The 71650-nt window shown below is 45.8% G+C and overlaps 4 protein-coding genes across 11 annotated transcripts in view; all 4 read right to left on the reverse strand.

Annotated features, from left to right (window-relative positions):
• Window positions 1-497: 497 nt before the first annotated feature.
• Window positions 498-14601, reverse strand: LOC105700878 (cyclin-dependent kinase inhibitor 1C). The gene is made up of 2 exons (XM_012427115.1): window positions 13091-14601; window positions 498-4706 (listed from the first exon to the last, which is right to left on the reverse strand). Exons 1-2 carry the CDS (start codon window positions 13668-13670, stop codon window positions 4606-4608), a joined length of 681 nt encoding a protein of 226 aa, XP_012282538.1. The 5' UTR covers window positions 13671-14601; the 3' UTR covers window positions 498-4605.
• A 6849-nt stretch (window positions 14602-21450) lies between these two features.
• LOC105700838 (uncharacterized protein DDB_G0283697) lies at window positions 21451-38223 on the reverse strand. Of its 8 annotated transcripts, none has more exons than XM_012427069.1 (3): window positions 38098-38223; window positions 22833-23004; window positions 21451-22718 (listed from the first exon to the last, which is right to left on the reverse strand). In XM_012427069.1, the coding sequence occupies exons 1-3, from the start codon at window positions 38115-38117 to the stop codon at window positions 22455-22457; spliced, it is 456 nt and encodes a 151-aa protein (XP_012282492.1). In that variant the 5' UTR covers window positions 38118-38223; the 3' UTR covers window positions 21451-22454. The 8 variants fall into 8 exon arrangements, with proteins under 8 accessions (XP_012282492.1, XP_012282502.1, XP_012282484.1 ...); XM_012427079.1 differs by lacking the exon at window positions 38098-38223 and adding an exon at window positions 28379-30459; XM_012427061.2 differs by lacking the exon at window positions 38098-38223 and adding an exon at window positions 26931-27350.
• Window positions 38224-50492: 12269 nt separating this feature from the next.
• Window positions 50493-58362, reverse strand: LOC105699128. The gene is made up of 2 exons (XM_012423891.1): window positions 57916-58362; window positions 50493-51632 (listed from the first exon to the last, which is right to left on the reverse strand). The coding sequence occupies exons 1-2, from the start codon at window positions 58184-58186 to the stop codon at window positions 51532-51534; spliced, it is 372 nt and encodes a 123-aa protein (XP_012279314.1). The 5' UTR covers window positions 58187-58362; the 3' UTR covers window positions 50493-51531.
• Window positions 58363-70523: 12161 nt separating this feature from the next.
• The window catches only part of LOC105699194, a 1785-nt gene continuing 658 nt past the window's right edge, over window positions 70524-71650 (reverse strand). The window contains exons 2-3 of the mRNA XM_012424015.2: window positions 71137-71650; window positions 70524-71059 (exon numbers count right to left, since the gene is read on the reverse strand). The exon at window positions 71137-71650 is cut by the window's right edge and continues 401 nt beyond it. Of these exons, the coding sequence (XP_012279438.1) occupies window positions 70920-71059; window positions 71137-71650 (654 nt within the window). The 3' untranslated portion in view covers window positions 70524-70919. The remainder of the gene's footprint in view (window positions 71060-71136) is intronic.

Raw genomic sequence — 71650 nt, forward strand, 5'->3', positions numbered from 1 at the left:
GTTACGTTTACTGAGATCATACTAATACATCACAGGGTTACATAGACGTAAGTTTTAACTCCTTTCTATATTTTCTCCGGCCCTTTTCCTCCCCCCCTCTGGCATACGGGATTTTTCATGGACTTTTCCCGGTCTCTGCTTCTCTTTTGTCCTCTCTCTCTCTCTCTCTCCTCCTTCGGAACGGATGGGCGAGGCGTTTTTAGAATTCCTCCTCTTCTCCTCTCCCTCGCGCGAAAAAATAAACACTGGACAGAAAGATGGCTCCGTTTTCACGCGACTTAAGGTGATGTGAAAGGTGGCGTTCGGGTATTTTTAAAATGTCATAAAAAAAATTATTAAAATTTCATGAGCGTCAGGACGTCCCTTATGGCCTCCACATTTGCGTTGTCAAGTTTGAAACGATTCGGCACACCTTTCATGAATGACTCTTCAGGTGCCACTTTAACACCCCCTTAATGGTTTAACGCGACTTAAGGTGACATGAAAGGCTCATTCCGTACACATGAAACCGTGAAAGTTATATTTACCAAATAATTCCACGCGATCATATCGGTCCTAACGAAGGTCTTGAAAGTTAAGAAATCTCGTCTTTTTTTTTTAAAGAAAATGTTTTCTTTCCTTCCGATCGGGGATAAATAATTTTATTCACGACAGTGAGTTTTAAAACCTTTCGTTAGGACCTTCGTAATCACGGGTCCAGGTTTAATATCATTCGGTGCACACAGTTTGGAGTATACTTATAACTCCTTGATATATGGGACACTTTCATAAGACTTTAACGATTCGATTTAACGCCGTTTAACGCGACTTCGAGGGAGCAACTAATAACGCAAATCCGCACGCGTTATCGGCAGCTGCGTTAAGATAAATCTCGCGTGCCAAAGGTTCCCCTCGTGAAATTAATCTCGACCTTTTCGCGCGTCCCGGCGGCGGAGCGTCGTTTCTAACATATCCCGTCGTTTCGAAATTTCACTCTTTCAGGCCCGAATTTCGAGGACTGCGAGGGAGAACAAAGGGAGGGGAATTTTCCTAAGTGCCAGTGCAAGCGAAACTCGAATTGGGCCTTATTTTAATTCGTCCTTTCCGTTGGCTCTCCGTTTGTTCTCGCGGGAAGACAAAATGGCGGCCGAAGAAGTGGAGGTCCTCGAAATCGGATTTCGGAGTCGGCATTGAATTTCACTCGAGACGATCTTCCGTCGAATGCGAGACCTTTTTCATTTTCTCATTCCCTTCTCTCCGATTCGCATCTTTTAGACATCTGCACTGAGAAAAAAATATTAGTTGACCGAAGCGAATATACATCGTTGCCTGAATCATATATAATTGCAAGGAACAATTATTCCCTCGAGAAGAGAAAAATCATATCCTCGATTTAAACGAATTTTCCTTTACTCCTATTCACATTTCTTTCGAGGTATTCGATCGCAGGATTATCTTCTAGCAATGCATATTTTCCTTCGAGTCAACCAATATTCTTATCTCTTCCTCTCGAAGAGGGAGCTTGTAACCACCAGTCGTATTCTCGGGATAGAATCTCAAACGGAGAGAATTAGGAAGACGTGGAAGAAGGAAGAAAAAACGGGAAACTACCGGTGAACGAATTGATGATGGCGAGAGAGAAAAATAAAAAAAAATAAAAGAAATCGGAAACGAAAATGAAGAGAGACCCAGATAATCACGGTGTACATGGATACGTGTGTGGATACCTCTCAACTACGTAAATGGCTTTAAACTTTTATTCGTATCAAAATTAAGGTTAACTCGACGATTTGTACAGAATTGCGTTTTCCCCTTCCAGGTATGCGCGCTACGCAAGAATAATTTAAGGACGACAGAGAAGAAAAACGGGAGGAAAGAAGGACGAAGACCTTCTCGGCGTGTTTTTTGCGTTCTCTTTGTTTTTGTCTAGTCGACATCGGAAACGCGTTTACACGGGGAAGACGAACGTCAAGATCAAGCGTTAGAAATTTAAAAGAAAAAAAAAAAAAAAAGAATACCACCTCGAGGTCGCAAAAATAATCTGCGAGATGATTAGATCACTATTTACCTGTAAAATGACGTGTAAAAGAGGATAAGTCGATAAGGACGTCTTTCCCCCCGCGTAATCACCGATCATTAAAGGAGATAAAGGACGAGCAATGATTAAAGGGACGCGTGATGTTCGCTTTGTCTCGAGTTCTTCTCTCTCTTTCGTTGCACCGACGCTCGCGTCTAGTGCAGAAAATTATTGCCGCCGAAGACATATTGTCGTATGTCGAAGAATCTTTTTCAAAAAATACACTACGCGTTGTACCGCCAGGAAACAATTTTCTGCGGACTTCTTCCCCCCTCCCCTTTTCTTTTCCCCTCGGCGTGGAACCGTCGATCGCCATCGCTGTCATTTTTTATTTATTTATTTATTTATTTTTTTCACTTCGAATGAGTCCCGCGCCAAATGCACTTTTCTTGTCTTTCAGGCGCGGCGTTTCTTTACACGGCCGAGGACGAAGGAAGGGAGGAAGAGTCGTGAAATCGGGAGGGAAAAAGGTTAAGGAAAAAGGTTAAGGAAAAAGGGCACGGGGGGGGGGATTACTTTTTCTCCAAAGTAACGATACGAGTACGATAAGGCTCCTTGATAAGGTGCGGAAAATCGAGGGATGACGATTTGGCATCGGCTGTACTTTCATCAAGTCGTACAGGAGATCAATGCTTAAACTCTTGGGTAACGAACTACAAGCTACTTTACAAAACTCTCTTGTTTTACTGGTTCCAACGCTAATTGTTATATATAACACATATATATATATATATATCTCTGTCTGTATCATTCTCTCGCATTTCCTATTCTCCAGGGATGGTAACGTCCCGAAACGCGTACTCCATTTCTATTGTTTTTCCCCCTCCATTCGGCGTCGGCAAGCCATGATTACAAAGGAGTAAGATAATCCACAAAATGTCGGATTCACGCCGATAAGACAGACTACGTAATGATAACGTCTAATCGTCAACTTCCCATCGCTACTTTGAGACACCTTCCGGTTCTCCCGAGGTTCCCATGCAGACAGACGTAAAGATACACGCGCGCACCATGCAACGTAACAATTGTTCAATGAAAAACTACGACGCTACGTCGAATAATACTGCAAACGTGATTTCTTTGCTCGATTAATTCTACGGACTCGCCAATCTGGCTGCTCGAAAGCCTGACAACAAAAGGGACCGTCGATAGATCTAGAACGCACGTTCGGTTTCGCGCCAATTCCGCATATATCCCTTACTTTCGAACGATTCGGGTGAATTTCAGTGAAAAGGAATTTGAGGAAGAAAAAAAAAAAACAAGAAAATGTTCCTGCGTGATTTTCGATCGTAGCACATTCAAGATGTCGGAGCCGTGCGAGGTGCGCAGTCGCGGCGCGCACCTCGCGCGACGCGTTTCCATTTATCTCTCGACGAGTCCCATCCCTGGATCCGGATCCACCCCGCTTGGTCGCCATTCTCGGTTTTCACGAGTCCTCGATTCTGCCGGGGTACTTTGGGGGTCCAATGGGGCATAATTTCGTTCAAAAAGCGTTTCGCGCCGCACTCGAGGATGCCATTCGTCGAGCGCGGGGCGAAACTCGCGCTCTCGCGGCGCCCGGTCGAACCACTCCTGTCGATTCCTCGCCAATCACTCGAGAGAGGGAGCCTCCGTCGAGTGGCTGTCGAGAAGAGGTTAGTTACACCTCGACGTTCCTATATACGGGTAGTTCCCACTTTACGAACTCTCACTTTACGGATTTTCGCAATATCGCATTTTCACTTTTCGAATTCTCACTTTTCGAAATCCACGATCGCCAGGAGCGGATTAATTCGTAAAGGCTGAAACTACCTGTACCTTCCGTCACGAACCATAGAGTACCACGATGACACTCAAACCGCAAGACGGTCCAAAGCTTAGTTCCTTCTTGATAAACCCTGGTGTACACGAAGGCCTTCCCATGATAGACCGGCAACTCCATATCCAAAGGCGTTCGCGTCTCCCGGTATACCACGTGACTCCCTGTTCCCGCCAAAGTGGAACCCCGACACCTCGCGACCCGGTGTACCTTAACCTACAAAACATAGACTCTTCCGTACATAATCTCGCGATATCTCGCCTAGCCTAAGCAGCGTCCGCGCGGGACGCCGGCGTCTCTCATCGAGACCCGCGACTAACGAACCTACATATGTATATATATACACGTATGTATATATATTACAGTGAATCCGGGTGTCCACGACTGATCACAACGCCCCCGTCACATCTATCCTAGAAGAGCGTTTTAGAATCAAGCGACGACCGGGACATACATATATATATATATATATATCAACGTTTGTCCATCTCTCGCGTGTTCCCTCCATTCCCAGTGGCGCAGCCTGGCGTGTCCCGGTTGCACCGAGACGCGAGGCCCGCAGCAGCGACCCCGCCGTTGCAATCTCGAAGGACGTCGTCGCTTCCAGGTCCCGACGCGCTTCCTGATGAATCCATTCGTCTCCCGGGGGAGAAGGGACGGAGGGGAGGCGGCGAAAGGAGAGGGAAGAGAGCGAGGAAGGAAAGAAGAGAGAAAAAAGGGAAGGAGGAGGAGGGGGGGGGAAGAGGCGAGCTTAGCTGCGTATCTGGCCCGCGTTGCGCGCCATCTTCTCCGGCGGCTCCACCATGCTCTTCGCGCTCCCGTTTAACGTGCGCTTGCGGCTCTTCATGAAGTCTGAAAGGAAAAACGTCAAGCGGTTATTACATGGTAAGACCATCGCCGTTCAATATCTCCGATCCCTCCGGGATATTTCTCTCGGATGCAGCCAGGGTAAGCGGATCCGACCCGACGCTCCGCGAGAGAACCAGAAGCGCGGGAACTGGCGGGGGTCACGTGACCCCCTCCCGCATTTCAAATTCAAACGGGTTAACGGATAATTTTTTTTTTTCCAACGTTAGAGATTATTAGCTAGGACTCGCGAAGTCGCGGAGCCGTGACGGGGAGAAAAATTGCCAGCGAAAGTGGCCGCGCGACCGGTCCGCAGAAGTGTATCGGCGTCGTGACGTCACGCGGCGATGGGTCGGGTCCTGTCACCGCCCACGTGACCCGGCGCGTCCCGACGCGCTCGCCCGGCCTTGGGCCGGCTCGCGGCGCGGCTACGCGGCCGAGATAAGCCGCTTGCGGCGGCCTTAGCGGGGATGCGTCGGTGGTAAGGTCCCCGTGGACGCGCCGAGCGGAGTCTCGAGACCGGGAGGCCCGACGCCGCCGATATATTTCATCGGCGAGCGAACGGGGAAGTCCCGGCGTGACTCACGCCCGGCCACTCGCGGCGAGAGCGCTCGCGTGACGTCGCCACGTGCCGCAACCCCCTCGAGCAGCCCCGCCGGTACGTACGATTTTTAGGTTAGGGTGTATCGAACCTATAACGGGACCCTCCATAGATCAAGTCACCGTTATAAATTTCACACGGTAAGGCTGCTCGCGAACCATATAACACCCAATGACTCGACATTGTTATATATTTTCAGTACTCGCTGCATATAAAGGCAGAACCTAGGAAATAAACAATCGACCGCCCAAGAAATCCAGTGAGTCACGTGTACTTGGCTTTGTGATATGATTTTTCACTACTTTTTGTACATACGCATTATAATGCGGGGTAAAACTTCAGACGAATCGCCACGCCCCCTGGGGAAATATTGCGGAACGAGTAGGCCGTTCGTGAATAGAGACCCCGGGTGGAAACGCATCCCGGCAAATCCGTTTAAAAGCCCCGATTGTGCATTTCCCTTTAAACGGAACCAGGGCCTGGGGCAAGCGAGGGGACCACCCCCTCGCATGGCCATTGTCACCCGATCGATCGCGTCTCCCCTCTATCATTCCGCCCCCTCCCCCCGAGTTGGACATCTGTTCGTCGCTTCAACCCTTGTCTACTGCCACGAGGACTGCCGATTTTCCATCCCTTATTCGGGGCATCCCCCGCGTTCCTCCCTTCTGCACCCTCCCTCGCGTGTCGATGCCCGCGATAACGTTTCGCCTCGACGAGCCAACGGGTTATCTGACGCATCTGTAATTATATTCGAAAAGCGTCCCCTGTCGGGGCGCGTGCGCGGCAGCGTGCGGGGGCGCGTGCGCGGCAAGCATGCGCGGCAAGCATGCGCGGTAGCATGCGCGACAACGTCCTAGGCCGCGGCAGATGGGATTAATTTCCAGTGCCTTAAAAATCGCACCTTTCGTTTCAAAGGGTTTTAACGTATAATTACACATATTACGTACATTCTCGTTGCACGCGGGATACTAAAAAAAAAAAATCAGCGCGCCCCGTTCATTATGACAAATTGTCATAAACGAGACCTCTTCGACGGCGCTTTCACGTCACCTTAAGGGGATGTGAAAGTGGTATCCTAGGGGTCAATCGTTCATGAAACTTTCCTCCGAATTGGGTGCACCAATCCGCGGGAAATTTCAATTGTTACTAAAACTCTTGAAAATAGCTATGAATAAATTATCTTGAAATTGAAATTTCATGAGTTTCAGGGACCTTCCTTATAGCCTCCGAATTCGCATTGTCAGGTTTGGAACGATTCGGTACACTTAGGCCGAAGAAAAGTTTCATAAACGAGACCTTTTCAAAAAGTGATCGCTCGAGCCATTCGACATTTTCCATCGCGTACTTCTATGTTAAGTATAGTTAATATTGCGATTCTGTCCTACGGATTGAATTCTTATTTTCTTTTCTCTCGTTTAGAGTGATCTGCACTCCCTTCTTGTGACGCGGGTGCGAAGCTAAGGGATGGGTTCGACCAGCCGCGATTTTAAAAGCCATGGGCCCCCCCTAGGGCCTCCTGGGTGCATTATGCCCACAGCTGATGCCCCCATGCGCGCGCACCCTCCGGGCCCCCCGACAAACACACCCCATATGGGACTACCAACAGCTGACCGGGTTTTCTCATTAATAAAGTCCGTTACGAGAGGCACGCGGGCCCTTCCGCACCCTCTCCGCACCCCCTCCGCACCTGGACCCCGACGTATGTCGCTTCCGCGGATTTTCTCTCCCCCGAACTCCCCGACTCTCGCATACATATCTTGGCCACAGCCTTTCGACACAAAATATTGAAAATTATGCAAGATATCCATCTTGCATAATCATCTATAATTTTATATATTAACTAGTAAACCTCGGTAACGTGCTTATCGGTTCATACACTGGCTAACTAGGCCTTCGCAATGAAAATTTCGTTGACCAGTTCGTTCTCCCCGAAATTTAGGAACATCACCGATTTTCCGATCGATCCACGCGAGATACAGGAAAATGCTTAGGACAAAAGTTGGCCCCCGAATCAGGAGGAAGAACTTTCGTAGGAAGCATTTTCCTCCAGCGTGACCCGTTAAGGTGGAATCCGAGGATCCTCGCGACTGGAAATGCGCGAGTGGCCAGCAGCGTTCTATCAGTCACGGCATTTCCGTCGGGTGTCATTAGCGGCGAAACTGACGCACTGACAAACGCACGACGGAAGTCGGCGTGGATGCTTTCTAGGAGGCCTTGAACCGGGACGGACTTTGTTCATTTGCTCTGTCAAGGTAGAAAAAAAAAAAAAAAATCCGCGATCTGACTTCAACGTTCACTTCGGACGTCAGCGTTGTCGACTTCTGCCTTGCAATTTTTCAATACCTGCATTCTGCATTCGACCCGACCAAATGGAACTATCCGGGGAAAATCGACATTTAGAAAATGTCCATGTGTTTTAATTCCCGATTTTGGAAACCTACCCGTTCCCAAATGGCAAATCGGATTTCTCGACGGGAGCGTCGCGCGTCAGCAGATCGTAAACAGAGGAGGGACCGCCATTGTTGTGGGCATTATTCTTCGGTAAACCAGGACGGCATCGAAATGGTCACGGCCAGGAATAGTCGGCATTCTCGCGTGGGCGGTGTGCAAGCACCGAATCGCGGGAAAAGGAGAGAAAAAAAAAATATATATATATATAATCGAGGATTCCATCGGTGCCAAGATGGCGACGGTCAGTTAACCAAAGTCTTCGTTTCGACGTCAATTCCCACACTGAGATAAAAGAACTCGTTGAACCAAAGAAATTAATTCCAAGGATAAATTATTTAGCTGAAGTAAAATCGAAAAAGTCAAATGCGGCGGTTACTCCGGAATCTAGACAACTTGTCTGAGCCAAATAATTAATCCTCGAATTAAATCTACATTTCTTTGGCACCATTCAAACGAAATATTTCTTTCGTTCGATGAATTTAATTTCTCTCTTACAATGTACAGACTCGCGCTCTCGAACGGCCTATCATAAAATTTCATAAAATTTTATACCATTTCTCATTGTCATTCTTTCCGCGGCCATTGAACAGCAATTTTCAGACATTCTTTGACGTTTCGCAAGTGGCGCAACTCAAGGCGTGAATTTTCGAAATTTAATTGCAGCCAAATAATTAATCCTCGAATTAAACCTGAATTTCTTCGGTACCAGTCAAACGAAATATTTCTTTGGTTCCATGAATTTCATTTCTCTCTTCCAGCGTACAGACTCGCGCCCTCGAAAGCCTACCATAGTTCCATAAAATTTCATAATAATTTCATAAAACTATAAAATTTCATTTCTCTCGATGAATTTCATTTCTCTCTTCCAGCGTACAGACTCGCGCCCTCGAAAGCCTATCATAAAGTTTCATAGAATTTCATGGAATTTCATGATTTCATAAAATTTCATGATTTCGTAAATTTTCATGGAATTTCGTAAAATTTCGTAATAATTTCATAAAATCATAAAATTTGATACCATTTCTGACTATCATTCTTTCCGCGGTTATAGAACAGCAGTTTACAGACATTTCTTGGCGTTTCGCGAATGTCGCACCCGGAGGCGTGTTAATAATGCGGAGCGTCGCGTCAGCCATAACCTCGAATTCCCGGAGTCCCGGAATTAATTCGGCGCGGCCGTGGAAGGGAATCGAGGCCGGAGCTTCTCCGAGGTCGTGGTCACGCGATGCCGGATAACCTCGCGAAATAAATATATACATATAAAAAATATATATAAAATATGAAATACGCTCCTATACCCATATTGCAGAGTATGTATATAAATATTCCGGCGGCGTACACCGACGCTCCGAAAGGCTCGCCCGAGCATCTCGCTATCGGCGTGAACCTTGCCTCCGATTGAGATTAATCGTCAGAAGAAATCCGAAGGTATCTTTTAGGACTCTTTTATCCCCAAACCGGAGACGGATCTTCGATTGCATCCGAGGCGAAGATTGGCGATAGATGCGTCGCAAAGACGCCGTTTAAAAGCGTCCCTAAATTTCCCGCACTTTTGTTACGCTTGTACTTACGTGTATTTCTCGCGAAACTCTACCGAAATCCTTAACACAAAATATTGCACCATCGTTTCTAATTCGATGCGGCGCTCTACATCGATACGCAAAGTTCATAGATTTGCGAAAAAAAAAACTACTAATCCGCAAATGTGTCCGACTAATAGATAAAAATTTCTAAATTTTAGGTTCTGATATTATACAACATTTCTCTAAGACCATCAATTCTAGATGTAATACTTTAAACTATCGGATAGGTCAGAATTTTTGGTTTTCAATTTTTTCACCGCAAGAACGTTTCGGTACTTTCTGACCCACCCAATAATATTCAATATCCGTGAATGTAGGAGTAAATCCTGAATTTCATTACACGTCAGAGAGATCCTTCGAACCTATGAAATTAAGCTCGCCGATAAAATCCATTCACAACGGGATTATTAAATTAATCGCGTAGTATCTGAATACAACATCCAGTTTTAACGGTGCGTCTAATACGACCCAATAATATTCAATATCCGTGAATGTAGGAGTAAATCCTGAATTTCATTACACGTCAGAGAGATCCTTCAAACCTATGAAATTAAGTTCGCCGATAAAATCCATTCACAACGGGATTATTAAATTAATCGCGTAGTATCTGAATACAACGTCCAGTTTTAACGGTGCGTCTAATACGACCCAATAATATTCAATATCCGTGAATGTAGGAGTAAATCCTGAATTTCATTACACGTCAGAGAGATCCTTCGAACCTATGAAATTAAGCTCGCCGATAAAATCCATTCACAACGGGATTATTAAATTAATCACGTGGTATCTGAATACAATGTCCAGTTTTAACGGTGCGTCTAATGCGACCGAGAAGATGCGTCATTCTTTCTTTTCCTGACGTGGGCGAAAAAACGTTGGAAAACGTCGAAGAAACCATCGTTAGGGAAGAAAAGAATTGTGTTCGAGTTACGAAGGAAAAAAAAAAATGAAAGAGAAAAAAAAAACGGCCAGTCACAGTTTACACGGCGCATATCCGTGGAAAGACGGAACCGGATCGTTTTCCCTGTGTAACCACGAGGAGCCGGCCGTTCCGGAGCGATTTAACGGTGAAGATCGATCGCGAGACAGGTGCATCGTCCAGGAAAGAAATGCCGAGTCGAGCGGCTTAAAGAAAACACCACGAAACAATGGCCCCGTCCCCACGGAAGCGCTCCAGAAGCCGGAAAATCCTCGAAGAACCGAAGGCTACTTACAACGATAAATCGGTGCAAAACAATCTGGAGAGATTTAACCAACTGATGGACCCTATACAGTTCGATTTAATCCTATACCTTGAAAATCGCCACGATTCGTCGTTACACGCGTCGCCACCTTACCGTCACGTTTTCCATTATCGTTTATACTTCACCGTAATTTTTTACGTTTCCAAGGTGATACGAAAATGTCATCCGAGAGGTCAATAGTTTGCGAAAGTATTCCCCGAATTTTGGTGGGCAAATAATATTTCACACTTTGGCACACGACTAAGGAGGCCCTAAGGTAGGTCCTGAACCTCGGGAAATATCATTTCCTATCATAGATTTGGAAAATATCGAATAAACAAATTTCCTTAAAATTGATACCTGGTCCTTCTTTACAGCCTCCATGTTCATGTTTTAAGGTTTTGAAACGAATTAATTGAATATTAACCCTTTGAGCCATTTCGACATACGGGCGAAATTCGTCTGACCGTGCAGGCAATATTGGACCAAACGTCGGGAGCTCTCAGTAGGAAAAGGGTTAATCATGTGCAGAGATTTACGTTGATAGAGTATCGTCCTCGCATTTTCTTACCATTCGGCCAATTCGAGCTCGATGGCAGTAATCGATGTGAAAATCGAGGAAGACCCGAAGGCTAAGCTATTCGTGATTAATGTCACGATCCAATTCTTTCGTACGTCGTTTCTTACGAGCGAGTTATCTAAGGTTAAGCGACCGTACGGCAGGAAGGAGCGATTTCGACGGCATTCTAGCGGCATCGAGGTTAGGACAGATCCCGCCTTCCTTCAAGAAATTTTTCCCAACCGAGGGAAGCTGCCGCATTCGGAGTCGCCGGCGATTTCTCGCCCCAATCTCGAGAACTGGTCCCGAGATGAAATTGGGCGCATCCCATAAGGTCGCACGTTCAACCCCCATAAACCGGTTACAGGAGGTAACCGGGGCCGAAAAATCGTTCCAAATCGTCCCAAGCTCCAGTCCCGACGATAAATCGTTGCGCCACAGATTTCTACAAATTTATCAGACGTGTTGATACAAAGAAGCTCGATTTAACCGCGATCACAAATCGCTACGATTCGTTACTTGCGCAGCCACCCTTATNCACAGATTTCTACAAATTTATCAGACGCGTTGATACAAAGAAGCTCGATTTAACCGCGATCACAAATCGCTACGATTCGTTACTTGCGCAGCCACCCTTATAAAAAAAAAAAATAATAAAAAAAATAGTATCGCTAGATTCTTAAAAACTTATCTAACGCGTTGATACAAAGAAGCTCGATTTAACCGCGGTCACAAATCGCTACGATTCGTTACTTGCGCAGCCACCCTTATAAAAAAAATTCAAAAATTGAAAAATAATATCGCTGGATTCATAAAAATTTATCCAAAGCGTTGATGAAAAGGGAACTCGATCCAACCGAGGTCACAGATCGATTTATCGTTCTTACATTTTAATCGAGGTGAATTTAACCGACGTATCATTCCTCACACGTTCACCCCTGTACATCGATAAATCGTTGCAACGAATCTCGACCTCTTCGAATTTATCAGCCACCCGAATGCTCCAAAATATCTCGATAAAATCCTGTCGTTCCCAAATCGCGGCGACATATACTTTATCCACGACCCGCGTCCCAAACTTGTCATTACCCTAACCCGTGATTTCATTACTTCTTAACGTTGAATGTGAAACAAATTATTCTGGAAATATTTATCGTAAAAATACTCTACAAATCAGGGCACTCGGTAGAGTTTCGTGCAAAATACATTAAAAAGCTTGCGCGATATACTTTACACGCGGCTCAAACTTGTCATTACCCTAACCCATGATTTCCTTACTTTTTCGCGTTGAATATGAAACAAATTATCCTGGAAATATTTATCGTAAAAATACTCCAAGTCGTTTCAAAGGTTTCGGCAGTATTTCTTTATGAGTACTTTAATTCCATCGATCCCAAATCCCAGAGACGTATTAAAAAAAAAACTCGGTAGAGTTTCGCGCCAAATAAATTTAAAAGCTTGCGCGATATACTTTACACGCGCCCCAAACTTGTCATTGACCTAACCCATGATTTCCTTACTTTTTCGCGTTGAATATGAAACAAATTATCCTGGAAATATTTATCGTAAAAATACTCCAAGTCGTTTCAAAGGTTTCGGCAGTATTTCTTTATGAGTACTTTAATTCCATCGATCCCAAATCCCAGAGACGTATTAAAAAAAAAAAAACTCGGTAGAGTGTCGCGCCAAATAAATTTATAAGCTTGCGCGATATACTTTACACGCGCCCCAAACTTGTCATTGACCTAACCCCTGATTTCCATACTTTTTCGCGTTGAATATGAACCAAATCATCCTAGGAATATTAAATTTTAAATATCGAAATGTAGTTGCCAAGACTTCGACGGTATTTCCTCTAAAGACTACAATCAGTCAACGACTTCGTCTCTTTTTTACACCGAAGGTGTTTCCGACGAGACAATGCTCGCAAAAGCCCCGGAAGCGATTCGGCAATTAAAAAGAGATGGGCTCACCGGTGATGGAGGGCTGCTTCCTCGCGGCCCTGGCGAGGACGGGGGTGGTGAGTTCCTCCAGGTACTTGGCCCTGGAGGCGGGCTCGTTGGCGACGTCGGGCCCCCTGGCGCCGACGTCGGGGACCCTGGGTTCCTGGGGAGGCGTCTTCTCGGCCTTGGCGGCAGAGGGTACGGGGGGACAGGGGGTGCGGGGCGCTCCGGCCCCGTCCTTGGGGGTCCTGCCCCCTCTCGGCGGGCTCTTGGGGCTCGCGGGAGCGGGGGCGTGTTTCCCCAGGTAGGGCATGCCCCTCAGGGCGTAGGGCTCGGGGACGACGTCGCGCGCGGTAACGAGTTCCCACTCGTACCGCGAGTTCCCCTTCGGGATCTCGAGGCGGAAGTCGAAGCCCCACTTCTCGGCGTCCAGGAGGGACTGCGCGCGCAGCTCGCGCTCCGCGCAGGCGCGGGCGGCCGCGTGGTCGACGGGGCCGAAGAGGTCGCGGCGCACTCGCGCCAGGGCCGCCCTGCTGGGCGCCGCGCGACCGCCCCCGAGGTTGCGGCTCATTTCCGTCATCATCGCCGGGTTCAGCACCCTCGCGCTCATATTACGCCGGTTTCGGGGCTCCTGGAGCCGCGCTGTGCCTCTTTGTCCCAAGGGATGAGTCGGCCCGCTGATGTCGGTCTCCTCTTCCGTGACTCCTAGCCTCCTCTCGGGAGAGAAGCGAAGCGATCCCGTGATTCCTCCTTCCTTGGCTGGGCGGACGACGTAGGGTTCCTCTTGGTCGAGGTTGGAAGTCCTAAGGGGGAGCGGGGCATCGGTGGCGTTGCGCAAGGGCGGCCGGGACCCGGTGGCGCGCGTCGATTCTCGGAAGGCGGGCGCCGCGATCCGGCAACGCCGCTCGGAGGATTCAAAAATGGTGGCACGCCACGAGGCGCCAACCGCTGCGGCGCGACCCACTGACTCGGTTGTCCGCCCGCGGCAGGAGGCGAGGGCGCTCCTGGTGGACGAGCCGCCCGGGATGCGCGCACTCGCGCCTGCGACTCTACACGGCACTTGCCGGCGATCAGGTGTCCGGGTCTCTCCCGCGGTCCAAGTCCACCGCGCGGGCGAGAAGGCGCGCGAGACTTGGCAACGCAGCGGCCCCTCGCATGCGTCGCAGCCACGGAGATACGGCGGATTCGAATTCGAGCGGCGCGACCTTCCTCTCGGGCGAGCGAACGGCCTCGCGATTGGCTCTCGCGCGCGCTTTCCGTTGGATCCGGTCGCTGCTGCACACGGCCCGAAACGGCGGCGAGAGTCCTCGCGGCACTCGCGGACACTCGCTGCGACTCCCGTCACGGAGTCGCGGATTCCCGCCAATCGCGCTCTCTCGCTCTGACAGATCCCGAGACTCCCGGCTCCGCGTGGCCAGACAGAGAGGGAGAGCGCGGGTCGGCGCGCGCCTCTCCTAGCGAGAGAGAGGTTCGGGGACGGCGGCTCGGCGGCGATTGCGTAGTCGGGAACGACGAGCAGCGCGGGCACGCGTGACGCACGTTAGAAGCGCTCTCTAGCGACTGAGGCGCGCGCCGTCCGTTGCGCCCGGCTGCCGCGTCCCCGCTTCGGCCCGGCTCGGCCGAGCTCGGCCAAGCTCGGCCGGCCCCGCCCCGCCCCCCGACGCCGCTCTACCTTGCGCCCTGGCGAGACCAAATAACCGCCACTTCCCGCATGCATACGCTGCACTCCGCCTAAGCGTCCCGCCGAGCGACCGCGACTGCCCACCCTCTGGAGAGATCCTCGTACACGTTCGCCCAATCATGGAATATTTATCTCGGGACGCCAGGATCCCCGGAAGTCCGATTCAAACGATTCCACGACGAGCCGAGCGATACCTCGATATTTCGGAAATCTTCCCTACCCACCTGACAACCGCTTCGTAAAAACAACCACCAGAAATTTCGTTAGAACGTTTGAGATGATACTAAAAGGTCCACTCTGTATATATAAAACGTAAAAATAATTATACAATCTTTCTCCAACCTGGGCGCACCGAATAAGTTGAAACTTTGACACGTGATCATGAAGGTCCTAATGAAGGTCTTGACCCTCAGGAAATTTCAATTTTTATTTTATAACAAATATTTTAAATATCCATGAAAAAATTTTTTTTCTAATTGAAATTTCATGAGATTAGAGACTTTTCTTGTACCCTCCGTACTTACATTGTTATGTTCGAATCGATTTGGTATATCCAGTTTGGAAAAGAAGTTTCGTGAACGAGAACTCTGAGGCCGCTTTCATATCACCTTGATTGATTTCGTAGCTGAAAGAAAAATGAACGTTTTCAGGGAGCCGGAACAAGTCCGGTGGTCCGAGCTCTTTCGAATTTCGGCGTACGAGAATAGGATCATTTTTGAAATCACGTGCGCAAACAAAACTGACCCCCAACCACGACGTCGGCGTAACAGCGCAGATACTCTCTATTTTTAGCAAGTCCGCCATGGAAATCTTGTGGGCACGCGAAGCGACCTTCGCCGACTCCTGGAGCATTGTCAACCTCGGCGACGTAGAAGAATAATGAGGAAACCTCGGTAGAGTTTCGCGCCAAATACATTTTTGAGCGAGATCGCCTATACGCTATAAATCCGAACGTTGTTATCAATCATTACCTGTTTTCTAGATAAAGTGTTTCAAGCTGCCAAAAATCCTGACAGGCTTAATATACAGTACGAATTGTAGAAACTTTCCAAATATAAGGAGCGAACCTTAGCGGGGGTTGCAATGCTCGAGAATAGAGGGGACTCCACAGTAGGCGTGATTTCTGCAGTGGTCCTTTCAAAAATAGAGGTTAACCTCGTCAAGCAACTTGCGGGCGCATAAATATAAGCAGAACGAAATAGGAAAATCAAGAGGACATGAAAGTGGCATCGGAGAAATCAATCGATCATGAAAGTTTCCTCAGAACTGGGTGTAACGAATTACTTCAAGCTGTACAATGTTATTACGGAGGCTATAAGGAAGGTCCTGGCGCCCATGAAATTTCATTTTTTCCATTTTAAATATCTTTCACTTCGCTCGAGTTACTGGGCACTTTTTAGGAAAATGGCGCCGGATAACCAGGGGGATATTTAGATACTCGGTTGCTTATCAACGGAGCGAATCAAATCGGCTTCTATCTGGCTATAAATAGCGAATAACTGTACGTCGGCCGAGCTTCGAAGTGGGGGGACTGTTTTGGTGGGTTTTCGGGGGGAAAGAGTCGCCGCCACACGTGACTCTTTCGGAGTAGGAGTATTTTCGTCGATTCTACGGCTATGTCGTAGCTCTTTATGGCCCCCTCTCGCGATCTTCCCTATCTCTCTGTTTTTCTGCCGAGAGAAGATAAGGGGAGAGCGAAGGAGACCGACCAGGAGTAAAAGACGTCGATGGAGGGACATGAGACGCGCCGAGAGTACTCGCGAAACTCGCAGAAACGGCACGTCTATATCTTATCGGAATTTGCGCGTGTATTCCGCGAGTTTGCGCGCCAACGGGACGACTGGTACGATTATATGTCCTATTTGCATTCGCGAGGCGATTATCTGGCTCGATTATCGCGCACGCGTCCCCCAGGGTGACAGCGCGGGAGACGCCATATTGCTAGCGGGACAAATATCGGTGGAAAATGACGGAAAAGATATTTCTCAGCTTCAAACGAGAGCTAGTCGATACTTTACGCCTTATTTGTATTCATTCGGGGTTATCTGCCTCGTTTATCCTGCGCGCGGTCGCCGCCATCTTGGGAAGAAGTCTGCGCGGAAGTAGCCTGGATTTCCTCTCAATTTTTCATAAGACACTTTCCACACAGAAGAAGAAAAAAGTTACCCTCGCCCGTTCTTCGTGTAGTAAAATCTTAGATACAAGGGTGACAATGATTCCCCATCGGTATCTCGCCTGAAACCTCCCAAAAAACCCGAAAAGTTTGTTAGGGTTCTTGCCTAAGATTTCCAAGATGGCGGCGGACGCCAAGCGGTCCGAATCTCCATAAAATCGAGCGAGTTCCAGTGTCCTGCAGATGACGCGTGATGGATCGTAAATTGTCCTCATGGGAAATAAAATGGGAACGACCTTGCTTTCTCTTCCACGATGATTTACCACATCGGCGTCGTTATCGGCTTTACTAAGGAGTCGAGCCGTTAATAACCAGCGGGGCTACCGAATTCTTTTTCGGCGAATAAACACGCGAAAGTGTCGCTTAACGCGATCTCGCCAATCTCCGGCGGCGACAAAAGGGGTCAAGCCGCGACTCGCGGGAACGGTCTTTTCCTTTGCTCCGAAGAAAAGGGAAAGAGCGAAGGATGAGGGGGAAAAAAAGGGCAAAAAAGCCATCCCGTGCCGCTCGTTAAGAGGAATCGACGTTAATCGGTCGTCCTGAGAGGATCGCCGCCGGGCTCCGCGGCCGACCGCGTGGGCAGAGTCGCTTTATTACTTGGCACGAGACTAACGAGGGGAATCGAGACTTTTCATTGATAATTGTCAATTTACTTCGTTGATGCGTAAGAGCCGCCGGCCGCTCTCTAGAAAGCGCGGGCCGACTCGCCTCGTGCGCAGCGGACAAGTCTAGGCGAGGATACCGTAGATTAAGATGGAGAGAGAGGGGACACCCAACCGCCCGCGCCAACGCCGCCGCGCGAAAGTAGTTCCACTTTCCGCTGTACCGTTTCTCGGTTTTCTCCCCGCCAGGGCGGTCGATGCCTCCTTTCGGAATTTATTTCATGGCTGTTGATACCGTTTAAGAGAATAGACCGCGCGGAGGGGTCCTGCCGGGTTTCTGAAGACAGGGGAAAATTATCGGAATAATGTAGAACTCGGGCAGCGGGCACGCTTGCCGCCGGGCTGGCAGCCGCCATTTTGGATTCGTCTCACTTGCTCGGTGGGGGCGAGCGAGGCGAGTCAGGCGGCAACGGCGCTGCTTCCGAGCGCCGCCGCTAGATGGCGACACCGGAGGGACGCCACTGCCGATTTCAAACCCAACGGTCGACTCCGATACAACCTGCCCAACCTGCTCGACCGAACTGTACAATGACCGTGGTCATGCGTCTTCTGGACTAGAATGGGTAATTACGGATAAGACTAGGTTCCTCCTCGACGTAAATGGGTTTCAGGTGATGAGTAAGGTCAACGTGTACGCTCGGTGTTGCCAACCGCACTATAATTATAGTATTTATACTATTATCAAAGTCCAGTGTACTATGGATTTTCAGGAAAATAATAGTACGTGAACTTTGTTATTACCGGTGGATATTTTCGTGCATATTCCCGGTGTTCTTTATAAAGGCGTTTATGCTTTGTTGAAATGAGGAATTAAATGAACTCTTCGATATTCATTGGCAGTTCAATATTATTAATTGTTTAACACGTCGGATCGCATTCCCTTTCCTTTTTAAGTACAGGCAAATTTTTCATTTTAATATCTGAATATTTGCAGTTTTTCATTTGCACTATTTCTTTTTTCATTGTACCGGGTTGTACTATTATTCTAATCCGACTGTACTAGAGTAAACAGAACTGAAAATCCGGACAGATCAGACCAGACTGAAACTTATTACTTCTTATATACGTGGGTAGCGTTGGGTCGCGTTTTTCGAGGTTTTTCACGTACATTACGTAAACCAATTAGTTTACCGTAGAAAATCGTAGATAATCGGGAAATTACGTTTCCAATATGAAGAATGTCGCAGACGGGCGATATACGGCATCCGCTAGGTTATAAACGTCTTTTACCGCATGTGTAAACACGTAACAATTTTTAAGAGATAATTTGTCCGTATCTGATCAGATGTAACAGCGCCTGTAAAATGTATGTTTGTTTTAATGTGGTTTTATGTATATGGATCGACTGTAGTTTAGTCATTACCTGAACCGATATGTTTAGGCCTACGGTCACGCTCGGCGAAGATTCTTTGTCTACCGGTACAAATGTTTGCTTACACCGTTCACATTCACGTATGAGTGCGCGAAAACCCTTTTGTTTTTCACGTAGTCGAGTTGAAGTAACGCGTTTTTCCCTTCTGCAGTTTTCTTTCACCTTGGCATCCTGTCCCATATAATTGACGTCGAACTCGCGGTTTTTTGGCACCGCGTCCTTGGAGTCCCACGCAGCATCCAGGAAGTGGCGAGGGAGGCACCGGATGCACCTCGACGAGCATACCATTATGAATCCCGTAAAACAATCGCCCCTGCCGGTCCCGTAGTATTATGGAGGACACGTTTTGTGGAGGACATGAATTGCGCGCAGAAATCAGCATGAAAGCGCAGCTTAGCAGAACCCTTAATGGTAAGGTGCCTCTCTTGCACAAGTAAAACCAAAAGTGGCCTCATAAAATGGAAATAACAATTAATTCAGAAACATATTCGACGTATTTACGCAATCCTCTCCAATGGACCCTTGCATAGATCCTTATCGGATAAAAAGTCCTGCGACCCTGACGCCACGATTTTCACATTTATTATTATATTATATATTTGAAGTTTCTGTCAAGTTTTAGAGCGATTACGGTGTCGTAGGATGTTTCCAACCAACCAAGTAATACAAATTGGGGGAAAGGTGGCAGATTTGGATTTAACCCTCTATGGGCCGAATTTTTGTTTTAAATAAAAAAAAATTGGGGAACGAAAAATCAGCAATTAGGAACCTATATATGCAAATGAAAAAAGAATTTTCATTTAAAATGTGACCTGAAAGTTACACGGGCCCATAGAGAGTTAAATTATCTACATTGTGAATTAGGGGGGCGCGGGGATGAATATGAAGTCGAAGTGGGGGAGAGGGGTATCTCTAGTAATGTTTTTAATTTTTCAGCCACGAAAATTCAAGATCGAAGATGGAAAGGAGAACATGGGAACATGGTACAGCCGGACATTAAATGGCATCCCCTTCGTTGTGCACCGCCTCTCGAAATTCCATGGCAGCCTCCACCCACCTCCACCCACCTGCGGAAACTGTTCACGCAGGGTAAGGATCCTTAGTGGTCCCGGTAGCACAATGATCCTCGGCGGAGGTGTATGGTACTCGCGCGAACCCTTTGTCGTGTCCCCGATTGTGCGACTTCCGTGGGAATTCGCGGAACGGAAGTGCAATTTGTACCAATAAGACGCGCGCTGGCCCTCCGCAAGGAGGCTGGATGAAAGCAAACCTCAAAAAACGCCAGGTGCACCGAGCCGGTGATTACGACGTGCGACAATGGGGATGCGGATGGACCCCGGGAGGCGCGGAATCGCGGATACTCGTGGAAACTGCACGGCTTGGGAATCTCGGGGTTCGTTCAGCATTTTTTATCCTACTTATACATTCCGGGCTTGATTTGTCAATTGTTTTCCCTGTCAAGGTAGCGATACTTTTTCGCCTCAGTTGGTTTTACACACGGAGAAGAAACATTTCACTTAACCAATGGAATATTTTGCTAATTCAATGAAATACTTTTTCCGAATGAAATTAAGAAAATGTTTCTTTTTTCAGTGAATGTCTTATCTCGGTGTAGGAATTTGAGATGTTTCCCTGCATTTGTCAAAGTGTATGGCTTGTGTGGAGAAAAATCTACCCCTAGACTTGGTCGGGCGGATTCTACAGGACTATTCAAAATACCTTCTGGCTCTCTTCGCGAAATGCAACGTACTTGAAATCCACCACAAACGACCCCCATCATCCACAGGGTTCAGAATTCCACCCCTAACTGGGCCGCGTGTACGGATATAAGTGTAAGGGTCCAATGCAGGTTTTCGTTAATGCGAGCCAACACGTCAGATTGTTGATCGATCTCAGACCGATTTCATTTCTGCCATTCAAGTCGAACTGGAACGAAATGCTTTCTCCCGGAATTTCAGCCGATCCTAAGCTTTTTTATGCCGATCGCATCTCTTATAGACGGTCACGGTTATAATGAGATTATGCGCGTTGCATGCAACGAAGTAACGGTCTGCACGTTTTCCGTTACGCAGGGCTTGATGTTTGCGTACTTCTCGCCGATGGGCTGCACGTTACCTCTTTACTCCATTTTGCTTTTAATTGAGACGAGTAAACGAACCGAGTGAAATCGAGGCGGAACATTGTATGAAATTTTACGAGCTACTTCTTTTTTTTTTTCGCCTTCATTGGGATAGACAAGGGGTTTGTACTTACGCAATTTAGTTGCCAACGTGGTGTTATGAAATGTTTGGACGAAGAGAAAACGCAAAGACAGATGTTCCGCTTCCTCTCGAGATGGAAACTAGGTCTTGCGTAAGTTTAAGTGCAGTCAATTTAATTAGCTGCATTCCTCCGCCGATGCATGCGCCCTAGTAGAATAATTTATAAACATTCTTTCGTAATCCTCCTTTTCTTTTTTTCAACTTTTTTTCTCGAGGGGGAAAGTATCTCAACCGCGATTAGTAAAGTTACAAATATATTATTTAATCGGCGTAAAAAACATCCAGTGTGTACACGTAATTCTTGGAGGAGAACATAAATAATCGTTTCGTATTGCACGTTGTGTCGAATTGGTGTACGAGAGACATCCGACCGCGACGGTATATATAATAAGTTAAATAAAAATTAAGATAAATAATTAAACGCACTTGCCTCATGGACACACGGTTAATAGGGATTTGGCTCGACGACTCTAATACACTGAGAGAAAAAAATGTAATTGAAGCACTGAAATATTTTTGTTCATTCAATGAATAATTATTTAACTGAAATAATCCAATTTATTCGAGTTTATTTCAGTCAATGAATTACCTTTCAAGTTGGCGAAATATATCTTTAGGTCGATCACATTTTTTTTCTCAGTGTACAATTAAACGGAATTAACGCGCCTTTTACGCATCGTTATTTTTGACTAGAGTGGAATTAAATTCCGCATTTCTTGCAGCTATGATTCCTTTTTCCCCTTTTTACTCAAGGAGAATAAGTTAAGACCCTCTCGCGTTTGAAATTGCATTGCACCGTGATCCTTATCAACGTCTTATTAAACCGCAATTCCGTGATTACCGTGTACTGCGATGAATCCTCCATTTACCAAGAAATGTCAAGGGAACAAGCAGTCGACCCTAAGCTATTTAAAAGAGAAGGAAATCCTCGTTGAATGACTTTTTGGCAAACTGTTGAAATTATTTGGTAAGCGTTAACTCTCGTTTCTGTGCGTGGATAAAAGCGACGGACTTTTGATTCTCATCGCTGCAGGCACAAAATCCTGGATTCGAAATCCCAGGAAATCGAAAATTCGTTGCTCCGATTGTAAATGAGTACTCACGTTACGATAAATCGTCGCGATAAATTCGTTCGAATGTATATCTAATCTATCGAAAATCGTTAAGATTTATCGTCACGCGGGCTACCAACTTATCTTGATCCTTCGATATCAGTTTCTTTTAGGAAGCAAAGAATGATTAGCACTATTTGCAACGAGAGTCGACTATGTTTCCGGATTGAATATTTTCGGAAACGTTAACGTCATTGTCGTAGTCGGCCTCGCAGCCATTATTGTCAGTCTGTTCCTCTTTCTCCTTTTCCTCGGTATTGTTCTTCTCTTTGGAGCCCATTCCCTCTTCCTCCTCGTCCGAATGAACATCGTTTCCTCGTTCGTCGAGTTTCGTCCACTCGAAGCGACCTGGAAGTGGCTTTTCCTTCTCGAAATCGAAGTTCCACCTTTTCTTCGCCTGCAATCAATTTTTACTAATGACGTAATTATTTATAATTTCATACGATTTACTGGGAGCTCCGTGGTGAATTTCTTCCCCGCGTTTTCCCTCGCTCGATCAGCTGATTCTCACCTCGTCGCGGTGTCTTTTGATCTCCTCGTTCAGTTGGTTCTTCAGGTTGTCCTCCTCTCCTGGACCTCCATCCTGGCCCCCTTCGTCATCGGCGAACAACCTCCTGCGGACGTTCCTGCTCCTGAACCCTTCCTCGAGGTCCACCCCTCTGTCCTGCATCGCCAGGCGAGCCCTGAAAAAGCAAAAAAATTCCCATACCTTACACCGTCAGTACCCACCTACGTAATAATGATTGTAAAAGTGTAAAGTACCTACACCTTTAGTACCCATGATTGTAATGGAATGATAAATACGAGGTCCTCAACATCAATTAACACACATTTATTACAGACTTTTAATTAAATTTATGATTCCATAACGTCGTCACGTTAAATTGCGCAGGGAAATTCTCACACTCATGTATTAAATTTATAACCCATGTTGTAAAATTAGCATACATTTATACAACGGCCCACAGCTTGTATGTTACTTCAGTTTATATATCGGAAAATATCTAGGATGGAAAAACGTCGACGAACGAGCTCGTTCAAGTTGGTTAAGTCGAGGGGACAACAAAGAAGTCCGTCGTTTAACGAGTCTCCTTTATTGTACAGGCGGTGCCGCAATTGATGATAATCGATGCCTGCGTGGCGACACACGCGCGTACCTTTATGTTTTGTAAACAATATGCACGCGTATGTGCAAACAGATAGAGAACCTTGGACGTGGGAGAGGGAATGAGACGCCGAGCGATGATGTCGGCCGATGTGCCGTTTAACGGATGTACCGGAATGCATGCCAATTCCGTTAGCAGCATAAGCCTACGTGACGTCCGAGCGAGCGTAGGCAACGTGCCGTCGTTTCCATCATTCTTAAACGTCTCTTCGTATCTATTTACTAATTTTTTTTTTCATCATACTCTCTGACGCACCTGACAAATTATAACCGCGGAAATCCGTATTTTCCTATGTTAAATTTTTCGTTGTTATTCTTAAACGCCGTTTTGTACTTAGTTTATTTCTTCATGCCACTCTTCGATGTACTTGGAAAATTATAACCGAAGAAATCCATATTTCCCTACGTTATGTTTTATCGTTATTCTTAAACGTCGTTTCGTGTTTATTCATTTTTGTTTAGCGACACTGTCTGGTTTATCAGGGTAATTATTACCGTAGAAATTCGTATTTTCCTACGTTGACATTTTAATCGTTATTCTTAAACGTCGCTACGTGTTTATTAATTTTTTTTCCGTGACACTCCGGTTTATTCGGGAAATTATAATCGATGGAATAGTAAAAGAGAACCTGAAAAAAAAATGGTATTGGGTATTATATTTTTTTTGCGGACCTAAACGGGATGGACGAGCATCGCACCGCGTGCAGGACCCTCAATTCGGACGAAGTTAATTAATTTTTTTCGTGACACTCTCTAGTTTATTCAGAAAATTATAATCGAAGGAATAGCAAAGAGAACCTGAGAAAAAATGGTATTGGGTATTATATTTTTTTTGCGGACCTAAACGGGATGGACGAGCATCGCGCCGGGTCCAGGACCCTCAATTCGGACGAAGTTGCGAAGAATTGCAGACTACCGTCCCGCCATCTAAGGTGCTCGGAGGAGAGAAAGGAGGGAGAGAGAAAAAGAGAGAAAAGGGACTAGCCAATTGTTGAGATTGCTTTTAATTCAATTGCACCGCGTCCTCCCCGTCAGGAGTCCAATTCCGGGATGATTTATCCTTGTGCCCCTCGGAGGCTGCAATGGACCCGAGTCGAGCGCCCTTCGTCTTCGTCTCGCGAATAATCTCATTGAGCCCGAATCGCTCGAATAATTGAAGAATTGGATTTCTCCTTACAAGTGGCCCCGCTCCAAGCTCGCTTATTATGCTTTAATGAGAGCCGAGTGATTCCACAAGATCATCAGGGGAGAGGATCGGCTCTCCAATTATTAATAGCCATAACTCGTCGTCGGCAAATGCCGGTCGTTTAACCCGCTCTTTCGTCGAGTCAGATATCCCAATCCCTCGAGGTTTATTCTCAAAGCTTCGAAATAAAATGCCAACTATCCTAACGTGTATTCATTTTACAGGGGAATCTTTCAATGAGCGGCTCTTCACCTCGAGGAACACCCTGAAGACAACACAGCCTCGCTGATGCACCTGCCAAACTGCATCCACCACGATAAGACTCCCCGCAATGAGGTAAGAAAGTTACCTTCATATGCAACGATAAGTCGTAGCGAATTTTAATCCGTACAGGTAAATCGAGTTCTTGTGGATCGTCCATAATTCACAGGTTAGTAAAATCTGCCACGGCTCTGTTTACAGGGATTCGTTTCAATGGCTTATCTTTACTTGTGTAGAAACTTTAACGCTTCGCCAGACAAAAGCATCTTTAACGGAACTGCACCTGCAACATCCGCCGTTTACTCTCCGGCGATGTCATGTGAGCACAGGGATGCAGTTGGATGCAGTTTACTCGAGGTCTCGCACCTGACGGTCCTCGCAAGGTGCGCCAACGGCAACAGAGACCTCGAAGAGACAACAGGAAGAGGTTCCCGAATGGACCTCAAAGAAGCGAAACTCGAATTTCCTTAAACGGTCCTCCTCGAATTAACGGCCTCGGCCGTGTAACGCGTGTTTACCGTGCCGGCCGTTCGTTTAAACTTGGCGTTAAATGGTTAATTACCATTTAGCACCTAGCAGGATACTCGTGACCGGTTCCTCGACTATCCGCGCACTTCGCCTATTACCGTTCTTCGTCATTTCTTCACGACTTAACTCTGCATCCTTGATAGTCCTTGATGGAAATTTCTGAGTTCCTCTTTTCGAAGCACCGATTGGCAGACTAACTGGCCTTGTTATCATTTCCGCGTCAACAATGGTCTGCAGGCTATCGGACATGCATCGACCGTGATTAGTGTAAAATGTCTTAACTATCATTAGTTGATCTCGAGTTAATTTAACTCCCGTTGCACCGACGAAAGTTTAATTTATCGAAGATTAAAATCCATCGTTTGGTAAGAGTCTCAAGTCGGGCGATTAACTCTAATCACGCGTTAAGCAATTCTTGATTAGGGATATAATGAGTCCATGTTTTGGAGAGGTTAGGGTCGATAAATGCAATTTCGATACTCGGGTAGATCGCAGGTGCACTCGAGTTCCGCCGATACCACTCGCGACAATGGCACCGACGCTCGTCCTTATCTCACTCCGTTGGAATTTCACGTATTCGCTTCCCTCCTTCTCTCTCTCCCTCTCCTTATGAAGGTTGGTAAAGTCAATACCGGCAACCATTATCGGAACGGCCTTGCAACAGTCGCACTACACTGTGCATAACACGTAACATCCAACTCGCGTTACCCATTCCCCGTCCTTTCCTAAGTTATTCTAGGATCGATTTAGATAATCAGATATCGATCTCGCCGCACAACACATAGATTTTCCAATTTTTAAGTAGATCTTACCGAAACTACCGAGTTTCTCGATCGTAAGGTGGTGCCTCGGATTTTCGGACACTACCTAACCTCAAAAACCAGTCCTTACGCGTGCCCTCGTACTCGCTCTTAAGGTGATGTGAAAGTTCTCGTTCGTAAAACTTTTCTCCAAACTGGGCGTACCGAATCGATTCGAACTTTACAATATAAATATAGAGGGTACAAGGAAGGTCCTGAAACCCATGGAATTTCAATTTTTTTTAAATTGAAATTTCTTCATAGGTATTTGAAAAATTTCTTATTATAAATAATATTTCACGAGTGTTAGGACCTTCCTTGTAGCCTCCATATTGACGTCGTAATGTTTGAAACGATTGACTCTTCAGATACCACTTTCACATCCCCTTAGAAATAGTATCAACCTCCTGTAATCCTTTTTCTTATGCCTAGAAAAAATGATATCACGTATAATGTTCCATTATTAAACCTCACGATGTAAGCCTACTATTAGATAACGATATATAGAAACTTCGGGTACAGAAGAGTACTCGTTGTCGGACAGAGAGTAACACATTAAGGTCCTACGTTAAGACTTGCCGGATAAATTAAATCGAAATTAGAAAATATAAATGACATTATATACAAAAATATACGTGACATTACATGATGTCATAGTTAATTATATACCTCAGCACTGGCCGATTTCGTCCTTCAGGATCCTGCAGACTCATTCGAACGATCCCTCGCGAGCGTTACGTGTCATTAAGTCGAGTTCGCGCTTATCGGAGATCCAAGATGGCGGCGGCGTAGCGCATTTCGCCCCTTCGTTTTCCGTTCCTCGAGCCGCGCCGAGGACGAGTTTCCACGAGCGTTTTCGCGAGGTGGTTCACGAGGAACTCGCGTCGACGTTAAACGACTGTGGCGAAAATGGCGGCGTAGGGAATCGATAAGTCTCGTACCAGTGGGGGTGCGCGCTCATCGCGAAGCCGAGGGGTTCGTCGCGTGCGCGCGCACCTCGCCCACCTCCCCCCGTCCTCGATTCGAGATTCGATACTGCGCGCCATTCGAGACTATCAAATTGCCGCGCGACGAGCGATGACCACGTGACACTCGAGGACGAGTCGAATAGCCTTGTGACGCGATTACACAAGAATTACTCATTGTGTCGGATATAGAAAAGTATTTAAATATATATATATATAGTGTAATTATATATTTCTTAACCGCGATTGGTTAACCTCGGATTAGAGAAATTCCTGTCCCAGCAAGAAAAGTTAAGCTAACCGAAGAGTGAAATCTGCAGTTGGGTAATCAGGGGATTAACACATGCGCGTTAAATCCTTGATTAAGGATTTTAACTCGAATATCGGGGCAACCGGCGCTAATTGTAAGTGTGTTACGAGTTTCTAGAAGGGTTTATGGCGAATCGCAATAGGCGTTGACGGCACCACGGGTCGGCTTGTCGGCCCGCTTTTTGCATACAAACCGCACGTGCACTATTGTTCTCCACGTTTTCGTCGATAAAGATAGGTATTGTTTTGCATTGAGAGCACGTTGGAAACACACAACGTCGACTTCTAAGCGGCAGTTTCGACTGATAAATCCGGCCATGGGAGTAGGTGCAAATTGTGCAGACGAATGCGCTCTTCGATATTTCGATATCCTTGGGCAGGATTTCTCGACACACGTTTCACCACTTGTTCACTTATCAATCTCCAAATTTATTCAGTAATTTATTTATTACGTTATTCCCCAGCTTAGGGCGTCACGAAAGTGCTATTCGATGTATATCAAAACGTCAAAGGGATTTATAAAACTTTTCTCCAAACTGGGTGCACCGAATCCTTCGACACTTCAGCGCGTGATTATGGAGACCCTAAGGAAGAACGAGAAATTTGATTTTTCGAGAAAAAAAAAATTCTTCACTTATCCCGGACTAGAACCAAGGATACATATATATTTTTAATTAAATTTCACGAGCATCGCGTTCGTAAGAAAATTTTTGTAAGTATTTTGACGCTTTGCATACATATATATAGAATGACCCTTTCATAGCGCCTTGTGGAGGAGTTTTAAAAATCAAGGGATTTTTCCGAGTTTCCTGAAATTTATGAGCAATTTGTATCTAAACTAACCTCTCTCGTTGTTGGCGATGCAGGGTTATCAGGGAGCGGAGAATGAGGCAGGTCGAAGGGAAATAAGAAAGGATAAGAGAAAATGAGAAAAGGGGGGAAGAGGAGAAAACGGGAGAGAAGACGAGCTGCGAGGGGCCGGATGCAACTGACCTATGCAGCTCACTTGGCTGAAACTCGGATGCAACTGACTAGCCTAGATTCGCGCGGAGTGCGCATGCGCGAACACCCGTTAGACCAAGGACTTATTGCGCGAAGCCTTTGTCCTCCATCCCACTTCTGAAGTTTAGCGAACCCGGGAATTGTGTTATATTCTGCACTATCGGCCCGATGTATGTAGCAATTTTTTCGACTTTTCCGAACCGAAGGTTTTTCCTAGTCGCGGTGCAACTGCAGCGAAGGAAATGCAACGCGCGCCTGTGGTGAAAGTCTGCTTGCCGTAGAGGAACTCACGGGAATTGGTTGCTTGTGTGCACTCGGTAGAACACGGATACTGTGGATGTGATAAAAGGGGCAGAGTGCAGTCTAACGGCGATTGCATTCCTGCGTGGAAACAATATCTTCCGAGGTGAATTTAACCAGGCCTTGCGAAGTACTTAGACAAAGAGAAAGTGCGGATGTTCCAACTGCAATTGCTAAATGCAGCGGTGCAGTGTACGATGCAACGGAGACATAATCTTGGTTTCCATCAATAACTCGGTACCCATGTTGAAGCTGTAGCTTGTAAACTCTGTAGATGAGTTAAAATCCTTAACCGAGGATTACTTAACCCGGGATTAGAGTTAACCGCTCGATTCCCGAAGTTACCTGACTGCGGATTTTAATCTTCGGACTAATTTTTGTCGGTGATACGCAAACTGGCAACGGTCCGAGATTGATTAATCATTGTTAAGAAATGTCATGTTAATCAATTTCATGAGGAGAAATTTAAGAAATGTATAAATTGATTAATAGGGCTCGTAAGATGTATCAAAGAATGAGGATAGATTTTATATAATATGTTGCATTTTGTATGGTATGGTTCTGGAACCGATGGCAATCGTTATGTATTTCCGGGCGATGTCGGTGATTCCTGCAAAATGTATTCGGCTGACTTTTATACCGGCGCTCTGTAAAACATGTTTTCCAGTAATTTCTCGGATTGCCGTGCTCCGGCATGTACAATATTGCACCCTGGGAGAAACGTTGTCATATCTTGGTCAGACATCTCGCGTAGGCGTAAGTACCTTGCGCATAAAAGGAAATTTAAGGCCCATTACTACGGCCCCGAGAAGGGACTCGTTACCAAGGTGCGATATGGCCCCGGATAATTCCTCGAGTCTTTTTCCCGTACCGGAGTTTGCAAATTATATATCCGGCTCATTAGAGGCGTTAACTATAAAATTGTGGATTTTAACGGGCGTCGAGTAAGGCGGAAATTTACGTTACACGCGTCTAGGACCCGCCGTGTCTGCACGCGTCCGTTTAAGTAGGGTCGCAGACTAAGTGCCCGAAAGTGCGCCGGCAAATGAGCAAGCCAAATGAGAAGGAAAAAATTGAATTAAATAATTACCCAATAAGACGTCAAGTGGGGTTATCAGGATTTGAATTCTCTCATTCAGCCGGGACGCCGGTTACTCCCCGTGATGGCGAGGAGCGCGTCTACCGAGCGACGGGGCTATTATATCGGCGGATTGCATAATGGCTCGTTAATAACGAGTATCTGCCTGCAATTTATATCAGATGTTTAAGACGAACGCGTCCTTCGTGTTCGCACACGGTGTCCCGGTGCGTTTTCCTCGATTTTTCCGATATTTTTAATAATTTCCCGATTTCTCGCCAAGCGCACTTCCGAGAGACTCTCTGTACTCCTTGCTTCCCCATACACCGAAAAGAAAAAAAAAAGTACAATCATAGAGAAATTGTACTTACAATTGATTTGCATCAGTCGCGAAAGAAGTAAATACCTACGCAGGAATAATTATGGTTACGTATTTATGTAGAATATGTTTTAATAAGCTTACGTCTGGATTAACATATGAGGCCCTTCAATATTACACCAAATTTACACATATAATATAGACCAATTATATATTTTACGTGTGTCGCACTTTATGTTTACATATCAAATGTACGCCTAGAATATATTCTTTGTGTAAATTTAGATGTCGAGTGTGATATTACCCAGACAATGTAATTTCACTGTTATCAATTGTGGCATCGAAATGATCCATGGGAATTTTCTTTTTTCACCGTACCGCAGGAAAATCCAAACTTCCTGGGCAATGTTCAAATAATGTATATATATATTTTTTTTTAACTTCACGTCCGCAGCTCGCCGAGGTGCCCGCGAAATTGCGCTGGCGTACTTTCGCTCCTTTTGTTTCCTCTCTTCGACAGCCAGGCCGACCGGCTCGTCTCTAAACTTCCTCGAGATCTCCGAGCCGAAGATTACTTTCGAGAGCGATCCTCTCACCCGTGGGACCTGGGAAACAACGGGAGTGAGAAGTACCGTCGAAGGAAATTCTCACAAACGCAGAGCTCTCGTGGAACGGCAGTAAAAAGATGCGGCTCACTCGAGCACCTCTCCTTTCTCTCTCCTCCGTACCTTTTCGTGCCTTTCCTACCTCTCCTCACCTCGGAGACTGCGAATCAACCTTCGATTACGTGTAAATGGACGCAGCTCTTCGGCATCGCAATTCAAGGTCAGGTTGGCAGAGATTACGCGAATTATCTCATGGCGAGCCCTTTTATCGGTTAATCCGCGCGTTGGGTCGTTACCGAGGAAATGAAACGTAGACTGTTAAAAAAATTCATACATTTTTGGTAGATAACCTTGCAGTAAAATTATAAATTTCATGTCTCAATAGTGAATCAGTATACATTTATTATATGATTATAAGTAAATTTGCAATTTTATAACACCGTCTTGTAACTTTGTGAGACTTCGTAGAAGAATTGTAAACGATTTTCGAAAGTCATTTGGTACGCATTTTTAATTAAATTATTTTAAAATTAATTACGCATTTTTAAAGAAATTATTTTAAAAGAAGTATCGGTGGTACTGGCTTGGTTGGTGCGTGCCAGGCGAGTGTATAGAGACCACGGCGTGTCCTCCTCGGTGCGCCTCAGGAAAAGCCGGTAGAAGGGCTAATTAAGTGCCACCGAGGGAATTCAAACGCAATAATAACTGGAACGGGCGAACACCGTCCCTTTTGTCTTGACCCTCCCTGTTTGCACTCCTTGTCGAGGGCTTGGGGCTAAATCTGCGTCCGCACAGGTGCAAAGGGTGAGAAATCCACATCGCACCCCGACGAGCACGTGCTAACCGGATCTACGATACTTTACATTTCCGACTCTCTCGGTAAAATTCCGACACTTTGTAAAGAGCGAATCGCATTTATTGTGGCACTGCGGAGAGAGAAAAAAAAAAAAGAAATTAATTGACCGTGAGAAATATTTCGCTAAACCCAAGGACAATTATTCGACTCGAACAAACTCGAGGAATATTGAACGGAACATTTACTCGGAATTACCTCGATTTATTTGCATCGAATAAATATTCTTGGAATTAACAAGATATTTCTTTGGTTCAATGAATTCTTCCTTTTTTTTTTTTCTTGGGAATCGAGAAAGTAGGATGGGTCATGTCTCGTGTGGTTAAAAGGTCCTGTCCTAAAATGAGAGATTATGCGTGTACCTGAGATATGACGAAAGTGAAGATTTATTGTCTAATAACTGAAATGGGAATTTGCATTTTTTGATGCCTGGCTCTTAATTACCTGGGCTTAAGGTGAAGTGAAACACGTCGAGGAACTCGATCAACGTCGATAAAGAAGATTTTTCTAAATGCCTACGTTGCCGACGTTCGTTTTTATATTGAGCCGTGTCGAATTATATTGGGTATTGTACCAAACGGCATACTCCACCTGTCGTTTTCGTACAATAATTATGAAGAAATCGAAGTAAAACTCTATAAATCCTCTGGATTCATGCTTTCTGGGGCCCTAATTGACTGCGGAGGGACCCCCTGCGTCATCTGTGATTTCCAGGTCAATTAAATTTTCACTCCGAGACCTCGTATTACCATCGTTTTAGCAAAGAAGCGCATACAACACTTTTTTTGCCTTTATCCCGTTCAAATGCGAGGTTATCGATTACCAGAGTGTTCCAAATTGTCGTAAAATTGTCCTGACCCTTTCGATTCTCATATCAGAGCTTTCGATAATTGTATATTGATCGAAATATCAGAGCTCGACGCCATTTTGGTTCTGGTCTGAACTGAGTTAAAAAATTTGTTTGGAAAATCCAAATTTTGAATGTGTCAGGACAATTCTTAGATGATCAGGAGTGACGTGTCAAAGTTTTAGACAGTTTGGTCTAATACCCTTAAAAAAAAGTGTTGTATTCGAATCGACTAATTTGAAGGATGTTTCACTTCACCTTAATTCCTTGTAGAAGTCTCGCAGGGTGTCGAGGACGTGTCGGGGGGCTCGGGAAATGCTTTTGCAAGTCCAGACACTTCGTCGGGGGTGCCGACAACGAACTTGCCGGGAACTTATGAATGGGATGCATATTCATTCCTTCACGGTCCGCGCGCGATGGTTCCTCGGATCCGACGTATGCTAAATCGCGCGCCAACTGTCGCTTCCTGCATGTCAACGGACCTTGAAATGTATTCCCTGGAACCGGGAACGAACGTCCGAAAACCGGGATTAGATCGAGGATCGTCCTTTCGCGACTTCCCGAGGAGACATCAATTGATACGGCAAGAAAAACGACGAAATCCCGAGGACTGGATCCCTCGAATTCACTTTCCATCTCGCCTCGAATCCCGTTTCCTGCACTCCGTGTTGCTCCATACAGTTTCCCTTCTCTCCCTCTTACACTCTCAGAGCCGAAGGAAAGAGAGAGGGACAAAACCGCATCTGCCCCTAAAAATCCATAGACTAGATAATAACTGCCGATCCATACAAGGATATCGATATCTCGATCCTCCTGCACGAGGTTCGACATCGGTTGTTCTCTGACACCTTCGCACGTGACGAGGAAAAAGTAAATCGGATAATAAGTGTTGTGTAATATCTCCCGATTTTATATCTCTTCGACCTGACGCCTCGCGCTAAATATCGCAGATAAGAGACCGAGTACGCGTGCATTTGGTGCGAAACTCAGCCGAGTTCTTAACGTGATATGGTAGTGGGATATGAAGAGTCGATCGTTCATGACACTTTTCTCCTAACTGGGTGTACCGAATCGTTTCAAACTTCAGCATGTGATTATAGAGGTCCTGAGGAAGAACGTGGTGCTCATGAAATTTCATTAAAACAAAAAATATATACATGTATTCTTGGCTCTAGTCTGAGATGCAAAAATAAATCATTTTTATCGAAGGTGAAATAGGGCCTCCATAATCGCACGCTGAAGTTTCGAACGATTTGGTGGATTCAGTTTGGAGAAAAGTTGTATAAATATTTTGACGTTTGTATATATTTATTGACCCTTTCATATCACCTTATCGAGACCCGGTAGGAGGTGTAGTAAATCAAATGCAACAAATGCTTCGTTAGTTCCCCCAATTTATTTCCAGTTCTTTGTTTTTTTTTTCTCCCTATTTTTCACATTCGCCGATCGGTGATTCGGATAAGAGTCGGCATAAAAATCGGAAGTTTCGCCAGTTTCCTTGGCATATCTCCCCCATCGGGAGGCTGGATTCGTTTTTTCATCGTTTCCCTCGTAGGTCGTCACGCTTGCATGTTCGACCTTTGACCCTGCAACGAACGAGATGAGTATCTACCCCTGGGGCACTTTTAACGACGCTAGAAGTAGCTTCTTCGGCCTCCCCGACCGGAAATAAATATAACGAAATATAAATAACGACCCTCCGGCTCGGGGAGGACATTTTCTCCCCTCGAGTTTAAAGCCCGGGACATCCCCCCGATTTTTACTCCGACACCCCTCCAGGGCTTCGGTCATTTCCTGCCGCAGCCTTTCCGCTGGTGAATTTGAAAAAATGGAGGGAAAAAAACCAACCGCTGCTCCCTGCCATATGTTTGGCAGGCAAACATGAAATTATGCATATGTATAGGAATGCTCATCGTTCATGCGTTTTTATCGATTTTTACCGATCGCTACCCTTAACGAAAGAGGACCATTTTATTCAATAATATTTTTATCACTAATGCTCTTTGTAACCCAATTTCATTTTTCAAGATCAAGAAGAAAACGACATAACGTCAAATTAGCAAGGATTAACCATCTGTAAACTGACAATTAATAAACAATTTATGGACGAACCTGTGGCGCTTCATCTTTGCCCCGCTCTTCTGTTTCTTTTTATATTTATTAATTGGCTAATTTAATACGCAACTTATTTATTACTTTAGTTTTAATAATTTACAGATTTTGTAAAGCTTCATTGCATGTACAATGATAATTCCCTTCGCTGGTTTGTCTTCCACGAATTTATGCAATTTTTGGGAGCGGCTCAAAGTGAGCGCAGAGCAAGAGACCCCGCGGTTTCTTTTCGTCACTTTACGCTTCCGGTGCTGCAGTTTGCAGTCAGATTATAAATTGATTCATGATATACTGGTCGAGTGCATATACAATAATAATTTCCTTCGCTGGTTTGTCTTCCACGCATTTATGCAATTTTTGGGAGCGTCTCAAAGTGAGCGTAGAGCAAGAGACGCCGCGGTTTCTTTTCGTCACTTTACGCTTCCGGTGCTGCAGTTTGTGGGCGAATTAAAAATTGATACATGATATACTGGACGAGTGCACTTCTATCTCTAGGCACACTGCTACCCGTTGGCGGTATCTCTCTGGAAATAGATTCGCGTAGGCCGTGTAGCGCTCCTAGTGAATATTTCGAACATAACCTCACTTCCTGGCGCGTCCATGGGCTAGGTCAGTGGCGTGTCGGAGCGTCGAACCAAAACGCTACGTTTGGTTTCCGCAAATCGGGTATCTCTTGCGCGTATTTATCTAAATGAATGATATTTTATGAATAAACGAAATATATATATATATATATAATATGACACACGTGGGACGCGCGGAAAGGATCGTCCGCCATTAATTTCGAAGCAGTTAAGAGGTTATTGCGCTCGCTCGAACGACCCACACGAATCGCTCCTCCACCGACACATCAGATCCCTAATTGCATCTCTACGTGTGCAATTCATGCTTGCATTGCAACGCATCAGGTCAAACGTCACCCGGTCGGTTATCTACGTCGAGCTCGACGCAAATTCATCGATCAACCGAGTGACGTCACTGCTTCCGACTTCAATTTTCACATTTTCATGCGCAGCACCTCATTGAAGTTCTTCGACTTCACGTCAAACGAACGTAAAATAATAAATAAGCTGGTGAATAAATTCCTACACTGTTAAAAAAATTCATTAAATTTATACACTTTTAGTACATAAAGTTGCAGTTTATAACCCTGTGTTGTAATTTTTTAAAGTAGGGCTGTCTCTAAAATCGTCCTCGAACGTGCCCGGAAAATATGTTATAAAATTTGTGTACCATGTCTGATATAAAACTTCCGAACAAATTTGTTATGAAATTATAATATTTTTATTAACAGGGTGGGTAAGTAAAAAACGCAGTAAAATGTGGAGGCAAGTCCATTTTCTAGAGATTAGGGGTGGTATTAGAAGAGATGTGAGTTAAGGGTCTTGCTAAGTCTTACGGGGAAGTTTTAATCGAAGGTGAGAACTGTTGAGGGAGTTTAAGGGGAGTTTGCATGTGTTTTTTTCTCAGAGTTTTGCATCGCGAATGTCAACGGAAATCGGTTGATACAGTCTCCAGACTTGGCGGAGGGGCAGAGGAGGAGGAAGAGGTGGCGGTATCACATGTGGGCTCATTCAACCTGTCCGAATTTAAAACCCTGGCGCACAATAAACCCTCCCCTGGACGAGAAACCTAACCTCCGTTTCGTGACGGGCACAGGAAGAACGCCGTGCGTAACGCTACACGTTTAAATCCCGTATGAAACGCTAGTCGAGTGTTTTTCTACGTAAGTTACCGGATGGGGTAACCCACAGGACGGGATAACGTCATCGTACACCGTACGTGGACTTTCGCCACCCTCCGACCTCTTCTCGAACAAAGGACACCTACGAGATGAGTCGCCCGTTTCGGGGATTACATTTCCTCCGGTCGTTCCTCTTGCTCCCTTGCGAGGAGTAAATCCAACCAAGAAGGGAGCAAGTAAGTCATTTTAGTAGGAGGTATTTAAAATACATTTCTACCATTGACAATTTTCCTATATTTCGTATATCTCGCACCCTGGTATGATGGCTTATCACAAGACAAATATGTGCCCATAATTATGAAAGTGGTCTAAGTCAAAATTAAAAAAAAAAATGAGTTTATCAGTTATTTCACGCCATATTATTTCAAACGAAATTAATTCAATGTAATTTCGAAAGAAAAAATATATGACTTAGACCACTTTCATAATTATGGGCACATATATACTCTAGTATGCCTCAAAACTAGAGTATTCCTAATAAGAGCCAACTGCTCGGACTGACAAGGAAGGTATCCTAGGTCGATCTCCGATTTCATTTCTTTTATAACATGTTATAGTAGACTAAAAACTAGGCGACACGTATTTTTTTTTTATCTGCCATTAAACCCTTTAAGGGGGTGAAACCACCATACAAAGTAAGGCATGTCAAGGGGCGATTTGGCAGTTTCACCCACAAGAACATAATATTTTTTAACTAACCGCCTGGAAAAGCTTTCTCATAACGAGATATGAAAAACATAATTTCCTCAATTAAAAAAAAATTAAGGGGTGAGCCACCCCTGAATATGATTACGTTTATGCAAAAAATGGTCAAATTCAAGTCTAAAAATCTGAAAAAAAAATATGTTGTGTACGGCAGGTAAAAAAATACGTGTCGCTTAGTTTTTAATCTACTATAACATATTATAAGAGTAATCAAATCGGAACAGCCTTGGTTTAGCCGTACCAGTTGTTTAGGCAATGATCACGTCTTCTAAACAATGCTTTCACGTCTTCTAGCCCGTGATCTCAGGAACAGGGTTCCCTATGGACCTCCGATCATTTTGCCTCTGTCCCTTTCTGAATATTTCCTTGATTTTTCAGAATTACGTCTATTAACACTAACCGTACCGGCACTTCACATATACCTAACCGTCCACTTGACTTGGTTATTTCTTTGAAGAGAGAGAGAGAAAAAAATGAAGTGAATTCGAGGGAAAGAAGAGAAGAGAACTAAGTGAATTCGAGGGAAAGAAGAGAAGGGAGCCGACAAGGATCAGCCGCGATTGGGTTAGGTCGTGGTCGGAGGAGCTCGCGGCTCCTTGACCGGCATCTAACAGTTAACGATCCAAACTTGTCGCTCGGTTTGCCCTCGACAATTGGCACTACTGTTGCCGCTCGGTGGCCGCTCGTACGAGTCTTATTAACGAGTAACCAGAGAGCAAATTTACAGACCCCGTAGCGAAAGAAGGAGGCCTCAGTCTTCGGGAATTCCTCGTACGCGCCTTACTCAAGAAACTCCACGGTGGCCTTGCGCGGCTCCGCATTGAGTACTCTCTTCTCGAGGTTTAAGCATCCGAATTGCGAGAAAAAAAATAAATCTACCCAACTCAGGAGGCCCCCAGGCAACTGCCAATTGATTATTTCTCCTATATTAGTGCGTCAAATGCGTGGAATTAATTTATTATTCCTGGTTTTTGGACCTTAGGGTTCCTTCTCTCACCTATGTCTGGCGGCCAGCATCTTGTCAAGAGTTCAGGCCCTGTAGCGACTAGCTGGGCTTTGTTTTAGGTCTTCCGTAAGACCTCCTCGTCGGGAATTCCCGTCGATTCGTCCCTTGGAAACGGAAGTTAGGGGTGCGGAATTCACTGTTCAGGGTGCAACCGTAAGCAGGTTCGAGCCGACACGAAGGAGCGCTCCTCGGCGTCAAAGCGCTCACGCTAAACTGCATTCTGGGCTTTAATCCCTGCACGTGTGTACGTCATGTACCTTCATGACTATTTATACATAGGGCGGCACATATGCGCGTGCATGTACTCCTATTCGTACAGCGTGTATGGAGGAACGAACGGGGCAGCACTATTTATAGAATTGCCGTTCGACTCCGGGGTGCAGAGATGGAGGGCCGAGAATTTCGAAGAGTACCTCGAAATTCCGATTTCCGGCCTTTACGAGAGCAGCTCTCTTGAAATCCCCAAGAAAACGAGCGCCCTTCTGCCTAGTTTCTCTTCTTCAACCCCCAGGAACTCAATATTTTTTCCTCGAGCCAAGGGAAAATCGCACACGATGCGATTATTAATATTAACCTTGCAATGCCATAGCTACACAATCTGTATAAATTCTTACAAACTAAAGCATTTCTAAATTTACAGTTTATAAACAAATTCCCTGCTAACGAAGGAGGGTTCCTACGATAAGATGCTGTATTAAACTTTGCCGGAAAAAAATGAGAAAAATCAAAGGGGAGGTGAAAAATATTTATATTGAAATATGGATATGACTTCAAAATCACGTGCCTGTGGAGGGTTAAATATAGCCATAAAGTACGGTCATGAGATCACCGCGGAGAACTGCAGTTTAACGACGACTGCTTTGAATATGACTCGTCAGCCAGTGTTTTCCTTGTCCGATTAGATATCCTTTTTTAAGACCACGGTGCAAGGGCTGCTTTTGCTGGGAAAACGGCAGAGAAGTGAAATCCATGTCGAAGGAGCACAGGATAGTGAAACGTCCCCTATCGAACCAATAAACCCTGATAAGCGCCACCGAGTGCAACCTTGCGCGATAAGGAGGGTATTCCTGATAAAACCGCAGTCGAGAGATCGAATCTGTCGCAGACAGCTCGACGGCATTAAATCGCGATTACATGGCGAGAATCTTGAAGAGATGCAAAAGGCGGTCCAAAATTCGGCCCTCCACTAACATCTCACTTTGGTGACAAAAACTATTTTTATTTATTTATATCTATTAAAAAAAAAAAATACGGTGGGCACCCTTACCTCATTTTTAGCGCTAAAAGACGCATTTCAGCTTTTAAGGTGAAGTGAAACACGTCGAGGAACTTGATCAACGTCGATAAAGAAGATTTTTCTAAATGCGTACGTGGCCGACGTTCGTTTTTATATTGACAGCTGGGTCGAATTATATTGGGTATTATACCAAATGGCATATTCCACCTGTCGTTTTCGGACAATAATTATGAAAAAATCGAAGTAAAACTCCAGAAATCCTCTGGATTCGTGCCTTCTGGGGCCCTAATTGACTGCGGAGGGACCCCCTGCGCCATCTGTGATTTCCAGGTCAATTAAATTTTCATTCCGAGACCTCGTATTACCACCGTTTTAGCAAAGAAGCGCATACAACACTTTTTTTGCCCTTACCCCGTTGAAATGCGAGTTTATCGACTACCAGAGTGTTCTAAATTGTCGTAAAATTGTCCTGACCCTTTCGATTCTCATATCAGAGCCTTCGATAATTGTATATTGATCGAAATATGAGAGCTCGACGCCATTTTGGTTCTGGTCTGGACAGAGTTAAACAATTTTTTTGAAAAATCCAAATTTTGAATGTGTCAGGACAATTCTTAGATGATCAGGAGTGATGTGTCAAAGTTTTGGACAGTTTGGTCGAATGCCCCTAAAAAAAAGTGTTGTATTCGAATCGACTGATTTGAAGGATGTTTCACTTCACCTTAACCCTGGAAATGAGGTACAGATAAAAGACCTCTGACGATAAAAGACATGAGTGGGAAACTCATCCACCGATTTCTTATCACTATTTATTAACATCCACCGATTTTTCTATTTTTTATTTCTGAAGTGTTAGAAAAAGAAAAAAAAAAATGGCCACGTGGTCGATCGGTTTCGCGCGGTTTCCATCACATGCGGTTGAATTCACGGGAATAGGTGCAGAGGAGAACCGAGAGTTCTTTGTCTTCTCCCTCCAGCGAGGTGCGACGAGATCGAAACATTGACAGTCGGTTGCCAAGTGGCCAGTCCGTGTCGGCGGAGTCAAACCCACCGAAACAAACGGCCATTTCGGTCTTTATTCCCGCTGGAAGTGATTTCATGGTTGAGAGGCCTCCAGACAGGATCTAGGCGAGGCATCCTGTCGGTCCTCCTCTGCTGGCCAATCGGTGTCGTTACCGTCCCATTGGCGGGTGCGTATCCTTCGTGGATTTCGAGAAAGAAAAAAATTCCCTCGTCCTTCTGCGGGGACTCTTCTGGCGCGAACCCTGCCATTACTCGGCACTCCCTCTTGCGAAGAGCCCCACTCGACGTTCCGTCTCACTCGACGGCTCCTTCGGTTCCGGCACTTATTCGCCCCGACTAAACTTCCCTTGATTTAGTTATGCGTCCCAGACAATGCCCCTCGGACTTAGAAGAGGTCCTTATTGCCCTGCTAATCGGACCTGACCATCTTTCTTTTTCTTGAGTTCCCTCTCCTCGTCCTGGCGACGACCCACGTGGCGTCGCTCGCTCATTTCTACCCTGAGAGAGAAACAACTCATTGACTCGAAGAAATATTTCGTTAGTTAAAATAATTATCCTTGGAGTTGAGAAATTATTTCCCTGGTTAAATAGATTTCTTTTTCTTAGTTTTAGCCTCTGGCGGTTTTAATTCATCCGATTTCATTTAACGGGAATTTATTTGCCACGAAACTCTTTCTTGATCAAGGTACGCGGATGCGTCGCGTCCTCTGAGTCACTAGAGTCACCCTTTGGCAACTTTCCATCTCGGTTCCGTTTTCGGATTAACCCTCGTTTTCGTCCCGAGAATTCTTTGATCCCGACTGGATGATCGAGTGGCTTCCAAGAAGCTCCAAGAGGCCCTTAAAACTTCTCGCAGCCGAGAGAAGTTTTGTAAATAGGCTCGAGTACGGTCCTCGAGGTTCCAGGGTGGCTCGAGACATTCTCACGACTTGGCTTGAAAGGTTTTCCAAGCTTCAAATTAACAATAAATTTAAACGTTAGTCAGGGAGTTCTTGTCGATTATGGGAACTCTTCGACGCCCTTCTACCTCGAATCGCGGATCGCTGCCAGCGACTTCGCGAAGAAACGGATTCCTTTCCTCGATTCTTATTGGCCGATCGACCGGGAAATCGATTGATCTGCCATGGAGAGAAAAGAAGAGGACTCGGACGAAAGTCCCGAAAGACTGAGAAATCTTTTCCGCTTCGACGAGTTGAAGTTTCTTCAACTCCCAGAAAATGGCGGACGAACCATTTCGATCCGGAAGAAGATGGATCTGGACCTTTTTCCTATCACAAAGCGGAGACGATCCTCGACCTCCGGCTTCCTATAAAAATTCTACCGATACCTGTGTTATGAAATAAAATCACCAAAATATCTAAATCTGTCGGGGGTAGAAACGTATAAACGCGTTACCAGTGGAGTAATGACCAGGACGATCGAAGGTAAAGCCATGGGACATCTTCGGGCATGGTGTTCTCGACGGTTTCCATGAAGTCCAAGCCAGAAGGCATTGCGCATTCTACCGATACCTAATAGTGTTATGAATTAAAATCACCGATATATCTAAATCTGTCGGGGGTAGAAACGTATAAACGCGTTACCAGTGGAGTAAGGACCAGGACGATCGAAGGTAAAGCCATGGGACATCTTCGGGCATGGTGTTCTCGACCGTTCCCATGAAGTCCAGTCGGAAGACATCGCGGATTTGCTTCTCCAGTTTTTTTCTCGCGAGCTCGCGCAGTCGAGCATTCGAGATCGATTTCGAGATGTCTAGCCGGTGATTCCCAGAGGGACCGTGAGACAGGACGACGGATATCTGTGGCCGATGTTAAATACCAGGTAGTGGTCGTTGCTCGATACGGTCAGTTTTTGCGGTGTCTTGGTCCAACGACCAGGACCCGTGGGACACCATGGGCGACACCGTCCTACAAGTCCGCCAGAATCACGGCCTGAAACGTTCGACGGACGTGTTCGGCTGGTTGAAATTCAATCGGCACGATGAGACCCCGCTTTCGAAACTGGACGCATCCAGGGTTCGATCGCACGGTCGTCCCCGTTAGTCATCGTGCCTCCAGGAAACGACGCTTCCCGGACCCTAGGGACCGATCCTTCCCTAGGGATGGTCAGGTCGGCGAATCTACGCCAACCTCGAGACACCTCGTCGGATCGTGAATCAATTTTGGGTTGCGTTACCTTTCTTCATTATTTTTATCTTCAGGATTTTTTAGGAATAGATCCTTCCCTAGGGATGGTCAGGTCGACGAATCTACGCCAACCTCGAGACACCTCGTTGGATCGTGAATCAATTTTGGGTTGCGTTACCCTTCTTCATTATTTTTATCTTCAGGATTTTTTAGGAATAGATCCTTCCCTAGGGATGGTCAGGTCGACGAATCTACGCCAACCTCGAGACACCTCGACTCCTCGTCGGATGGTGAATCAATTTTGGGTTGCATTACCCTTCTTCATTTTTTCTATCTTCAGGATTTTTTAGGAATAGATCCTTCCCTAGGGATGGTCAGGTCAACGAATCTACGCCAACCTCGAGACACCTCGACTCCTCGTCATATCGTGAATCAATTTTGGGTTGCATTACCCTTCTTCATTTTTTCTATCTTCAGGATTTTTTAGGAATAAATCCTTCCCTAGAGATGGTCAGGTCGAAACCTCCTGACGTACTGGACCAATATTAAAATCTCATTTCGCTTCTTTTTCATCAACTTCGTTATCTTCCTCACCTTCAACATATTTTTGTCATGATGTTCATCATCTTCGTCACCGTTTTCATGATTTTCGTCACCTTTGCCATTATCATCCTCATAATTCTCATGAATTTCCTAATCCTTGTCGTCATTTCCATCACCTTCACTATCTTTTCCCTCATTTAAATCATCTCTACTGATGACTTGCATTCAGTTTTAGGAACCGCGATCACCGATGACCCTCCATTTGGGAACGCCCGAAAAAGTGGTCAAGCTCCCTTGTCCTCCTTATCACTGGACCAATTACGTTGTTAAGGCCAGTATCAATCAAGCGGGGTCGTTGCGTGGACACGAGCCGAGAGATAAAGGTCCCTCCTTCGGCGCCTCGTTGGATCTCTTCGAGTCTTTTGATAATGTTTGCAGAGACGCCGTTTACTCCTTGACGAGTAGAAGAAGCGAGCAATGTTTGTTATAACTGAAGGTGCGGAGAGATGACGTTTACGCGTCTCCTTGGCGATTCCTCGTACGCCCTGTTAAAAAATTAAAACGAGATAAATTCCTGAGTCGTCGGAAAATACCATATCCATTTATTTAGATACCTAAACCCATGTAAGAAAATACTGCCGCTTTCAGTACATTATTAAGAATTTTCTGTTAAACATGTCAGTCACCACGAAAATTATCTACTATTTTTCCCTTTTAATTTTTTATTTCACAAGCCGGTTTCAAACAATTTCCGACAAAGCGTCATAAAATCCTAAACTCGTTCACACCTTCACAGCCCATACTAATTTCAATATAACGTATACTTTACATTTTAATATAATTATAAATATTTTTAACAGGGCATCTACAGCTGATAAAGGAAAATTCATTGAAGATAAGAAATACTTTTGTTATTCAAATAATAATGGTTTCACTCGAACTCGAATTAATCGTCATCGTTCCGAAGGAACGTTGCATCCGGTTTATTCGAGTTTAATTGAGATTAATAATTATTCTTCATGTTAAGGAAATATTTCTTGGACTTTTTTTCGAAGATTAGAAATACTTTTGTTAATTCAAAGAATAATGATTTCACTCGAACTCGGATTAATCGTCATCGTTTCGAAGGAACATTGCATCCGGTTTATTCGAGTTTAATTGAGATTAATAATTATTCTTCATGTTAAGGAAATATTTCTTGGACTTTTTTCTCAGCGCAAATTCATCGAAAATTATAAATACTTTCGTTAATTCAAAGAATAATGATTTCACTCGAACTTTGCTTAATCGTCATTGTTCCGAAGGAAGGTTGCATCCGGTTTATTCGAGTTTAATTGAGATTAATAATTATTTTTCATGTTAAGAAAATATTTTTTAGACTTTTTTTTCAACGCAGGAGGCGAAAAGTACGAGCGCAGTTCTCAGGAGCCCCGATTCCTGGGGCAACCGGACACCAGGTCCTCTTGGTTTCCGGTTAGCCGATGCACGTATCTAATATTAACCTCGTCGGAAGGAACGCCAGCCGGGAATCTGGACCGGATGCGCGTGCAAGGAGATGCGTGCGCCGATGCGTCGACGACCGAGCTGAAAAGGGAAGTCTAAACTTTCGTCGGAGGGAAAAAAAAGTCCTCTCCCCAAAGAGGGAAAGATCGAAAGAGGAGAGACGCGTGCTCGGCATCGACCTTTCCCTCTCTTTCCGCCATCTTTCCCTCTCGTGAGATTTGCAGCTGCAACGCCGGGATGAGTGATCCGAGCCACGTGGAAATCCACTTCCGATCGTGCAGACGTTCCTGACACTATGTTAGGGTGGCGGAAGCCACTCCTAGGAATAAACTAAAAATTCACTAGAGAATATCGTCATGATTTTCATATCGTAATTTTGCTAGATGATAAATTATCGAAGATGATCCCGGGAGAGGAAAGACGAGATGATGGATATTGTGCGCCCTACATATCGTTTCTGTTTTTAATATTTTGCAATTCATCGTTAAGAATGAAAATGTCTTCCTTTTTGGGTACCGTTTTTAATACTTTGCAATTCATTCCTAGGAATGAAAATGCCTTCCTTTTTGGGTACTGTTTTTAATATTTTGCAATTCATCGTTAGGAATGATAATTTCTTCTTTTTTGGGTACCTTTTTTAATACTTTGCAATTCATTCCTAGGAATGAAAATGTCTTCCTTTTTGGGTACTGTTTTTAATATTTTGCAATTCATCGTTAGCAATGATAATGTCTTCTTTTTTGGGTACCGTTTTATTACTTTGCAATTCATATCTAAGAATGAAAATGTCTTTTTCTTGGGTACGTACAAATCATTTTGTTTGCATCAGAAAATGATGTACTTAGTCCTGGAGACCGCAAAGGGTTGCGGCGCGACTCCTCATGGAGTAAGTCAAGGAATAATTATTTGACTCGCACATAAAAAATAAATGGGGGTAAAACTACCCCTCGTAGTAATAACCGTCGTTTCCATATCCAGGTGTCGCATCCCGGTGTTGACCATTTCGTTGGAAGTCAATGGACACGAAGGGTTGTCAGGGGTTCGCGCACTCCCGGATTTCTGGACCGCCTCGGACAGATCCATGATCGTCCAAAAAGGACAATCAAAAACAGGCCTCCGATGAATAGCCTTAATTGAAGAGTCGGTTGCACCTTTTCCGCGGTGTGTACGGACATTAAGCCAATTTACATGACTAATGCGACAAGCGAAGCAGACCCTGCTGGAGCGGCGCGTGGCGTCCACGGCTTCCGTTGCAAAATGCTACTCGACGAGTTCATTAGGAACCACCATAGAGGATCGCCATTGAGGTTTTCGGATCCAAGCCCGAATGTTTACCCGTTATTATTTATCGAACCATAAACGCGTGTCCCCGACGTTTCCTCTTTTCGTTGCGACCCCCTCAGGACCCTCGTCAAAGCGTTCGGCTTTGCTCTCGAAAATCGATTCGAGGCAACCGGGGAAGTTGCCATCGAAATCCTGCGGTTTGTTACAACCCTCTTTGCACGTCCTTGGACGTCTTCGAAAAAATGATCGATCTCCACGGCCGGAAAACGTGATCGATCAGTCGCTCTCTGCTTCGGCATCGATTGGCAAGGGTTGCCCCCGCAGGTGCCGATCGGCTGTAAACTCGATCGACCGCTTAATTTAATCAATTAAGGACACCCCATGATGGATGTCGATTTTTATTCCTCTTATAACAACACCTGGACTCTGCAGCGGGAAACTTGGAGTTTGGGTGGAAATGAAATTTCATTTTTATTCATTGACATTTTCCGACGAGCCCGAAGTTACGGACGTCAAGGATACACGTCGAGATTTCATCCTTGACATCCATGACATCCTTTGACATCGAAACGAGATTTTTATTGTCGATTTTTATTCCTCTTATAACAACTCCTGGACTCTGCAGCGCGAAACTTGGAGTTTGGGGGGAAATGAAATTTCATTTTTATTCATTGACATTATTCGACGAGCCTGGAGTTACCGACGTCAAGGATACACGTCGAGATTTCATCCTTGACATCCATGACATCCTTTGACATCGACACGAGAAGACGTCCGAAATTTGGCCTTCGATCCCCGATAAGGAGAACATTCGAAGACGAATTCGAGTATTCGGAATCGCGTTACAATTCGAAGGTCGAAATTTCGATACACGATCTTCCGAAGAGCGATCGCACATCGTAGAATTTCAAATGGGAGCTTCTCAATGGAAAGTGCCGGCAAATTTGAAATTCATGCCTTTTCCTGGAGGAATATCGAGCGAGGAGGACAATGAACGCGAGTCGAGGTCGTAAAACCGGAGATTCGATAAAACGGACGAATCTCTCCCGGGCAGGAGATTTCATTTTCGTTTAATATCTTATTGTCAGGATTTATTATTATTTTATAATTTGACAAGTGTTGACTCTACGTCGTGTCGTTTCAGGTCCTCCACGACCCCGAAGAGGGGAGACTCGCCATCGGACACCTCGACGTAATCTCCAGGAGATAATGATACGAGAATCGTGACGTCACTTCCTGCTTCCATCGCGGAATCTGCCGGACGTCGAGCCGGCGACGAATACCGATCGAGCATTACATCTCATTACACGTTTAACATCGTCATTACGCACCGTCGAGCGAATCCTCCCGATGTCGCCTCGGTGCATCCTGCAGACGTGAATAATTGTTAATGTCCGCCATTTTGGACACTTATCTGCGTCTAATGTCGACCTTCGCATCGAGAATTTAGGTAAGGTAGACACATAACTTTATTTTTTTTTTAAACTTTATTAAAATTAGGTAAGGTACATACATAACGATAAATCCCAGATAATTTCTAATCTGCAATTAAATTCAATGAAAATTTAAATCTTCCTAGACATATTTAACGATAAATCGTAAAAGTATTCGCAATTGAATAAAATAAAAATTTAGAGATCAGATTCAGATATTTTTTACTTTTTTTATCGATCTTTCATGTCAATCCACTCGCGACCGCTAAATTCGCGTTGAGTATTGTTTTTGATTTCCGCGGCGATCAGATTTTGAGTTTTTTAAACCAACTTTGATTTACCCGATTTTCAGTTTTATTTTTGTTGCACAATTATCGTTTCTTTTCGGGGTTTAAGAATGATAGCAGGTGACGTTGAAATCTTGCGGGTCTTTTTGCGGATAAATTCAGAGCGCTTGCATACACGGCCTCTCGTATCGAGAATAAAGTGTGCCTTGAATGCTCGTGATAGTGTGTGTTGCTGTAACAACAATCGGGAGGACGTACACGCGGCCGCGTCGATGGCACGCGACGCACGGCGTCCCAAGGCGTCAGATAACGCGATGCAGCACGCGTGGATTTACGCCAGAATGTCGTGAATGAGTAATTCCAATGCTCGGTAACGTTCACCGAGTCGAGAAAAGAGTCGAAAAATGGCCTTTCTGAGAAAAATTAAGGGTCGATTCGGTACCTCGCACCTAAGGAAGGTTCTAAAAGTGAACACCTGCAATTCCATAATTTTCACCACGGTGAAAACGTGAGATACTTCGCGTGAGAGTACTCGACAAGAAACTGAGGTCTACAAATGTCATATTTTCACTTGTAGAATCAGCGCGAATGGACTCACGTGAGATGAGAGGGCGAAAAGTGAGCACTCTCGCGAAAATTACAGAATCGACCCCCTGAGCACGAGGCATGAATATAAGGGTAATGAGAATGGCTTCAATTGTTGGTCGGGGCAACTGGAGTTTTGCTGACCCGAGATTAACTAATCTGAGTTTAAGGGATTTTATACTAATCGTGAGACATGTCATATTTTCACTCGCAGAATCGGCGCGAATGGACTCACGTGAGATGAGAGGGCGAAAAGTGAGCACTCTCGCGAAAGTTACAGAATCGACCCCCTGAGCACAAGGAATGAATATAAAAGTAAAGAGAATGGCTCCAATTTTTGGTCGGGGCAACTGGAGTTTTGCTGACCCGAGATTAACTAATCTGAGTTTAAGGTATTTTATACTAATCATGATTGGTTTAACCGGCCTTTAGAGGCAATTTCGGGCAGACGGTTGTTTTAATTTGCCATTTATATATTTTGATTTTTGTTTTTCTTAAATCTATTGCGGCAAACCCCGAGGCCGTGGGGTGTGTCATGACCGCGGCCACGTGGGCGCGTGTGCGGCGAATCCGCGCGGGTGTTCCGCGCGCGGACCCCCATGGCCGCCAGGTGGGTCGGTACGTTACGGAACGCAATCCGCCACGGGTGAAGCTCTTTTCAGCTGCCTAATTTTCGGTATGCTCATCGCTACCGCGATAAGGGTAGCCATCGCCGCATTATAATTCCTACCACTTGAAAAGATGAGCACAAACTTTCAAATGGAACATAAAATATTCATGCCCTTCGAAACACTCGATGAAATTCCGAAATTTCGTGCCATAAATAAAATACTTCGTAAAGTCCGAATAATTAATAAAAATAGTAAAGCCTACTCTGGACATGAATTTTTTTAATTAATTATCTGTATTATTAATATCTAAAGATCGATTTATTATTAATATCTAAAGAAATAGTCAAGCGCACACTAGACATGCATTTTAAGCACAGTGTCCGAATAAGAAATTGAAAAAAAAATGGCGATGCGTACCCCGGACATCTATTCTAAATCCTAGCGACGACGCCGCGGAACGACCGCGTGCGTTTTGTTGTGACGACGGTCGTTCACTTCCGGCGTCACCGGGAAAAGGAACGGTCGCGCTCTTACGTGCCACTCGAATCACACTCTTGTGGTTTATCGAGACCACGGTCGCTGAAACCGCTGTTAGACGGTTTACGAGGCGCCTCGTAAACAGTATTCGGATAAATCACGTCCCAAACGCTGCGTACACTTACTCGTTAAAAGTTTCCCACTTAAAATTGCGTATTATCTTCAATCTTGAGGACTCTTCCGTCGACAATACCGTGAAACAAAGAAATAACGAATTTCATTTCCCGCTCGAAATGTATTTGGCGCGAAGCTCTGCCGCGTTTCTCGGTACTCGCCTCTAGATGGCAGCGGCGTTCGTCGTCGTATGTAAGTAGCATATACGGCGTGAAGTACGCCATATTTCGCGAAAATGTCGGGTTTGCAGAATTTATTTGTCGATACCGTGAAACTAAGAAATAATGAATTTCGCAAAAAGGTCGGGTTTGCAGAATTTATTTGGTGATACCGTGAAACTAAGAAATAGTGAATTTTGCAAAAAGGTCGGGTGTGCAGAATTTATTTGTCGATACCGCGAAACTAAGAAATAACGAATTTTATTTCCTGCTTGAAATGTATTTGGCGCAAAGCTCTGCCGCGTTTCTCGGTACTCGCCTCTAGATGGCAGCGGCGTTCGTCGTATTTAAGTTGCATATACGGCGTGAAGTACGCCATATTTCGCGAAAAGGTCGGGTTTGCAGAATTTATTTGTCGATACCGTGAAACTAAGAAATAACGAATTTCATTTCCCGCTTAAATGTATTTGGCGCAAAGCTCTGCCGCGTTTCTCGGTACTCGCCTCTAGATGGCATCGGCGTTCGTCGTATGTAAGTTGCATATACGGCGTGAAGTACGCCGAGTTTCGCGGAAAGGTCGGGTTTGCAGGAACGCTTTATCGAGTTCTCGAAGCTCCCGATCTCGGCAGCAATCGATATTCCTCGGCGAATGTTTTGCCACGAGGATAGAGTGTCTATTTACCATAAGAATTCCGGGTCGGCGGTGTCAACGGCGTCGAATTACGGTAATTCGTTGTCACGGCTCGCTCGGTAGCCGACAGCGCTTCGATTTGTATTCAAATTCGGACTTACCAACGACTCAGCTTCTCTCTAATTTTAGGACCAAGAAGATGGACCCAAAACATGGAGGGATGGCCTACTGACCGCTTACGACGATCCTGGAGGAATCGGGAATGGAGGAAAAATCGAGAGCCACGGTTAGTGCAAATCGTCATCACGGTTTATTCAATTCGACTCCTCTTAAACTCCTAACTGACTAGAGGTTTTGCTTAAACGCTAGTTTCAGATATACATAGGACCTGCTCCGCCTGATAGCGCGGAGTCTTAATTTAAAATTAGTAAGTTAGTCTTTGGAGGCGCTGCATCGTCGTTTCGCTGGGAAACGACCGTTTCAGGCTCTCGGTGGACCCCACGAATCGTAAAACGTTAATCGACGGCGACATCATGCGAGAAGTCTCCACTTCCGGTCTCCCCTGGTCGGAGGTTCGAGAAAGAAAGATGGCGTCGGGAGGACACCGGAAGAAGACGGAGGCCACTATCTCGGTCGTCGCGAAAGGACCAGAAGTCGTCTCGCCACGATCGACATGTATAAAAGCACTAAACAAGGCCTCTATATACCTCTCGCATTATCACATTCATCTCGTTTACACGGTAGATAAGACGAAACCCCGACCTATGTAACGCCACATTGCTAAGAAGACTCGGCGAGGGAAACAGAAAACGAGATTGAGACGATTCTTCAGAGATTAACCTCCGAAAATGCCGCTTTAGCGTCGCCTCAACCTGGAGTTCTCGCCCCTCCAATGGCCGCCATCTTGCCCGAAGCGTTTCCTCGCCTTCCGCGATCGAAATCCGATTTCTCCTCGCAGAAGATATCCTAAGTGTCTAGTTACAATGTCGGGAGATAACTTCCAACGATGCAATCGGCCCTCGAGGGTCCAGCAATGTACGGACATTACATACGCGTTGTTTCCTCCGTCGATATTGTGCGCACGTATACGAGTACATATATATGTTAGTATATATATAAGTATACGTGTACGGTAAGGTGCCACCTAAACCTCCATAAATCATCCGCAAATTCTGTACAAGGCGATACACGGGGCTCGGTAGGTTAACAGTCCGCTGGCCGCGGGTAATACTAAACGACAGAGACGACAGGCGTTTAACGGCGATAGCGGAGAAATAAATATACAGTGGAACTGTGTACAAGCTCGGACGCCCCGAAGAGGTCCGCGTCGGTCGTCGTCGCACCTCTCTTGGCCTATTTAGAATTCGTCTTGTCAGCGCCCTGCTGCTTGGGCGACTCGATCGACGCCATCGACTTCTTGTTGACGTCGCACATCTTGCGGGCGCGCCAGAAATCTGCAAGTATAAGAGAAAAAACGATTATGATCAGTTCCGAGGCGGGCCGCAGCGTCCTCGCCGCGTCCACGGCGATCCACGGTTAGGACGGAGCGCCGTTTCATCTCGAATTCAACCCCGGTCGTTGCATCTCGGAAAATAATACTGTATCGCGACAATGGCCAAAGGATGATGACTCGTAGATAACGCTCCAGGCGATATCGGATAATCCGGAGTGCGATCTGCGCGTATCACTTATTTTATACATAGAGATAAAAAAAAGATTGAAACAAATATAAATATTTTTAATAACAAAAATTACATTATTTCTGGTCTTCAAAGGTACACTTAAGACGGAACTTAACGAGAACTCAGGTTAACCTAAGTTTAATTTATCCTGGATTTCAATTTACACTAAACTTTCATGAAGTTCCAAGGGCCAATTTAGTTGATACTCGTCTCTGGAGTGCAGATGCAACCCTTGAAGGGCTGTATAAAGGGTTAATATGAATTTAGTCGTAAAAGTGAAGAATTTCTGATTTTTCGACGCACCGTGACATATTTGAGAAGGAATTAAATCGGAGCCAGACCCTAGGATCCTCTTTCTAATAGCGAGGGACGCTTCAAAGTCGCCGATCAAGTGCGGCGCCTCTCCGGGGCGGCATCTGGTGGGAGAATAAAAAAGTCGCGGCGCCTTTTAGCACGTGGCGATGCGTGAAACGAGTCGGCCGCCCGATAACAAGACCTTTTCCCCGGCCGCCCACGCGGCCTAACCACGCACGAAGTGGCGCCGCCAGCGGCGCTCACGGCAACTGCCCCGCCCGGCGGCGGGTAATTCAAAACGCCAAGGGCGGGAAAACTCGATTCCGAGGAAAGTATAAGACGTCACGTGGAGACCGAGGAATAAAGGAGTGCACCCGGAGGGCCCGAAATCGGGGGAAGGGACAAGACCTTTGTCAAGAGACGCAGGGGTCGGTTTATTGCGTCGTAGGTAACCTGCGCGCGGAGAGCCCGACGAAAATACGAGATTTCCACAACAAAGGCGCGTCTTCCGAGGGGCTTCTCCCCATGACCGCCCCATTTTCGGTCAGGTAGCACACCTGAGCCCCCACCCCTCCTATGGACCCGTGCTCTTTGCGCGGCCACGCGACAGGTGCGTCCGCGACCTCTCTCTCTCCCTCTCGCGTCTCTCCGATTTCTCCGTCTCTCTTCCTCCCGGTTTTGGCGGTTCCCTGGAACTACCTGGAACCTTCGTGGAATCGTTCCTGCGGCTTTGCCGTCACGAAAACGCCACTTCCGGACTGCCGTATACATCGCATTTCCTATACCTCGTTCCGTCCGACTTCTTGATCATGCATTTCGTCGATGACAAAATCGATTCCCCTTTTTCTGCGCTCGACAATTGTGAGGATAATCTCCGGTTAAGACGCAGAGAAGAGGTGATAAGAGCTAAGAAATCTTCCTCGGGAATCCCGATGACGTCGTCAAGGAGCCGTGGTCCCTTTTTTTACCATCGGGTCCCATTTACGGGAATAAAAGCTTAAGTGGATGAGAACCACGGTGTTCGGGGCCCTGGAAATTTCCTTCGGGACCCCGGAAAGACGTTCCGAAGGTGGAGGGTCGCAGATAAGGAACCAGAGGGGTGGAAGATTCCATCCAACACGGTCTCTCTTCCTTTGCGCCTCTTTGTGTCAACTGCAGCTGGGCTTTCCTTTGCTGCAGTTAGAACGAAGCCAGGAGAGCGTAAGTCAAATCTCTCCTGCCTCCGGACAAATGGCAGAAAAGTGCATAAGTGGAGTAAAGAAACTTATCCGTTCCAGGAAACGGTGCGAGATGATGCCGCGTACTCCATGTTGCGCAGCATCCATCTTTGTCCAGGGTTCAGGGCCCCATCGACGGAGCCTCGGGAACCAGATTCGACTTTAACGGTCTTCTTTGCGCCGAAAGTTTGACGAAATCCGACGCATACAAGCTGCAGTAACCATATGTCAGCCTCCGGTCGAGTCTTTACCTCAGCTTTGGCGCGAGGCGTGCCATATGGCGTCCTCTGTCCTCTTCCCACTCCCCGTGTCCAGATATCTCCTTCCTCGTCCTTTGCCGCGCCAGGTTACGCTTCTTTGTCTCCTAGCTCCACGGCATCTGGCTCCGCGTCTTTGGCTCTTCTTTATCCCTACATCTTTATCTTCTTTATAAGGTCGAGCCTTTTGCGCCCTCTACCTGTCGGGGCCTCTCCATATGCCGAGGAAAATCCCTCGCGAGGGAGTTTCCTCGCGCCAAAGAAGGGCCCCTTCTTTGTTGAGGGCTGCAAAAGTCCCCCCAGGACCACGTGAACGTCTTCTGGGATGGGCCGAAGGCCCTGAAGGACCTACAATGGGGCCCTTGGTCCGCCACCCCAAAGTACACACCTACGTGCCCCTTTATTCGGCTCTCTTTGCTTTTCACTCGTCTTTGCGGGGGAAAAATCCCCTGGAAATCGACGGGCCGCCAATCACAGCGGGCCAACTCGCACACAGGTGTGAGTCGAACAGGTACGGCCGTAAAAGTGTTCCTTGTATCCCTCGACGCTGATAAGGGTTCTTCGGGTCTGATTACTCTTCGAATTTTGCAGGATTCGGTGATACTGAAGATTTTAGGCCAACTGGCGTTCTCATCCTGGGGACTGCACAGGTGTTGGAGGAGTCTTGGTCCTCTTCGAGTTCCTCGAGCTGGAGAACTTAATCCTCTTCATCCTGGAGCGGGTCCTCTTCATCCTCCGAGCTGAAGATTACTCCCATCGCTTCCCGAAGAGCTGCACCAGGCGGATTCACCTTCTTGGAAGGAGAATAAAACCGTCGTTTCTTTCTTCACCGCACTTTCTAGCGTTTTATACCCTCGAGTTCCCAGCCGATACTTAGCCGTAAGGCAAACGTATAAACCTCGGAATCGCCCCGTGGAAATCATCGCCGGATCGCCTCGATATCCCCTCTCTTAGCTCTCGAAATAAATCCAAGAATTTTAACCACTCCACTATCGGCATGAATTTTACGAAACTTTGTCTATAGAGACATTTATATAAAAACACAAATTTCACGAGTGTCAAGACCTCCCTTATAGCCTCGATACTCATGTGGTAAAGTTACGACACGATTCGGTACACCCAATTCGGAGTAAAGTCTGACGAGCTAGACCTCTTCATGTCGCCTTAAGCCAGAGTAACCATAACCTTATCCTTAATGAATCCGCGAGATTTCACAGAGTATCCCAAAATATGAGAGCGATAAAGCGTCCGCTAAATGTCGAATCGGCCGTCCAGATCGTCGTGGGATGTGACAAAGTCCCAAACCCCGAAGTCGTCGAAAGGGGTGCTCGTATCCCCAGAAGGCGGCCGACCGAGACGACACAAATGCACTCGCCGGTGCATTTGTGTCGACACCTGTCGAGGCCCAGAAAACGAGCAGGCCGAGTCTTTTCCCACGATTAAATCCCAACACCGTCGCGCACGCGATACGCGACTCGCGCGGGACCTCCAAAAGGTCGGCCGCCACCTGTCGCCGGTAAGTTCAGGTTAAGGGCGGCGGTTTCACGGTTGGCCGTCTCGAAATCGCGAATCCTCAAGATATGTCCCGATCCCTAAGCCAACCGGTGACCCGATACATATAATTATCTGGCGCGAAACTCTACCGAGATCGGGAAAAACCCCCCAAGACGGCGATTAAAAGTGACCGCATCCCCTCGAATTACGTGCCCATGTATTCATATGAATTCTTAATGGTAAAACAATTGTTAAGGTTAAGTCACGGTTAAAATAGAAATAAAAATCAGGCCACGGAGCGAGGAGGAACCAGCTACGCAGTTAATAACGTACATTATATGGTTGTTTCGAGTAAAGAGACGCGGCGCTCAATCGAGCCGCGTGATCTTGTCTGAGACGCAACCGCGTATCTCGATAGGTGTCTCCGTGGTTTCTTCTTAAGGTGATGCGAAACCCCCTTCAAATCAGTCGATTCGAATACAACACTTTTTTTTAAGGGTCTTAGACCAAACTGTCCGAAACTTTGACACATCACTCCTGATCATCTAAGAATTGTCCTGACACATTGAAAATTTGGATTTTTGGAAACAATTTTTTAACTTAGCCCAGACCAGAACCAAAGTGGCGTCAGGCTCTCATATTTCGATCGATATACAATTATCGAACGCTCTGATATGAGAAACGAAACGGTCAGGACAATTTTACGACAATTTAGAACACTCTGGTAATCGATAAACTCGCATTTGAACGGGATAAAGGCAAAAAAAAGTGTTGTATGCGCTTCTATGCTAAAACGATGGGAATACGAGGTCTCGGAGTGAAAATTTAATTCACCTGGAAATCATAGATGGCGCAGGGGGTCCCTCTGCAGTCAATTAGGGCCCCAGAAAGCATGAATCCAGAGGATTTCTGGAGTTCTACTTTGATTTCTTGATATTTATTGTACGAAAACGACAGGTGGAGTACGCCATTTGGTACAATATCCAATATAATTCGACACAGTTGTCAATATAAAAACGAACGTCGGCAACGTAGGCGTTTAGAAAATCTTCTTTATCGACGTTGATCAAGTTCCTCGACGTGTTTCATTTCACCTTAACTCTTCATTGGTCCAGAGTCTAGTGGCAACTGCGTGGTGCATTCGTTATGGTCCATTCCTAAGGCCCGATTTTAGGGCCCCGAGGGGGCATTCCTTGGTGGGGCCCGAGCAGCGATCGGTAATATTCGAGAGATCCAAGAAATTCGCGGAATGCGAGGCGATAACCTCCCCAACCGCGAGCGGAAAGTGAGCCCTTCGGTGAATCAGTGAGGAGCTCTTTAGGTATTTTACCTCCGGGCTTCGGCCATGACTCATCCCCGTGATTCACTCAACGACTGACTCGAGTCCAGGCCCTCTTCTCGTTTCCTTCTGCGCCGCTTTCTCGACTCTCACGTACCGATTAGAGAGCCCACCTCTCCCGACTTCATCGAGTTCGGGAAACACCTCTTTACCGAACACCGCTCGTATATCTAGGTAACTCGATAAAAACTCTCAACTCCAGACAAAGGACATATTTCGGTTTTACACAGTCAAGGGGCACTCTTCGAAAATATTCGGGCGGTCGTGTACGGCGAAGTTCCCTATGTTTAATTTTAAAAGGATGGACAATCGCGGAGGAATTACGTAAAAAAAAAATAATAAAAGAAAATGAAAAAGCACCGTTTCAGCGCGACGTGCCTAGTCGGATTCGGGCAAGGGGCTAAAAATGTCAGCGCGTAGAACGGGAAGTTCCGAATTTTTTATTTGAAAAGCATGTTCGATAATGTAGGAGTAACGAAAAAAAAAAAAAAAATTAAGAGGCACCGTTTCGGCGCGTAGAACGGAAAGTTGCCCATTTTAAATTTTTAAGGATGAACATCGCGGAGGAATTATGAGGGGAAGAAAATGAAGAAACGTCGTTTCAGTGCGACGTGTCCAATCGGATTCGGCCGAAGGGCTGTAAAGGTCGACGCGTAGAACGGGAGCCGGCGAAGGGTCCGCGACAGAGACGTAGACTATATAGAGGAAAAGAGAAGGAGAGAAGGCTCCTCGGGACCCGAGAAAACGAACAAGGGAGCACCAATGCGAAAACAGGTTCAGGCCACGCGACCGCCCCTGCGAGCGGGCTTCCCTTTTCGCGGGCAAAACCGTTGCCGGCTTCCCGCCAAAACCGATTGCCGCCCAAACGGCCGTTCCAAGATGGCGGACGAATTCGTAAAGTGGAGCTACCGTGGAGGTGAGACAACTTTTACCGAGGCGACCTAAGCCACCCAGGCCGTTCCGCCCGATCCTGGAGTTCATTCTTCGGGCCGATTATCCCATCGGTAGTCCGGGTTTACCAGGGGGCGAATAAACTTGAGATATTTACCCCGATTGCCCATTATTCGACTAGAAAAATAGTCCGTTTTCACTGCCCCTCTCGGACTCTCTGGGACCTCATAATTCTAAATTCATGCCTATCCTCATAAAACCAGGCGGTGGAAACGTCCTGGAGGTCGGATTTATCCAAACCGATATTGAATAAGTACCGACGGTGGATACTAATCGAATACATTGAGGATAATCCCTAGTATTGTACTAAAAAGTCGGTAGAGTTTCCCGCCAAATACATTAATGCACTCGCTTAGAGAGTACAGCATATTAAAATACGGCGTTCGGGTAAAATCGCGGGAGTCTCGAGTAAGGTCCCGCCAAATATTCAACTCTTAGCTGTGGAGACCCCTCGCGGCGAATCCGCCTAACCTCACTTTAGCGAAATTTCGAAATGCACTTACCGTGGATGTTGGTCTGCCTGGAGTATGGGTTGCTCTTTTTCTTCGGGGAGCGTTCGACCCTCTCGAACTTCAAGTTCTCCTTGTCCTCGGAGGTGGGGTCGACGCCCCATCTTCTGGCAAACTTTGACCTCTCCGCGTCGAGGGCCTCCTGCAGCATCTCGGCGCTCTCCTTCGGGTTCGGCTTCCCGAAGAGGCAGCGGGGGACGCGCGAGCTCATCGTCGAAGGCAGCACGCTGAAGTGCACCTCGCGACAAAGCGACGCGGCCAGCATGGCGAACTTCACCTCCCTCGCTGTGAGAAATCGACGCTCGGCTTTACCGCGGTCCGAAGGGGCGCGCGAATCGGGGCGGCCTCTGCGAGCCGGACGGAGCTTTTCCGGAGTTTTCTGTGATGATCCCGAGGTTTTCGAGTCTCCTTGCGTGCGGCGGGACGGCTGGAGGCGCAGGTCCTTCCTCGGTCGGCGGCCGGACTCGTTCTGCCCGCCGCGGCCTCGCCGAACGGTCGTCGCTCGTTTGAAACCACGAGGTTCCCCCACCACCGAGCTGCGCGCGCCGCTGATTGGTGCGCGCCGACGGTGCGCAGGAAAAAGCGCGCGCTCGGTCGCGCGAGCGCGCCCAACGGATTATGCTAAGCGATTTTAATGGAGGGGACCTCTCGCCATAAAACATCGCTCACCTTCTTCCTCCTCCTTCTTCCATCCTCTTCTAAGCGCTCGCCTGTACACGGCGATCACGGAGTCGGGATTTAAGGTGTTACGAAAGTTATATATACATATATACCCAGAAAGTCAGAATATTTATAAAACTTTTGCTGGGTGCACCGAATAATTTCAAACTTTAACACGTGATCACGTAGGTTCCAATGAAAATCTTCCAACTCAGGAAATTTCAAGTTTCGAACTGGACTTTTGTCTTTATCCCGAAGAAAAGTTATTGTTTTTTTTTTTTTCATGCAATTTTTGGAGGAGGAACTACATATTCATATTGTGAAGTTTAAAACGAGTCGGTATGCAGAGTTTGGGAAAAAGTTTCGTAAGACGTCTTTGGCGCCACTTTCTCGTCACCTTAATATTCGGGAAGGAGAATATTAATAAGTTGTTGCTTTTAATGTCGTGTAGCGGGAAAAATATTCCTTGTCAGATGTTAAACGCATGTAAGCGCGACCTTGAATTGTATAAAATGGAGGCCGAGCTAATAACTTGGATTTAAAAATTCGAGTCGTGCATTTGAGGAAAGGGGAGACCGTAAATCAATGCTGGACGTTTTCTCGATAAAAAGAGGCGAGCAATGCTCGGGTGTCGGACATGGACCTGATTAGCATAAGTGAAGTGCCGGTAGCGCTCTCATAATGCAAATCAGATACGGATGATCGGAGGTTTCGCCATTTACGCGGGGTCTTATTTACTCGAGGAAAACACGGTAATTTATTTTCAATACTCATGGGTTTTTGCTTTTCCCCCCGAAATATTATGAAAACACGTGGAGCTAATACTGTACAAATATTGTAAAATTAATATTCTAAAGCAAATATTTTGCAGATATTTCAGACGTCTGATAAGTATTTACAAAATGAAGGACATTCGTTAAATATGATCATATATATAAATGTATGAAGATGTAAGAGAAATATTTTGGTATACCAGGGGAGTCACTCGATTTTCAATTTCTGCCGCAAGGACGGACGTATGAATCTTCGTTTATGAAATTGACAGTCTTTCTTTAAGCCACTCCATTGTGTGGCCACAAAAATTCGAAATCGCCATTAGAGAAGGTTCTGCTCGACGCTGGTAAAACAATGGGAGTCGAGCTCGTGCGAGAGTTCCTTGACAATGGACCGCAATACCACTTGCAAAGGGGTAATTATGTTTACGGGGTGTACTCATGCTTCTGGACTAACTCTATTTGCGGGACCCGGGAAAAATTCGAAAACGTGCCTTTCCAGCCATTTCCTGCAGGAGAAACGAAGCACGTTCCAAAAGCACGGCTCATATTCAGATCTAAAGACATACAATGAACGATTTTCATGTAACTTTTCGCCAAAGTCCCAACAATCAGCTACATCATGATAAGACTAATATAAATGTGGGGTCATTTTAATTTTATTAAAACTTGTTAAGGTTATTTCTTAAGATTGGGCTTTATTTATTTTCTGAGGTTGCGTCTTTTTTATTGCTTCATGTCGGAAGAATAAAAAAGAGGTAGACCACCTTGTTGCAGATATGCGTTTATGTTTCCTGACCGGCTTTATTTTCAGGGAACGATCCCATGAAATATGTCCCCCGTGCATTTATATTTTACTGAACACGTTGCCACTATGCGAGAAAACCGAGGCTCGTTTAAAGAGCACTTTGCTCGCTTTATGATCCACGAACTTCCGGTGTAACGACGTATCGATGGCCACTCGCTCGAATTAGATGCCTCTGCGAAAACCGTTGACTAAACATTTATCCGCTACTCTAAAATTACTCGTACCGGACCCTTGGAGAGGTTAGGAATCATTTTTCAGAGCTGTTCTAGGTGAGCGGAAAAACCAGGAATTTTCCGGGAGTTTCCCCTCCACGATAGGAGTTTGGATTGTCTCGAGTACTTCCTTAATTGTCGTGTAACAACTCGTGTTAAAAACCGGATGTGGACTCACTGGTAAAATCCGTTCGGAGCGGATGTTCGAGATTCGCGTTAATTTTGCCTGTTACAGCCCGATGAGCAATATTCGAAGGGGTCTGCTCTATATTTCAACGGAGAGTAAATAGAATTCAATCGTCCAAAAGCTGAATACTGAAATTAAGGTGGCACGAAACCCTAGAACCAGTCGCTTCGAACGCGACGCTTTTCATTAACGAAATTGCTGAAGAATTAGATTAAAAAATTTTTCTTAAATGTTAAGACATTCCTCAGGTACTCAAGAATCGTGTGCTAAAATTTCAGCCAGTTTTGTGCAATGTCCTTAAAGAAAATGTGTCTTTTTCAAATTAATTGGATCGTCTTAAGGTGATGTGATAGTGGCATGAAATAAGTCTCGTTTATGAGACTTTTCTCCGAACTGGGTGTTTCGAATGATCTGAAACTTTACAATATGAATGTAATGTAAGGACCCATGAAATATGAATTTTTAAAAAATTTGTTTATAGTTATTTAAAAAAATGTGTATATAAAATTAAATTTCGCAGTTGTTAGGACCTTCTTTATTGCCTCCATATTCACATTATAAAGTTTGAAAGGATTCGGTACACCCAGTTCGGAGAAAAGTCTCATGAACGAAACCTCTTCGACAGGACTTAATCGCCTTAATTCTGAGGATTACTTCAAGGATATGAATGCAGTAATGGAAAATCACGGTTAAAGTCGGTGAAAAATCCAGAATTGACGCCGAGAGGGATGTTGAGACCCTTAAAATAAACGGCTTCTTATATTTCAATTGTTAACAATATCCGAAATTCAATGAAGGTACACTTGAGAACAATTGCAAATGCCACGTACCAGCGGACGCTACTTCAGGTCCACAAAAGTTCCCACCGTGTTGCGGCACAAGTCGGGGATCCTGTTTCTGGACTCACCCCCGGATTAAAAAGAACCAAAGTGTGTATACTGAGACCGCAAGTGCACTCGTGGCAAAGCAACCTTTGAAACAAAATGTCACGACCGAACTGTACGCACTTCCGAAAAGAATCCATGCGAATGAGAAACAAAAACCAGAGACCGAGTTCGGTGCACATATGTATATATACATACACACAGTACAGTTCATACATTTGGAACACAGACCAAACTTCTAAATATCGTAAAAAACGAAATAAGAACGATACAATACCTCATAAGCTAACAAGATAAATTAATAACTGGTGAAGTGTGTCTTGATCACCATGACATTATCTGCATCATTATCACGTAAAATTGAGGTGGTACAAAAAAAAATGAAATTTCTTAACAATATAATGCCGCAATACAAAAATAGAGGTTCAATTAAAAAAAAAGTGCAAATGGCTTCATAATGAATCTGGACCCCCCTCGTTAAGAAATTTTTACACGACACTTTTTTTTTTTAATGTAATTTGTTCAATGTATACATCGGTGTCTCACCCTGTATAGTCACAAGGCGCTGGATATATCAATACTGGAGCACACATACATGCAAGTGTTCCTTTTTAAGACCTTTTTAGATAGTCCTGTGCAGTGTTTCCGATAGGTAAAGTGCACCTCACCAGGGGGTGCATTTCAGGATCGTTAAAAGCCAGCATGCAGGCTATATCACGGTCCCACGTGTGCATAAGAGGGTTGAATTTCGGCCGTTACGGAAACGCCACTTTCCCACCGCGTGCGGGCAAAACGCAGGACAGGTGTACGCCGTGAAGGCCACCGTAACGACCATTCCTGATGATTGCTCGACAAGATTTCTCCTTTTTTCAATTCGTACCGCCCAAGAGGATCCGGGATGAAAAGACAGGGCGATGACTCCGAAAAAGTCTGAGAAAGGTAAATCAGCAATTTCCGTAATCCGCTCGGATTGACCTCACTTTTTTGCCGCCAGTTTTTTGGAGGCCCTCCAGCAATCGTCCTGAAGTTGAAAGAAAATATAAAAAAATGGAGAAAAGTCGATCGAAGACGGTCTTAAAAAATTCCGATCTTATTTCTTGGGGTCTAGATTAGACTTATTCGAGCGTCTATAGACATCTGCGATGGTTTATGGCGTCTTTGTCGAAGAGTGGCGCCTTTCCCTCTAGACGCCCGCGACCTCCTCTATTCTTCTTTGGGGAACCGTTACGGGTTCGAAGCGGCTACTTCCGGTGGCTGCGATGTCGATATCCGTTATTCGGTTACTCCTTGACGTTGCCCCCCGATTCGCGGAAGTTGGGAAGTTTAATGTCTCGATCGCGGAAATTCGACGTGCGATGCCCCCGGCGGCCGTTCCGCCATTTCCGGTCGGCGACCCTCAAACCGGAACGAGGAACTGTTAGACCCAGAAGACGGCACCGTGAAGGCGATTGTTGAACTCGCAGGGGTCCGCTCTAGTTGTAGCAACTCATTTCTTTTATTTATCTACCTCGCCACTATAAGCGTATAATCACTCGCCGTGAAACTGTTTTTTTTTATTCGCAGATACCAAGGATTTCATTCAAAATGCGGAGACAAAACACCGAATGGAGGAATTTGGACATCGCGGTAAGACATTACGACTATCTATATTACATACATATTTTTTTATTTTGATATTAAGGTTATTTTTTTAAACGACTTCATTCACCGTGCGTCCTGGATGGTCGATTTTAGACTGACTATCTCTTTCCATATTGGAGTAGGGGGAAGTGAAAAAATTGAAATTGAAATGTTGACTCTGTATGCGAGAGATCGGCCCAGGACCCGAAGCCCTGGCGGTCGTTCCGCCACTTCCGGTCCGCAGTCGGCTAACCGGAACGAGAACCTCGTAGGGCCCGAGGTCACCACCGTGAACACGAGGATTCACTTCGCGGGGGTTCGCCAGGATGTAGTTATAACGTCGCCGACGTCGACGAAGACGATTACCAGCGACCGATATAATTTTCCATACCCTGAGCCGGGTAATGAGGAAAGCGCAGCTGCCGGGGCCGATTTCCGCCATATTGTTTCGTCAAAGAGACCAGCGGAAATGGACGCGGCCCGTCCGATTCACCGAATGAGGTTCCAGGACGACCCCTGACCTCGCCAGTTTACCGACATGTCAATTTCCGATGTCAGAAGATCAGAGCGATCGCAGCAAGATCAGTGACCAGGTGGACCACCGGAAGTTGTCCATGTCCTGTGGCCAGCTCCCCTAGGGCATCGCAGGTCTCCCACCGGGAAGTCCCCAGGACCTTCCCAGTTTTCTACGAAGAGATGCCACCTGAAAATAACCCGCAGGAAATCCTGGAAATCGTCATCCATTTCCTCCCGTCAAGGATAAATAGGCTCTTGATCGTCCTGATCAAGAACCCCCACGTGGGCATATATTTTGCGCTACCTCTTACCTGTACAAGACGATTATATCACACTTCACTACTTATCTAATGATTTAAATCGTTCAATAATTTATTTATAAACTTATTGCGACGCTTGAGTGATCCTTAACGGATCCTGATGGTTCCTTCTATGCCGATCTAACTTTTATGCGATGAGGTGTCTGGGTTGAAAATTTCCTCCGAAAGGAAAGAGAAAAAAGAAAATGGACAATCGTGAGTCATATTCAAGTTCCAAAAATTTGAGTACGCGATGTGTCAATTTACTGTAAATCAAGGCCATCCATCTGGCCGGATTCATCTTTCGTCGTCCTTCGTCCTCCGTAGTTCTTAATTCTTCGTCCTTCGTCATTCTTCATCCGTCGTTCTTCTGCATCCTTCATCCTTCGTCCTTCGTCCTTCTTCGTCTTTCGTCCTTCCGTGGGCACTGCGAAGGTCGCGCTTTCCGTTGGAGCGGCCGCAGGCTCCAAAGGAAAGCGATCCGCAGCTGACTCGACGCGTCGAAGGCGGGTCAGAGCGAGAGGTCGATATATACAGGAAAGGAGCGCAAGAGAGAGGAGACGAGGAGCGAAAATTGAAACTCTACCCTTTGGGCCTAGCACCTGGCAGCATCTGCCCACACGAAACGACCAAACGAAAACCGCCGTTCTCGATATATCCGGAGGGATGTCGGCCGCCATTGTTCTCAAAATGTGCAGACACGGTCAAGAGGACTCTCTGAAAGACCGCGCCTACAAGAGCATCTTCCTCTCTCTAGAAACTGAGCTCGAAAAGTGCATCTAAACAGCGGGACGGATGAAAAGACTCGACTGAGTTGCGCGCCAAATACGGACAATGTCGAGACTCTTTACGCGAACCACCTACTTCGCCATAGGTTTAAAGTGCCTATACACACGTGCGATAAAACTACGTCAATCGATTTCTGCATATTTAACCAAGGTTTGGAATTACAACTAGATTTAATCCCACATTTTTATTATTTTTCCGCGCACTTATCCGCGAAAGCGGTATGAATCGCTGTTCATAATGGATACGAAAATCGTTTCCTCGCGTTCTTCGGTTTTTTTTTTTCTTCATGTAATATCGAGAAATGTGCCCAGGGACCAGCTTTCCCGTTTGCTTTTCCCTCGCGACAGTTTCCCCTTACAATGGCGCTTTCAGTCGTGTGTCAACCCTTTGAAACCTGGCTTTTCAGATCGCGCAGAATCCGCAGAAAGAGCCGGAGGGAAGAGGGACTCGCATTTGGAACTTCGAGATGGATGCAGCTCGGAGTCGACGTCGGTTCCTATTTCTAGGGAAGAAAGAAAGGGTGGATGGTGGGAGGCTGGAATGGTCCTCGACCAGCTGCTTCAGATGCATATCGGGCCGAAAATTTTCCTGCTTCTTTACCTGACTTTCCCAACTCGACTTTCACCTCGGCAAATGCACTCTCGAGGATCCCGAATCGATGGCAAGTCGATCGAGAATCGTCCTCCTCTTATTTATTTTTCGACCGTCTCGTTTAGAATGGCTGACAATTTTCGACGAACCAGTCCTTATCGGAGGCGGCAACCGACCCAATAAAGAACAGGAGTATCCGAGGATCTTGTGCAGCTGCACGAAGGCGAGAATGCATCCAACGATCCAACGAACTCTGTTACCAACCGCTTCGAAGCTGACCAAGTGCTCCTCTTTGATTATATATATTCCGGACGTTCCTTTCATGTATACATGTACGTATACACCAGCTCTCATATACGTTAGGATAGCTCCTGGACTGCAGAAAACGGCGACAGCGTAACCACTTTTTTCACTTATCATGAAACTTCTTTATAATTGTACTAGTTTCTAAGTCACGACCAGTGATTTACTAATTAAGGGATTTCAAAATTCCTGATATGAGCGAATTATATGTATACCTATGTGTGCGGATGGATGTGTATCTGCAAGTAGAAAAAATCGAGGTACTTAAAAGAAGTATAGCCGGATGTTGGAAAGGGAAAGTCCTTAAAAAAAATGAAAATAAGCCGCGACTCCGTATCCTTTGTTTCCGTAATGGCGATCCGGCGAGAACTTTCTCACAATTTCGAGAACCAAGTACTGTTGCCAACCTAACCGAGTGCACCCAGTTGCACGGGTTAACGCGTAGTTGCGGGTAATTGCGCGGCTTTACCCACACCGTGAAAATTGTGCGTCCAGGCCCAGGGGAAGAGCGTTTAACACAGGATGTCCTCCATTTTGTGTCGTCCTAAGTACGTGCACGACAACCGCGTCCTGTCAGAAATAATTATTTGCGACCGCAAACGCGAGCTCGATCGAATCGTGTGTCCAGCGAATCAAACCGAATGCACAAAGACCCACCCCCGCCTTAATCCGCCATAAAAAATATTTAAAAAAATGGAAACCAACTTGTTTATTTTTTTTTTAGGATCTTTAATCTAGAGAGGGATGCTGGGGATTCCAGAGGGAAGATTTCTGGACCGGCGACGTCAGTCCTGCTGATCCTGCAGATCCCGAAAAGCGGCGGATGCACCTTCAGGATCGCCGTTAAATTTCCCCCATGACGAACAGCTGTTCGCTCCCACTACATGGGGCCCTCTTCGGGGTCTTTACCTGAAGAGGAATCGCGTAGGAGGATCCCCATGGGAGAGGTAGAGCAGCTGAATCCAGGAACACTTTTGCTCACTCCCCCTCGCCTCCTGGACGATCTCTTCGCGGGAGAGGGGCCGATCGATTTGGAATCGATTTTCACGATCGTTAAACACTGATCGATCGGGCGGAGAATCCTTGATGGAGAGACATGGAGGCGGCAAGATGAAAGAAAGTTGCGCTTCGAGGTGTATCTTCGCAGTGCCTTTATCATACTCCCTCAATAACCCCATCTAAATTTCGCCTTAAATTTATTTACAAGCAAATCAATTCACTTTTAACGACACACTCAACCCGGCAATACCCTCCACCCTGGTCTCTCTCCACACCTTTTATTAATATAATTTCCCCACCCCGTTCATTAATTTTATCTGGGTCCTAAAATGCATAAGCTTCCCTGAAATTCTTTATTTTCATGAATGGTGAAGAAGTTGGTCGGTACCGATTTTTAAGAATAATCTCCTCACACAATGGAGAGTTTTACCGTCACTGGAAATTAATTCAACATGCATCGGGGAATCCGGAGGACTTAAAGGGCGCTTCCTCGAGTTCTTCGCCGGTTCCTGAAGAAGTTCCCGCCAATTTGGCCGGCGGGAGCCCGAGGCTGTAACGGCCGTTTCGAAGGAACAAAAGTGGCAGGTGCAACCCTGGCCAGACTTCATTAAACGCAATCCCATCTGCGTCCCTGTGCTTCCGGTGCGCCTCTTCGACATTCCTCGGAGAGGCGGAAGAAATGCCTCCAGAAACTCCAAAAGCGAGCCGAGCTCTGCGGCGCCGAATAAAGGATGCGAAACAATCGCGCGCGCCCTGATTCGACTTGAAAGAAAAAAAATAAAAAATAAAAGAAGACGGCAGGAAGCAACGAGCCACTCTTAGTCTTCTTCTTCCGGGCTGGAAAACGGTCCTTCTCGGGATAGGAGGAAAACAAAAAATGGGATATCTTCTTGGCGGGCACAAAATGGCTTCCGAGGACGCGGATTGAGTCGCGTGGCCATCCCTCGAAGACGCGTGCCTCGTTTTTTTCCCAACTCCTGGTGGGAGGAACACGTGGACCTTGGAAATTCATCGAGTCACCGATCTGCCTCATCGAGAGGCGTGAATACCTTCAAGGTACGAAAAGGGCGGACTCGGGAACTTTGAAACCTCTCGCTTGGAATTCCCTCCTCTTCGACTCTGCCTCGGATATATTCCGTTAATAAAATTCTGGACTTTTCTACACTTACGAGGGCCTAGTAACCTAGCAAATAAGCTGATAAGTTACTTAATAAATTAACCGATTAATAAATAATAAAAAAAATAGGTGCGTCATAGCCGCCTTGTGTAGTCAAGAAGCATTGTCACAGGATACACGATAAGATTGCTGAATTTCCTACAGGACTTTGCGAAGGACAAACAAATTATTTCTACACTTACGAAGACTTAGTGAACCAGGAGATAAGCTGATAAATAAATAAATCATTTACATTAAGGAATAAATAAAAATACAGTCAAAGTGTCATGGTCGTCCTGGGCAGCCAAGGGGTCCTTGAACATACGAGCTGCGGGGTACACTCGCATTTAATTCACTTCTGATCTGAAATTTAAATGTTTCGATTGTCATTACAGGTAGGTAGATGATCTTCGATTATCTGGAATTAAGTCCTCGCCGGATTGTACGAAGATTGACCAAGTAAGGAATATTTCCACCACTGCGATAACACGGTTCCCGTTCCCATGGTCGAAGGAAGAGGTTGAAACAACAGAGAGGGTCCTGAAAATCCCTCCAGGAGAAGGATGCGATACTTTTACGATAGGATAACCGTAAAACCTCCTGGCCAATCACGGCAATCGTAATCCGACTGCGAAATCTTCGCTTCGACGAAAAGTCGACCCGAGTCGGTCATTGTCGAGAAAGAGGGCTGAGAAGGTTCCCTGGAAAAGTCAAAAGTCGACAAAGGACCTCGTATTAAGGACTGTCATTATCCTAGAGGTGGTCGGTAAGACGAAAGCGAAGTGCACTTGCCATCCCCGGCCCCGTTGATGCCCATTTTCCAAGGAAGGTTGCATATGCACTAGGCCCTGCATTATTCCCTGCGATCCGTCTATAAGGCATAATGGGCCCGGACCTTTAAACTTTAAAGGGTCTGCAGGTCGCCCTCCTGGACGCGAACAGCTGACGAGGCCCCCGAAGGAGCAGGAACACCTTTCGGGAAACTCGTTTTGGAAAATGCAGAAGGTCTTTGGGTAACCCAAAATAGAAGGAACATGCTGCCTCTTGTTCAAGGAACCGGTGGAACTTTACCACCGAGCTTATGGCGACGCTCTTTCAAATTACCATATTTTTTCATTTTTATCTTTCTAAATCAACATTATCACTTTCATTTCCGCGAAATTGGGGAACTTATACCACCGAGGCATAAAACATTAAATTAAGCAATGAAATATTTTGTTAATTCAAGGAATGATAATTTGCCTCGAATAAACCCATTTAAATCGTTGCATCCTATTTATTCCAGTCTACTTGACACTAGTAATTATTCTCTATTTTAAAATATTTCTTGGTCCAAGGACACTTTTTTTTTCTCGCGGTAAAAATGGACGTATTGCACTTCTCGGGGAGAGTTTTGGTACAGGGCAATAGCGTTCCCAGAGGAAATGATGCACGTGGTGCATGCCTGCTGCAAGACGTGTTCATTAAACTGACGACGTTAATCGAGAGTGAGCCGGTCGTGAAATATGGGCTTTTTGGTGCGCCATGTGCCGGAAGAACCCAATGGAACTGATACCCCGGAGGTTCCCGATGGGTCCTCTTGATATATCCACTTCTACGTGCGAGGATGCCCATGACAGCGACAGCTACATCCCTAATAACATCAGCCCTTCCGATAACGAGATTCATGCACATGGGAGATTTTCATTCAGCTGTGAACGCTGCATTTAAACGGCTCCAATTTTATTTTCCATGCTTTATTTAACTACCAAAGGAAAATTGTGGTAAAACGTTAAACCAGCGTTTAAGTCCCTCACTATATTTTATTTTCAAGGGAAAAAGTGAAGTGAAACGTTGGAGAGTAAAAACAAAAATTCAATCAGTTAACAGGGTACCGGAACGTTGAAATTATATGAAATTGGATGAACGCAGGCCAAAGCTCCTAATAATTATCGATCGGGCTTCGAGATATCGATGAAACTGCCGAAGCGAAGCTAATGCATGGGAAGCGCGAATAATCGTGAGAAAAGCCTCCGGGCAGGGATAATGGGAATGGAATAAATTTTCCGAAATCGAGGGCAGTTTACCAATTAATGGATCTTTTTTTAGGGGAAGCAGGACTGGAAATCGAGCCCAGGCAGATGCGAGGTGACTGGAAAGAGTGTCCATGTAATTGGCAGCTGCTTTCAGTGGTAAAAGCCAGTCATGGACCTCCGCTCTTTTGTTCGTTCTCTTTCCACGGTGGGTCCTGCGCAATGACAGCAAGTACCTCTGAAAATCCAGAAACGGGTACCTGGTACCAATCCTGCTGGACAATTCCCACTCCAGGAACGCTGGGAGAGTCGAAGAGGTGCAAAACAGTCCCATAATATTTTACGGTTTTCCGCAGAACCGATTCGCAGACCCCTCGGTGTGGGAGGTAACTCTTGTTCCCGGAAACTGGAATGAAAGATGGAAGAAATCGACCGGGATGACGGGCCAAGACCATGTAAATGCACAAATGCATTCAGTTGCATCAAATTTTATTCAGGGGATTTTCCTCGAAAATAATTCCATGTCAAGTAAAATTGCCGAGAAGATGGCGACGAAATTATCCGAAGCGCCAGAGAATATAATATTAATTAGCACTTCGTTTCGTTGCGAGAAATAAATGTCTGGGTTTTTGTAATTCCCTCCCCCGAATTTCTGCCAACCCAACAGAATATTTCGCGTGGGAGAATTTGTTTGCGGTCTCAATTACCGAAAGAGGGGGCCAGGACCGAAATTGCGACAATAAATTAGATGGCGGCTCTCAGGGCCGTTCACACGGTAGAACAGATGGTGCGGAAAATGCGAATGTTTAATGGCTAAAGGGATAATTAACATGCGTGCTCGCCTCCCTAATCAGTTTCTCTTGGCACGGTTTATCGGCCTTTTTGTTCCATCTGGGTTACACGACCCCACCGATCGATGGAACTCCGTTTAAATTGCGACATGAATTTATTCGGAAACTCGCCCTGCACAGTTCACACGGTTCTCCAGATGGCGCGATAAACGTTACGTTTAACCATTAACAGGATAATCGGTTAGGCGTGTCCATGGAAAGGGAGGAAAGAGAGAAAAAGGCGTTTCAAAGAATTCACTGAAATATCCCCAATTTAATCTGATTAGACGCATGAAAATTCATGATTTTCTCTTCCCTCGTCGGATTTCATTTGTCACTCGATAATGTTTTTCAAATTTTCAAGGAATTACTGAAGCTGGATTTCTTTGCTTCTTCTCGCGGCAGATTAAGATGCAGATGACGAAAATGGCGACGATCAGGGCAGACCCTCCGATAATGGCGGCGATGTCCAATTTAGCTTCTACGTGACAATGCTCCTCTGTAAAGAAAATCCTAAGTGTAATTACGGTATTTCTGTCATTCTTTTTCATTGCAAACTTCATTTGAAAGGCTCACCTAGGGCGTTCCCTGAAATAGTTGAAGGCGATAAATGAACAATGCTTTCGGTCGTTGTCGAAATCGATGTCGAAGCTGCAGAATTGTCTCTTATGATGAACGAGAGGAGATTCTGCTTCGTTGAGGAAGAAATTATGTCGTCGAGCATTTCCCCAGGTGGAAATGTGGTTTCCCTCAATCCTGACATGTATATCGGCTTTTCAAGGATGTGCAATTCCGTTGTTATTTCCGGTCTCACGAGTCCTGTTGTGCCACTCAGCTCTTCGGTTACAAATCCCATTGTTGAAGATGCGTCCAGAAATTCGGTCACCTCGATTAATTTCTCAAATGAAGTTGAAGACATCTGACCAGTGTCTGAAGTCTCGGAACTCCTTTCTGGAGACGTTGAAAAATCCCCATTGTCGGGTACAAGTTCTGTCAGTAATGAATTTCCTAGATTTTCTGTTACTTCCGGGAAACTGTAAACGGTTTCCGTCGTCAATGTCGGATCTATTTCCGTAAAAGTCGGATTTTG

Source organism: Orussus abietinus, unplaced genomic scaffold (assembly GCF_000612105.2).
Source record: "Orussus abietinus isolate OABI.00-Male unplaced genomic scaffold, Oabi_2.0 scaffold29, whole genome shotgun sequence".
Classification (NCBI taxonomy): domain Eukaryota; kingdom Metazoa; phylum Arthropoda; class Insecta; order Hymenoptera; family Orussidae; genus Orussus; species Orussus abietinus.

Coding starts and splice junctions, on each gene's coding strand:
- LOC105700878 (XM_012427115.1), bottom strand. CDS start 13,670: ATGAGCGCGAGGGTGCTGAACCCGGCGATGATGACGGAAATGAGCCGC. Junction 4,707..13,090: donor GAAGCAGCCCTCCATCACCG/GTGAGCCCATCT, acceptor TTTTCCTTTCAG/ACTTCATGAAGAGCCGCAAG.
- LOC105700838 (XM_012427042.1), bottom strand. CDS start 25,749: ATGATAGTTAAGACATTTTACACTAATCACGGTCGATGCATGTCCGAT. Junction 23,005..25,495: donor ATCCTGCTAGGTGCTAAATG/GTAATTAACCAT, acceptor TTGCTTTTTCAG/GGCTCGCCTGGCGATGCAGG. Junction 22,719..22,832: donor TCAAAAGACACCGCGACGAG/GTGAGAATCAGC, acceptor AATTGATTGCAG/GCGAAGAAAAGGTGGAACTT.
- LOC105699128 (XM_012423891.1), bottom strand. CDS start 58,186: ATGCTGGCCGCGTCGCTTTGTCGCGAGGTGCACTTCAGCGTGCTGCCT. Junction 51,633..57,915: donor CAGGCAGACCAACATCCACG/GTAAGTGCATTT, acceptor TTATACTTGCAG/ATTTCTGGCGCGCCCGCAAG.